The 58,488-nt window shown below is 40.5% G+C and overlaps 1 protein-coding gene across 1 annotated transcript; it reads right to left on the bottom strand.

The window, feature by feature from the left end:
- Positions 1-1,803: 1,803 nt before the first annotated feature.
- On the bottom strand, positions 1,804-56,989 carry LOC130912634 (zinc finger protein basonuclin-1-like). The gene is made up of 5 exons (XM_057830756.1): positions 56,888-56,989; positions 36,171-36,273; positions 31,249-31,484; positions 27,577-29,471; positions 1,804-2,564 (listed from the first exon to the last, which is right to left on the bottom strand). The coding sequence occupies exons 1-5, from the start codon at positions 56,900-56,902 to the stop codon at positions 1,808-1,810; spliced, it is 3,006 nt and encodes a 1,001-aa protein (XP_057686739.1). The 5' UTR covers positions 56,903-56,989; the 3' UTR covers positions 1,804-1,807.
- Positions 56,990-58,488: the final 1,499 nt, after the last annotated feature.

The raw sequence follows: 58,488 nt of genomic DNA, 5'->3' as shown, positions 1-58,488 counted from the left end.
TTCTAACGAATTCTAAAAAGGTCCAACGAGGCTCCACTCATTACCTGTATTAATGGCACCTCTTTTAACTCATTATCGGTATAAAAGACACCTGTCCACAAGCTCAGTCAGTCACACTCCAAACTCCACTCTGGCCAAGCCCAAAGAGCTGTCGAAGGACACCAGAGACAAAATTGTAGACCTGCACCAGGCTGGGAAGACTAAATCTGCAATAGGTAAAACGCTTGGTGTAAAGAAATCGACTGTAAGAACAATTATTAGAAAATGGAAAACATACAAGACCACTGATAATCTTCCTCGATCTGGGGCTCCATGCAAGATCTCACCCCGTGGCGTCAAAATGATAACAAGAACGGTGAGCAAAAATCCCAGAACCACACGGGGGGACCTAGTGAATGACCTACAGAGAGCTGGGACCACAGTAACAAAGGCTACTATCAGTAACACAATGTACCGCCAGGGACTCAAATCCGGCACTGCCATACGTGTCCCCCTCCTGAAGACAGTACACGTCCAGGCCATCTGCGGTTCACTAGAGAATTTTTGGATGATCCAGAAGAGGACTGGAAGAATTTGTTATGGTCAGATGAAACTAAAATAGAAGTTTTTGGTAGAAACACAGGTTCTCGTGTTTGGAGGAGAAAGAATACTGAATTGCATCCGAAGAACACGATACCCACTGTGAAGCATGGGGGTGGAAACATCATGCTTTGGGGCTGTTTTTCTGCAAAGGAACCAGGACGACTGATCTGTGTAAAGGAAAGAATAAATGGGGCCATGTATCGAGAGATTTTGAGTGAAAATCTCCTTCCATCAGCAAGGGCATTGAAGATGAGACGTGGCTGGGTCTTTCAGCATGACAATGATCCCAAACACAGAGCCAGGGCAACAAAGGAGTGGCTTCGTAAGAAGCATTTCAAGGTCCTGGAGTGGCGTAGCCAGTCTCCAGATCTCAACCCCATAGAATATCTGTGGAGGGAGTTGAAAGTCCGTGTTGCCCAACGACAGCCCCAAAACATCACTGCTCTAGAGGAGATCTGCATGGAGGAATGGGCCAAAATACCAGCAGCAGTGCGTGAAAAGCTTGTGAAGAGTTACAGAAAATGTTTGGCCTCCGTTATTGCCAACTAAGGGTACATGACAAAGAATTGAGATGAACTTTTGGTATTGACCAAATACTTATTTTCTACCATGATTTGCAAATAAATTCTTTAAAAATCAAACAATGTGAATTTCAGTTTTTTTTCCACATTCTGTCTCTCATGGTTGAGGTTTACCCATGTGGACAATTACAGGCCTCTCTAATATTTTGAAGTGGGAGAACTTGCACAATTAGTGGTTGACTAAATACTTATTTGCCCCATTGAATATATACACACATAGACACACACACACACACTGTATGGCTCTTGTGGAATCACATTTAAAATGTGTACGGTGTTTTGGCTCTCCCGGTCAACAAGGTTCCCGACCCCTAATTTAGACGGTTCATTCTGTGCGCTGGTGTTTGTGTTTTCATCAAAATGTTCACAATGCGCACATGTATAAAATAATCGAATACCAAACCACCAGGAACAGACTAAACTCAAGATAATCTTACTACCAACTGAAATCACATCATATGAACTGTATACAACCAAGTCTACTTACACAGTAACATGTATTTTTCGTTTGTTTGGTTTTTTTTTTCCTGTATACAGTGTTCTTCATTTTCTTTGCCTCCAAACACTTTCTAGCTAGACTCAAATTTTAGAAGTCCTAATCGGAGATTCTTACAGTTGCTTCAAAGTTAAATGTGTCTCAATGTCTATGCCTTGTCTATAGAGGAACATTTGCTTTCCATTACTTTTCTGTGGAGGTTTGAGTTCTGGCTATGCCTGTTTCTACTGCGTACTGAAGAAAATGTTGTCTCACACCCAGGAATTTTACATTTATGAAGCATTTTCAAATGAACAGTCTTATAGTGAGCTCTGAATACCCCTTTGTTACTGTAGACCTTTTGGCAAATGTGGCAGGTAATAGGAGATCCAAATCGAAGTACTTTATGTGCTTCTCCAACACTATTCAAGAGCTCGCCTTCCCTATGTAAGAATGTACCTCCCATAGTCTTCCCAATAAAGCTACCATCACTGTCCTTCATATGGAACACCTTCAAATTCTCATCAGGTCTAGCTCCTTCCTCAATGTCAACATCATTTTCCCAGCAATATCGACCATTCTTGCTGCAGTGAGTTGGAATAGAAGAACTGCTCGGATTCAGTACTTTGCTATCGTCACTCCCCCCTTTTAAAAATCGCACATCTGCTTTATTAAACGTTTCAGTCATTTCTAAGGGTGCAGGAAATTTGCTAATTGGGTATACCAAACCCATGTTATTGTGTCCTCCAAATGTCACATTTTTCTGACATGTGGGGTCTTGGTAACCAAGATCTTGGTTCTGGCAGTCATCCATGGGAACACATTCTCTCTCTTTGCAGCACGTTGAATAAGCGTAGAGGAAGTTTTTCTGGTTTTCATGGTCTTTGGTCTTCAGCTTGTGATAAAGGTAGAAATTTGCACTGTGCCTGCAGGAAAAAATATCAGCATTTCAATTCAACAGGATTATTCACGCAGTGAGCATTTTAACATTATTTTACTGGTCACTACAATCTTGGGATGTGACAACGTGACAAAGTGCTTTTCCTCTGGGTTTCTAATGATTAATCAAGCAGTTTCAATCCTTGAAGGGGGATCACCTCTTTTTGGAGGGGTGGCTGGTGATGTTATTTAAAAAAAAAAAAAAAAAAAAAAACATATCTATATATATTACATATATGTGTGTGTGTGTGTGTGGGTGTGTGTGTGTGTGCGTGTGGGTGTGTGTGTGTGTATATCATTCAACTGTGTGCCTATGAAAGAAGTTTGTAGGTTCGCGAGCATTTTCTGATGTTTAATGCCTGATTGCCAGCGTGAGACCTCTTGTTTTTCATTATTCTTGCCTTAGTTGCTATTTTATTTTAAATGGTTATTGAGTTGTTTAGTTGCAGTCATATTTTTGGAATCAAAGCACCGTATACCGGAACGGCTTTCCGGCCCCAAATCCTACACCGTAATGGCATTCCGTACCGTTCCGGCCCACTTTCCCCCCTGCTGATAATGATCCTGATTATTTGATTCAGGTGTTTTGGAGAAGGGAGATGTGGAAAATAGACTAGTTAGGTGCCCTCGAAGACTGGAGTTGGTGACCCCTGCTCCAGATCTATTTCCGCTATTAATGTATTTCATTTACATTTGTTTCTTAAATTTTCAAACTAATTTCATGAAGATATTTTGCACTGTAGTTTTAACATGCTACAACATAGCACTCCTGTGGGGTTAAAACGTCTATGGTACAGCATTTATGCCTTATTTGTATCTCAAACTGAAAGAGGTTTGATGCACTCATGTTTTTCACTGACCAGTTAAAACTGTTGTTTGCATATTACTTGTTTTGGACTAATGCCCTCGTGTTCTTCACTCATTAGTTAATACTGTACTTTAACTCATACTAGGATGAAAAGGTGTTTGCATGCAATTTATTATGGGCAGACAATTTGTTAAATGTAATGACCAAATGGGCAATAAAAAAAAAACAATTGACAATCAAGTGCTTCTCTTTTGTGTGCAATGACTTTGGGGTAAAACAAACCTGATCTACAATAGTAATAATTAAGTTAAGATATTTAATTTTTTTTTTTAATTAAAAAAAAAAAAAAAAGGTAAAATATACAATACACTACACTTCCATCATTAATAAATAATACTCAGTTTTAATAGTTATTAAGTGATATACTGTGATAAGTTTCAAAAGGTTAAGTAAACCTTAAATTATTTAAGTATATTATTGTTGATGCATTTAGGTAATATTTACTAACTTATTTTACACAAATCAAACTGAGTGTAAATTGTTACCTCAATTTTTTGGAGTAAATTATGCAGGATGTTTTTTATTAATACTGTTGGTGCTGTCTTTTAGCGGCTTTGGATACCCTCCCTCCCCCCATCAAGTTTGTTTTTGGAAACTTGCCTTCTTTTCCACCTCGTCTAATAAAATACTGTCAAACAAAATTTGGAATATTTTTCATCTCATTCAATAAATATGGATCATTTGTCCCTTTATGTTGTTGTTCCTTTTGTTTTCATTCTCTAGTTTGTTTCTGATATGTTTCCAGTCTCCCCTGTTTTGCAAGTGTGGCAAATGAGGTCCCCCCTTCCTCTCATCACTGCTTTGAGGGCATGCTATAGAATTTCTGGGTCCTCTTCATTGTCCTTTACCTGCTTATTGCTACATCTTTGTCCTTTCAATTGTCCAACTTAATCTTTAAATTTTTAAATACCTTGATTACAGGTGCTGACAGTGAATTTGATCATCATTAACTCATTCACTCACAGCCATTTTCACCCGAGCAAGGCCCTTCGCTCCCGACTTTTTTCCTGGATTTTGACTGATTTTGCAAGGCCCACAGAAAATTATGTTCTATTGCAATATAAACACCAAAAGAAAAATTAGACTCTCTTCTTTCAGCAGAAAAAAGTAAGTTCAAATCTTTTTCCATTCTTTAGAAATCAGCATTAGAAAATAGCTTAGTTTGAGCAATTTTCTGATGAAAAGACGGAGAAAATGAGCTTTTTGTAAACACATACATTTCAAACATAACTTTGACTTTAACACAGCTATTTTTTTGTTTTCTTTATATCCCAAACATCTGACTAACACTTTCCTTTTACAAAATAACATTAACAACCAGACAAATAGAGCTTTTGATAGCAAAGTAGCAATTTATTCACACATAACTGAGATGACGCTTGGTGGCCGCGACAGCAGGTTAAACTATTCCCTCATTGCCGCCTGTCTCGTAAAGATGGATTTTTTTTGTCTTTCTTTTTTAGTGACCACTGCCTCGTTGCCTGGGGAACTTGTGTTCCTGGGGGGGAACTGGTTTGGCTGTGCGCGTTTCCGTGCGGGACACTGGAGGGTGTAGGGAAAGCGAGCGGCGAGCCTGCGGCGCGGGCTCTGCTCAAGGCTCTGCTCGGCGAGCAGCACGGTCACAACGACCCTGTACTGGTTGAATGGGGTTGGAGGGTCTTACCAAATGTGCTACTGCCCTCCAGAGGCCAGTTTTATTGCTTTAAAATGGGTTTTGAGCTTTGTGCATTCTATTTACGATACATGGGAACCTATAAATGCAGATTTTGAAAAAAAAAAAACCACACAAAAGACGTATAAATATGTTTTTGGGACACTGAAGCAATTAAAAATAGAACGTATATATACGTTTTTGGGAGCAAATGAGTTAAAAATTCTGTAAAAGCATAAAAATAGTGAAACTATTCATGCATTGCACACAGAATGATATATTTAAAATTGTTGGGTCTAGCGCATTGCATCTTCCTCTTCACAATTATGGAGGACCAGGCGTGCAAAAAAACTAAATAAATTAAAAAACATTTTTTAAAAAAACTATCAAATGCGTCATTAGAATGCTTCTATTTCAATATTAATTTATTTCCATTTTCATTTAATGTCTATTCATTTCAATTTGTATTTATATAATTTTTCATGTATTTATTTTAATTTATATTCAATATTTATTCATTTAGTTATTTTTTTTATTTCATTATTTTAACATTTATTTCCGATTTTATTTATTTGTTTTATTTTATTTTTTTATTTATTCTAATATATTTATATATTTCTACATTTTCTTATTCATTCAGTCAGTTACTAACATTTATTTATTTCACTTTTTATTTATTTCATTCCTGCACTCTTGTTCCCATTGTAAGCCATCACTCTTGTTTTGTAAGCCACGTGCTCACGGTCTGAATGTCCTGTGTCAACGTGTTCTGCTAAGTCTAACATGTCCGTTATTAAATGCCGAGAGAACTCATGCAGAACCTTGGGAATCACTGCCATGCTGCCATGTTGGGAAGGAAGGAACAATAGCTTGACTAGATCAACTCAGGCTACGTCTATACAAGTATTTATAATGGCCTTAAACGTGTAATTAGTTGGATTATACTGCATGTCGGCTACACTAGTATGCCTATTATCCGGATTAGTGGTTACACGGATAATGTAGGCAGGTAATATTACCTGCCGCCTAATATGGTACAGCAATCACATACGAAGGAAGTGACGTCATGCTGCGCAACGTAAACAATGGAGGCAGACAATCACAACGTGGCATTCCCGCTCCTCTTTTCTTTTTCACACATTTTTCTTGAACCTTCAAACTACATCGCAATAATATGCTTCAATTCAGTGCCCATTTGTGGTCCTTGCATTGCGGATGACACAAAGATGAGCGATTTTATTTCCAGAGCTCGTCTCCTGCGTTGTTTCCTATCAGCCAGCTGCGGGGCTGGCCCCTCCCAACTCAATGCCGACCGAACATGAGTATATGAACATGCGTAGAGGAAAATTAAACCCCGAAAAGAGGCACGCAATGATTTTTGTAATGACATTTCTGACAGTCAAAACTGTCGCCACTTGTAGGATTGCCACTGTTATGCACAAGCACTCCTGGTTGCAGCTTCCAGGATATATACTCAGCGCCATACCATATGTTTCTATTTGTTAATTTCCAAGTGGTGAGAGTAACACCCAACTGTCATATACTAAATTCACTTAATCCAGTGGTACGTCATATCCTTCGGATATTAGTCCAGTTTACGAGATTCTTTAACTACAAAGTATTCTCTCTCTTGAGTCCGATTGCCTCACACCACCTTTTCATTCCCTCTTCCTCTGATTATAACTTTCAGATATGACATGATAAGGGTATCAAATCCTTTGCAAATGTTTGAAGATGGACATTTTGTGTCATTTACTCAACTGACTGAGAAATATAACCTGCCCAAAACTCACTTTTTTTCTTTATCTGCAAGTCAGGCATTATGTGCGCTCGAATGTGCCCAATTTGTCCTTAGTACCCAGTACCAATCCAATCGACCGCTATCTTTCCTTTGATCCACTTAATAAAGGTGCACTGTCGAAACTTTATAACTATATTTCACTGTGTCATTGGGCTCAGCGACTGATAGGTTAAGGGCAGCTTGGGAACAGGATTTGGGGCACCTCCCTGATAATCTGTGGGATTCCATATTGTCTTCAATACATAAATCATCAAACAGTGCTAGGCACTGCCTTCTTCATCTTAAAGTGGTGCACAGAGCTCACATGTAGAAAGCTAAGCTGTGCAGTTTTTACCCGAACATAACTTCCACCTGTGATAAATGCAAATTAGGGGACGCTACATTGATACATATGTACAATGGTACCTCTACATATGAAGTTAATTCATTACAAGACCTTGTTTGTGTCGAAATGGTCATATGTCGAGCACGATTGTCCCATAAGAATACATTGTAATTCCATTAATTTGTTCCACAGCCCAAAAACCTACACTAGATCGGTTAAAAATGCCAGGTTGTTTGCATGTTACGTGTTTTGGATCCCCCTGGTGGCGAGTTGCAATTTGTTGTTTTTCTGATCAGGCATATTTTGGCCACCTAAAGAAAGCCAAGACCTACGCTCTCATTGAAAGAAAATAAAAAGCCAACGCATTGATGAAGAGAAAGTTTTGGCTGATTAATTCGGAACGGGCATCATTATTGTTCGAACAGGAATATCTGCAGTGGTATCCATTCTTCTAGTCACACCAGCTCAGTGTTTTTTTTTTTTTTTTTTTTTTCAAAATCCTTAATAAATAATGCTGTTACGATTACAAAAAGCAATTACAAGAGCAAAACAAATACATTATGTATTTTGCGTATTGTACCTGAACGCACTGTGGGGCTGACGACAGTGTGAGAGAGTACAGTTGACTTTCTCTTTTCCCGTCCCGTTGTTGCTATCAGTTGGCGACGTGTGTTGTGTTGCACAAGTTCTGATATAAATTATTAAAAACCTGACGAAGCTGGTGATCTCTTTGGCGATGGAACCAGAATAATAATTGTCACCTTAACGTATAAAGAGTGGTGAACAGAGGTCTAAGGAGTATTGTCAAGCAGTTCATGGACGTGTACCCCACGCTCATATTTTTCTATCATTCCATCTTCATTTCAGTGGTATGCATCACCTTTTTTTCTTTTTTCAGCACCGGCTTGAACATTCTTGGAACCCATGTTGATTTCTCCCACATGAAAATCCGCCCTGTGTCAGTCTTGCCGGAAAACAACGAAATTGCGACGCTGTCATGAATCGTCATATTTTGAGCATTTTGTCAGATGTAGAAACACATGGTGTGTCAAATTTTACGTCTGATGTCGAAAAGGATATTAGCATTAATTATTTCCTTATTCTGTTTGATATTTTTGGTAAAGATAATGGTCACTTGTCATCTAAAGAACACTCTTTGGTCACTTGCCCTGCTCTTGGCCAGACGCACAATTTTACTAAGATCAAAGGGTACTGCCCTGCCCACGCTTGACCATTGGCTTTGGGATCTAATATCCTTTTTTTGATATTTTCACAATACTCAAACAAAGCCATGAGATATGCTTAGATGTGTGGAGACAGTCCATGAGACGCATGTATAAATATAATGATTCACCCCCTTTTTTTCCTTCTCTCTCTAAAGGTGAAGGTGTATACATATACAGTGGGGAGAACAAGTATTTGATAGACTGCCAATGGGAAAACCAACGGGTAGGACCCCCTTTTGCTTTCAGAACTGCCTCAATTCTTCGTGGCGTTGATTCAACAAGGTGCTGGAAGCATTCCTCAGAGAGTTTGGTCCATATTGACATGATGGCATCACAGAGTTGGTGCAGGTTTGTCGGCTGCACATCCATAATGCGAGTCTCCCGTTCCACCACATCCCAAAGATGCTCTATTGGATTGAGATCTGGTGACTGGAGGCCATTTGGGTACAGTGAACTCACTGTCATGTTCAAGAAACCAGTCTGAGATGATTCCAGCTTTATGACATGGCGCATTATCCTGCTGAAAGTAGCCATCAGAAGTTGGGTACATTGTGATCATAAAGGGATTTACATGGTCAGCAACAATACTCAGGTAGGCTGTGGCGTTCCAACGATGCTCAATTGGTACCAAGGGGCCCAAAGAGTGCCAAGAAAATATTCCCCACACCATTACACCACCACCACCAGCCTGAACCGTTGATACAAGGCAGGATGGATCCATGCTTTCATGTTGTTGACGCCAAATTCTGACCCTACCATCCGAGTGTCGCAGCAGAAATCGAGACTCATCAGACCAGGCAACGTTTTTCCAATCTTATATTGTCCAATTTCGATGAGCTTGTGCAAAATGTAGACTCAGTTTCCTGTTCTTAGCTGAAGCGAGTGGCACCTGGCGTGGTCTTCTGCTGCTGTAGCCTATCTGCCTCAAAGTTAGACATGCTGTGCGTTCAGAGATGCTCTTCTGCCTACCTTGGTTGTAACGGGTGGTTATTTGAGTCAGTAGCCACGTTTACATGCTGACTTTTATTCATACCGATTCAAATCATTCCGAATGGAAATTTAACATCAGCTGTTTACATGTCACCTTATCTATTCCGATCCAGCGTTTACATGTGTCTGCCTTTATTCCGAAAGGACGTTTGACAACTGCCGTCTGACATGCGCAGATTAATCAAAACAAAGCGTCACGTTGCAAAACATGGAGATCGATCGTCAGATCAGCTGCTGTTTTAACTTTTCGAGTGGAAACAAAACTTCAGAATGACACGCCGTTCATTTAAAAAGTTGTGTGGGTGCGCTGTGCGTGTGCTTGGAAGCCATGTTGCAAGTGACGTTACTTACGTCACCAAGTGACGTCACCACGTCAGTACGGAGCATGCACAGAAAGAACGCAACCAGACACCATTCCGCTTCCCTGTTTACATGATATAATTTTACTTCTAATCGGTTTGGGAAAAGGAATATTCCACCCCTGTGAATCGGAATGAAATTCCATTCGGTTTGGGCCTGTTCATTCCGAATGAGGTGTTTATATGGAACACATTTATTCGGTTTGAACAAATATTCCGATTGTAATTGGAATATTTGGCTCCATGTAAACGTGGCAATTGTTGCCTTTCTATCAGCTCGAACCAGTCTGGCCATTCTCCTCTGACCTCTGGCATCAACAAGGCATTTCCGCCCACAGAACTGCCGCTCACTGGATATTTTTTTCTTTTTCGCACCATTCTCTGTAAACCCTAGAGATGGTTGCGCGTGAAAATCCCAGTAGATCAGCAGTGTCTGAAATACTCAGACCAGCCCTTCTGGCACCAACAACCATGCCACGTTCAAAGTCACTCAAATCACCTTTCTTCCACATATTGATGCTCGGTTTGAACTGCAGGAGATTGTCTTAAACCATGTCTACATGCCTAATTGCACTGAGTTGCCGCCATGTGATTGGCTGAGTTGGATAGGTGTACCTAATAAAGTGGCCAGTGAGTTTTATTTGGACATAAATACAACAGCCTTGATTCTGTGTGATGCACTGCTAATTCCTCATCATTGCTATGTATGGTTTGCCTATATAATATAGCTATTCAGGAGAGTTTGGGTTGTGGGCGGGTGGGTTGTTGAGTGTTTCATTTATTCTTCTGTTTATTTTCATGATTATTTTGTTTGTAATTTTGCATTTGTCTATGTACGTAAAAAAAATTGGTTAAAAATATTTGAAAGTGCATTTGTAATGTTTAGTTCCAGCCAAATTGACCCCAACTAGAACACTTATGCAGGACACCTGTAGCACTCTGGCCATTCTGACCCCTGAATCCCACAGGGTCCGCTGCGCTACACTCAGCTCCGTTCCGAATGACGCAACAAATACGTTTGTATTGTTTTCAGTACGAGGTGGTCCACATGATCGCTCAGCTCCGAACCGGATCCGCCCGAGTTCGGCCCTCTCAAAACTAAAATAAAGTCTATTTTCTGGTCCGTCAACCTGCTGCCGGATCAAGCCCTGCTGTTTAGCACGCACCAAACAGGAAATAGAACGGCAGCAATATCTGGTCTTTCAAAGTAAATAATGTTTACAAAAGTATTATGCATTTAAATGTAACAATACTTTATTGAAATGTACACCAAACAAAATGTATACAGGTCATTTGCATGGGATGTACAGTGCCCTTGTGTAACTCCAAACACTATATATTAAAATGACTAAAGGGAAAGACATTATTCCTAAAACTTTTGTAGCGTCACTAGGAAATGCTGCATTGACCGTCAGCATGACTCTCCTATTGGTGCAGCAACGCGACGCTCGCATTGATGGGTTACTGACATCACGTTTGAGTGCGGGGAAAACAAACAGTAAAAAGTAAGCTACCAACTCTTGCAACTACACTGGTGGGATGTTGGATGGCAACCACGAGTGAGGAGAAACTGGGTGATCGTCCTTCACAGAGACCGGCTCGCCCCCTATCAATCTCCATAGATGGAAGCCAGGCTAGAGGAACAAGCTAAGGACCCTTGGATGCTTCCAACGCCGGCTGGAAGAGAGCGTTTTAACCCAGCGTCGCAGACTTCCTTTCCAATTGCGGTATGACATTCTGGAAGTTGCAGTTGCTGAGGACAACTAACCGGCTAGATGGGAGCTGTGTAGCGTCACTAGGAATAATGTCGGCAACGCAATTTGTCAGCGTTACTCTTCTATTGATTTCCGCTGCCAATTCTTGCAAGTGCTACACTATGTTTGTGTGTGTGCGTGCATGGATTTGTGGGGGGTGGGGTGCTTTAGTGTGTGTTGAAGTGAATTATTAGCCTTTGTGCATTTTTGGCACATATATGTGCGTGTTTTTTTTCCCTGAATATACTGTCACATTAATGTGGTGTCAGGACAGGACTACATTACCCAGCATGCATTGTGATTACACACTGAGTGTCGTCATGTCATGTTGACAGAAGGTGAGTCTGTACAGCGCGAGTGGCACGAATGAGAAAACGAAAGTGTTTATTATAATGTCAGCGTAATTACAACGCTTAGTCTTATTAAAATAATAAGATAGACAACACAAATAATAAACTTTGTGTTGATCTGATCACGTAGTCTCCTCTGTTTTGTGCATGCACGTCTAGAGTCTGCGGGTGTATGGAGCGCATGAGAGTCGTATGCAGTGGGCATTGGGCATCATAGGCGGTCTGCATCAGAGCTGAGCGCCGCGCACGCATAATGTATGTGCGGCGCACACAGGGGGTAAATAGACTGAAGAATAAGCCAACTGGAGGCCGACAGGGGCAAAAGAAAGGAATGACCTTGGTCAATAAAAAGCACAGATCAGGTGGACACAAGGAGAGAGAAAAAGCCAGTAGGAAGCCAAGGCGAGAGGAGAGGCAGTAATGGAAAGGTGACAGACAACTGTGTGGAGGCTCTGTCCGACGTGTCACAGCGAGACAACCACAGGGCAAGAAGCTCTGCCTGGGCTGTGAGTATTGGGAAAACAAGTGTGACACGCAGCGGAGCAAAATTATCGCATCGGTGGCGTCTGAGATTCTTGAACCCGCACTGGTGGTCGCTATTTTGTCGTCGCAGGCCTGCCTACAGTAGAGAGCGCCAACGGGAGCTGCAGCCACGAAGGACTTTGGAACCATATACCAACGACTTCCAGTGCCTCCTTTTAATGTTTTGTTCGTGATTTTTATGCTTTAACTTTTGTATTTGGAGCTTTTTAGCCTTTTAGCTTTTGTAATTGTAATAAACATTGTGACTTGTGAAAAGTCTCAATCATTTCCTTGGTCTCACGGTGTCGCTCTCCACCCGATTTCACCATTTTCCCCTGTGACGTATACAGTATATCTACATCTTGACACTTGTTCATGTTGAAGCTCGGTTGTTGTTGAAGCTTTTGAAAGCTTAAATTTAAAGAAATTCTGAATATCCATCTTGCCTTCTCAGCTGTAGTTTTACCTAAGCAAAGGACCGTCTCCAAGGTGCAAGTCACATGATCTGTTAAAAAAATTATTTGGACTATAAATAAGTCTGTATTCTTGACCCCTTTGTTGCAGGTTGCATCTTTGCCTTGGTTTTTCCGTTCGTCTGCCTCTCATCGCGGTTATCCCTCGTTTTTTTTTTCTTTTTTTTAATGATCCTGACCTACGGTCACAGACCCTTTTTGTGTCTCCCTTTTTGCGATTGCGTGTTTTTATTTTTTGTGTTTTCAATCAACCCTTTTACGTAGTGAAGGAAAAAGGTACCGTCATCGCACACACAATATAATTGTTTGCATTAGTCTAACACATACATATGGTACAGGTAGTAATCCCTATGTTATTGTTGTCTGCTAGCTTCCGCATTTTCGGACAGTAACAGATTGGTAGGTTTAATCTGAGGAGTTGTGACTGATTGCAGCTAACTGATTGATAAACAGTACACATACTATCAATGTGGAAAAAAATAACAAGCCCCTTATGGTGTTAGTGTTATTGCCGCTATTGCCGTTATTGTCGCACGCAGCGACAGTGCGCAGTCCACAGCTGTCACTGGAAGAACAATTGTTCTGCCATTCCTTCCAACACAGCGAGACATCTACACATACGCACATTGATTGAAAGCGGTGAGTACTTTTATTGTATTGGCTGAACGAGATTGTGTTGGTTTGTTCCACTCAAGTGGATCTATACAAACTCTGCTTTATAATGAACAGTATTATTATGATCAGTCTTATAGTGGTCTCTGAATACCCCTTTGTTACTGTATTATTTAATTAGAGCCTTAAATATGACATGGATGAAACAGTTCACTCAAGGTTTATGTTAGTGTGTGTTTTTCAGAAATGAAACACCCTTCACTGACAGCCACAATTTCTTCTGTGAGACCGCCATCTGCCATTCCCATGGGCTCACCACCTGTGGGAGGGGCCAAAGGGGTCGGGTGCGTAGAGAGTTGGGCGGCAGCCAAAGGCGGGGGCCTTGGCGGTCCAACCCCCAGCTGCAGAAGCTAACTCTTGGGACATGGAATGTCACCTCTCTGGCAGGGAAGGAGCCTGAGCTGGTGGGTGAGGCAGAGAAGTTCCGACTAGATATAGTCGGACTCTCCTCCACACACAGCTTGGGTTCTGGTACCAATCCTCTCGAGAGGGGTTGGACTCTCTTCCATTCTGGAGTTGCCCACGGTGAGAGGCGCCGAGCAGGTGTGGGCATACTTATTGCCCCCCGGCTTGGTGCCTGTACGTTGGGGTTTACCCCCGTGGACGAGAGGGTAGCCTCCCTCCGCCTTCGGGTGGGGGGACGGGTTCTGACTGTTGTTTGCGCTTATGCACCGAACAGCAGCTCAGAATACCCACCCTTTTTGGAGTCCTTGGAGGGTGTGCTGGAGAGCGCCCCCTCTGGGGACTCCCTCGTTCTACTGGGGGACTTCAACGCTCACGTGGGCAATGACAGTGAGACCTGGAGGGGCGTGATTGGGAGGAACGGCCCCCCCGATCAGAACCCGAGTGGTGTTCTGTTATTGGACTTCTGTGCTCGTCACGGTTTGTCCATAACGAACACCATGTTCAAACATAGGGGTGTCCACATGTGCACTTGGCACCAGGACACCCTAGGCCGCAGTTCAATGATCGACTTTGTAATCGTGTCATCGGACTTGCGGCCACATGTTTTGGACACTCGGGTGAAGAGAGGGGCGGAGCTGTCAACTGATCACCACCTGGTGGTGTGTTGGCTCCGATGGCGGGGGAAGTTGCTGGCCAGACCTGGCAGGCCCAAACGTATTGTGAGGGTCTGCTGGGAACGTCTGGCAGAATCCCCTGTCAGAAAGAGTTTCAACACCCACCTCCGGCAGAACTTCTCCCTTGTCCCGGGGGAGGTGAGGGACATTGAGTCCGAGTGGGCCATGTTCCGCACCTCCATTGTTGAGGCGGCCGATCGGAGATGTGGCCGTAAGGTGGTTGGTGCCTGTCGTGGCGGCAATCCCCGAACCCGCTGGTGGACACCAGCGGTAAGGGATGCCGTCAAGCTGAAGAAGGAGGCCTATCAGGCCTTGTTGGCCTGTGGGACTCCGGAGGCAGCTGACAGGTACCGGCTGGCCAAGCGGACTGCGGCTTTGGCGGTCGCCGAGGCAAAAACTCGGACATGGGAGGAGTTCGGCGAGGCCATGGAAAACGACTTCCGGACAGCTTCGAGGAAATTCTGGTCCACCATCCGGCGTCTGAGGAGAGGAAAGCAGTGCACCATTAACACTGTGTATAGTGAAGATGGTGTACTGCTGACCTCGACTCGGGACGTCGTGAGTAGGTGGGGAGAATACTTCGAAGCCCTCCTCAATTCCACCGACACGCCTTCCTTTGAGGGAGCAGAGTCTGGGGACTCTGAGGTGGGCTCTTCGATCTCTGGGGTTGAAGTCACTGAGGCGGTTGGTAAGCTCCTCGGTGACCACAGAACGAGCCGTAGAAGATCCAAGATGGCCGACCGCATGAAGTGCTGAGCTGTACTCCCTGCCAAAAATCTCCTAAGTATGCCATCATATCCAGTTTGATCACTGACCAGAACCAAAATAACCCGGATTTGCCTGTTGAGGAACTGATAGAGGATTTGAAGCCTAACGCATCTTCCACCATAAAAGCGTTATGCCTAGCAACAAATCCGAGGCTAAAGTCACCCGAGCTAAAATGAGCTCAGGCGAAATGGAATCTCTAGACATCGGCGAATCTATCGCAGCTATAAAGCTACAACTAAAGAAACTCGATTTACTCGAGCAACTCACAACAGATGTCAAAGAACTAAAGGAGTCTGTGGAGTTTAACAACTCGCTCATCGAGATGCTAAAGGCTGACAATGCGTCTCTTCGGGCCGAAGTGAACAATCTCAAACATTTGACAGCTGAACTCCAAAAAGATAAAATCAACATGGCAAATTCCATAATTGATTTGCAGTGCCGAAGCATGAGAGACAACATCATTATACACGGACTTGCAGAAACAAAAAATGAAACTCACCAAAAATCAGAAGAACTTCTTAAGACGTTCCTTGTCAACGAGCTGAAAATGAAGCCCGAGGACGCCGGGGCTATTCGCTTTTCCAGGGTGCACCGCCTTGGGAGGGCTAAAAGTGGCCAACAGCGGCCCCGTCCCATTGTGGCTAAAGCCGTTGACTCCAAAATGAAGTATGCCGTCATGTCGAGGGGTAGAGAGCTAAAGGGCACCAACTACTCCATCGGCGACCAGTTCCCGCCGGAGATCATGAACAGACGAAGGTTGCTACACCCGATCATGGCCGAGGCGAGGAAAGCCAAACAGAACGCTCGTCTGTCCATTGACAAGCTTTACATCGACGGCAAACTTTACACGAACCCCCGAATAACTAACTGGCTTAGTAAAGGAGACAAAAACATCATGCCTAACTTCCAAGAGGAACAGTCCGTCAAGATGTCACATGTGGCCGCCCCGCAAGTGTAAACACAGACGCATGGTGATGACGTCTTCAAATCGCGTCTCTGTCACCATGACAACTGAGGACCTTGGAAGACGGTTAATTTCCCACACTCTCTCTTCTCCTTCTCTCATCAGTCCTCATCTTCTCTCTCACTCTCTCTTCTATTTTATTTACTACTATTACTATTATTGGTTTTTTTTCTTTTTTTTCTCAATTTGGCTTAGGAATAGGCACAAATACTACTTAACTGAACAGAACAAGGCTCTCCTTGTTTGCTTGTCTGCTCTGTGGCAATATAGTTTGGTAATGTTCACAGAGGATTACTGTGAATCTGAGTGTATGACTGTATGTGTGTATGACGGCTGGGTCGTTTTCAGAATGGATGAGTATATGTATATTTACATTTTCATAAGGATGTGTGTTGATTACAGGATTTCAGTAAATTGCACCAGCTACTTTATTAATGGTATTTAATGAATTAGACAGCGAAGGAGAGGAGGTGACACAGTGTATTGACTATTATAGAAACATAAGTTGCAAACAGTATAAACCTGAGCAACTAAAAGCATTAACGAATAGGAATAATTGTTCATTCCTACATTTAAATATCAGAAGCCTGAACAAGCACTATGACAATCTAGTTACTCTTCTTACAAGTACAGGCTGCAACTTTGATGCAATAGGTTGTAGTGAAACTTGGTTGAATGATAGATCATACATTGACATCTTAAGTCTTAATGGTTATAAGTTGTTCACCAAGAACAGATGTGGCAGATCTGGTGGTGGTGTGTGCCTATATATCTCCTCTGCATACAATGTGAATGTCTGTGATGATATTGTCATAGCAGACAATCATAGTGACTCCCTTTTTGTTGAGATAAGTGGTAAAAACCGGAAGAACCTTATTATCGGCGTGATCTATCGTCCCCCAGACGCGGACCTAGAAATCTTTAGGACCAGAATGGAGGAAGCATTATTCTATATAAACAGCAAAAGCAAGAGCTGTATCATCCTTGGCAACTTCAATATTGACCTCTCTAGGGATGTTACTGCTCAGAATGAATTTATAAATGTACTGTATTATATTCTTCATCCTTCTTCCCTACAATTAATACCTATACCAGAGTCACTCAATCCACAAAGTCAATTATTGATAACATCATCACAAATATTCAAAACTCTACACTTATGTCTGGAGCCTTACTCTCTGACATTTCGGATCATTACCCCATTGTATTATTTGCTGACCTTCATATTAAATCATCACCCATACAACATGAAATAAAAATAAAAATATTAAATGAAGAAACTATGTATAATTTGAGTGAGGATTTGAAGGACAAGGCATGGAATAAAATATACAGTTGTAGTGATGCTAATACCGCATTTGAGACGCTTACTAAAGAAATAAGTGACTCGATTGAAAGGACAATTCCTGAAAAAACCATCAAATGCAGCACATTCAATCAAAATCCATGGATTACCAAGGGTATACTAAAATCGATTAAGCACAAAAATAAATTATACAAAAGATATATAAACACACCTAATTATAATAATAAAAATGAATATATTAATTATAGAAATAAACTTACACACATTATCAGGAAAAGAAAGAGTAACCATTATGTAGAATTGATAAACGCATCACAGGGTGACTGTAAGAAATGTTGGAGAGTACTACACAAGGTCCTAAGCAAAAAACAAAAAAACTCCTGTGTTCCCTGCCCATGATAATAATATAATTACAGCCACCACAAATAACAGTCTTACTGACAAATTCAATGATTACTTTGCCTCTATTGGTAGTAATATATCTAGTAAAATCAGTCAGCCTCAAGATGCCTCCTTTAGAGATTATTTATCAGGTAATTACCTGGGCTCCTTCTTCCTTAATCCAACTACCTATGATGAAGTCTATAAAATAATCATGACCATGAAGAATTCAAATTCAGCTACAGCAGATGGAATTTCTAACATAATTCTGAAACACATTTCCAACATTGTCACTGCACCTCTTACCCACTGTATCAACTTATCACTACTCTCTGGAGTAGTGCCTCAAATAGCAAAAATTGCACGAATCACACCAATTTTTAAATCTGGAGATAAAAATGATCTGAGCAATTACCGACCAATATCTATTCTGCCTACCCTTTCCAAGGTATTGGAAAGAGTAGTCTACAACAAACTCAGTAACTATCTAGACAAGCTAGACATCATTGTACCATTGCAGTATGGATTCAGAAAGAAAAATAGCACATATATGGCAGTACTTGATCCAACAGAAAAAATCCACGATACAATTGACAAAGGTGACTACAGAGTCGGCGTTTTTCTGGACCTATCCAAAGCATTTGACACTATTAAGACCGATATATTAATTAAAAAACTACAACATTATGTGATTAGAGGCCTAGCACTAGAGTGGTTCAGTAGCTATCTATCTGGAAGACATCAGTATGTCAAGATTAACAATTCCGAATCATCATACAAACTCCTCAATCATGGAGTCCGCCAGGGCTCCATCTTAGGGCCACTCCTCTTCATCCTTTACATTAATGACTTTGTTAATTCCTCATCTGTTTTTTACAAAGTACTATTTGCTGATGATACAAATTTATTCTTTTCCCATAAACATCCCTCTGCACTTGAGCAAATCATAAATAGTGAACTAAAGAAAATAGACACATGGTTCAAATGTAATAAACTCTCTCTAAATATCAATAAAACAAATTACATTGTGTTTCGCTCCAATAAAAAACAGCCCATCACACAAATCTGCTTAAACATAAATGGAGAAACCATTGAAAGAGTCTGCTCTACAAAATTCCTGGGAGTCCATATTGATGAGTACCTTAATTTTAAAAAACATATTGATGAGCTCACAAATAAACTGTCGAAATATGCTGCGCTGTTTTTTAAACTGCGACATTATATCCCACTATCTGCACTTCTCACCCTGTATAAATCTTTATTTGAGCCACATTTACAATATTGTAATATCATATGGTGCAACACATTTCCAACCTATCTAAAAAAGCTTGAAATCCTACAGAAAAAAGTCATACGTGCCATAACATGGTCTGGGTTCAATGCTCCTACTAAATTAATATTTCACCACCACCACCTTCTGAGGCTAAAAGAACACAACTACTTTCAAAATGCTTGCATAATGTATCAGGTCATCCATAAACTAAACCGTAAATTAAGTGATCTCATCCCAATCAGTACTCCTCAGCACACATATACTACTAGAAGAAAACATCATATCACAGGAAAAACCAGAAGTCTAAAGTCTACAAGCTTTGGGATTGTATGCAGAGGACCACAGATCTGGAATGAACTGGACGAAACACTTAAAATGTCACACTCCATCTCTATTTTTAAGAAAAAACTGAAAACTCATCTCCTTGCTATGTATGTTTAATATGCTGTCTTTGAATAACATTCCTAAGGTATCACATGTCAAATCCGATGTAATCAGAATTTTGAAATTTCCCATAGTTAATTGCATGTATGTGTATGAATGAGTGTGTGTTGTTTGACTGGGCCCCTACTAAAAGCTTTAAATAGCTTATTCGGAGTGTCCCTTTCATACATCTTGTCAGATGAATTGCTTGTATATATGACCATGTTCATGTGTGTACCATGATACGATGTGTGAATAAACTAAACTAAACTAAACTAAACTAAGGCCCCAGGGGTAGATGAGATCCGCCCGGAGTTCCTAAAGGCTCTGGATGTTGTGGGGCTGTCATGGCTGACACGCCTCTACAACATTGCGTGGACATCGGGGACAGTGCCTCTGGATTGGCAGACCGGGGTGGTGGTCCCCCTTTTTAAAAAGGGGGACCGGAGGGTGTGTTCCAATTATAGAGGGATCACACTCCTCAGCCTCCCCGGTAAAGTCTATTCAGGGGTGCTGGAGAGGAGGGTCCGTCGGGAAGTCGAATCTCGGATTCAGGAGGAGCAGTGTGGTTTTCGTCCCGGCCGTGGAACAGTGGACCAGCTCTACACCCTCGGCAGGGTCCTCGAGGGTGCATGGGAGTTCGCCCAACCAGTCCACATGTGTTTTGTGGATTTGGAGAAGGCGTTCGACCGTGTGCCTAGGGGAGTCCTGTGGAGGGTGCTCCGGGAGTACGGGGTACCGAGCCCCCTGGTAAGGGCTGTTCGGTCCCTGTACGACCGGTGTCAGAGTCTGGTCCGCATTGCCGGCAGTAAGTCGAATTCGTTCCCAGTGAGGATTGGACTCCGCCAAGGCTGCCCTTTGTCACCGATTCTGTTCATAATTTTTATGGACAGAATTTCTAGGCGCAGCCGAAGCGTTGAGGGTGTCCGGTTTGGTGGCCTCAGCATTGCATCTCTGCTTTTTGCAGATGATGTGGTGCTGTTGGCTTCATCAAGCCGTGACCTCCAACTCTCACTGGGGCGGTTCGCGGCCGAGTGTGAAGCGGTTGGGATGAAGATCAGCACCTCCAAATCCGAGACCATGGTCCTCAGCCGGAACAGGGTGGAGTGCCCTCTCCGGGTCGGGGATGAGATCCTGCCCCAAGTGAAGGAGTTCAAGTATCTTGGGGTCTTGTTCACGAGTGAGGGTAGGAGGGAGCGGGAGATTGACAGGCGGATCGGTGCAGCGTCTGCAGTGATGCGGACTCTGCACTGGTCCGTTGTGGTGAAGAAGGAGCTGAGCCAAAAGGCGAAGCTCTCGATTTACCGGTCGATCTACGTTCCTACCCTCACCTATGGTAGCGAGCTGTGGGTCGTGACCGAAAGAACAAGATCCCGGATACAAGCGGCCGAAATGAGTTTCCTCCGCAGGGTGTCCGGGCTCTCCCTTAGAGATAGGGTGAGAAGCTCGGTCATCCGGGAGGGGCTTGGTGTCGAGCCGCTACTCCTCCGCGTTGAGAGGAGCCAGTTGAGGTGGCTCGGGCATTTGGTTCGGATGCCTCCTGGACACCTCCCTGGAGAGGTGTTCCGGGCATGTCCCACCGGTAGGAGGACACGCTGGACCCAGGACACGCTGGAGAGACTATGTCGCTCGGCTGGCCTGGGAACGCCTTGGAATCCCGCCGGAGGAGCTGGCTGAAGTGGCTGGGGAGAGGGAAGTCTGGGCTTCCCTGCTAAAGCTGCTGCCCCCGCGACCCGACCCCGGACTAAGCGGAAGATAATGGATGGATGGATGGACCGCCATCCGTCAAAGGATTATAGTTGACCAGGAAGTGCTGCGAATGGACAAGCTACAAAAGATATTTGTGGACATAGTGAAGGACCAAGAGGATCTTGATGGTTCAGAATACAGGTAACTAAAATATAATGTGTCTCCCCATGATTCTTGTAAACAAAAAAAGTAAAATACTACAAGGTTAATTGTTATCAATTTAAATTGTGTGCGCATATTTTAATTAAAAACACATGTGCATGCACATGCACATACTCAATTTTCCTTGTATTTTTTTTTGTGTTTCAGGCAGGATCAATGCTGTAAGTCTGCAGAAAGATTCTACAGCACCTACAGAAATAGGCAATAGAAGGTGGATTGTTGATGTCTTTAAGGTCTCAGCAGCTCTTGGCACTAGTGTGTGTTCAGTACTTATTGGCATCCATACATTTACAGGTTGTGACTCGACCAGTGCCTTATATTGCAAAGGCAAAAAAAAAAAATTCTGTTGCATTTCATAAAGACGAATATCTGACTGGGTTACAAAGCTGTGCAGAGATTTTAAACTTGAACTACAGACATTTAACACGCTACCCCCGTCTCATCTGACCAGAGGGACCTCTTCTTGCTCCTTTACTCCACTGTATTTTTACGGACTACAATTTCGCTTGCTAATTCCCATTAGCCGTTCTGGGGTTCCTGTCTATCCGTCCTGGGAGTGGATCTCTCCTGACTGTGGTACTCCCCAAGGTTTCTCATTTTTCTCCCAATTGACTCTGGAGTTTTTGGAGTTTTTCCTTGCCGGCATGGAGGGTCTTAAGGATAGGGGATACCCAGGACTTGAACTGTATCTATTCATCTTTGTTGCTTCATTTCTAATTGTGTATCATACTGCCTCTGTAAAGCCCTTTGAGACCTCTGTTGTGATTGAGGGCTATACAAATTGAATTGAATTTAAATAAGTAAATATGTGTGACACCTGTATGGCCAGTCTGCCAAGAATGTAAATGATGCATGATACAAATCTTTCTGTATGGCCTTGCCAGAACTCCAACACTGCAGGAGAGCAAACTACCAAGCAGCAATTATGAAACATTTTATGACAAAATGTGTGCCCCTTCCTTCACCCATTTTGAATGGGTGGCACATTAGGGAGGGGCAGTTGGCAGTGACATGGATGACTACGAATCCTACCCCTGAAAGTTTTTTGCAAGTAGTCCACTGGAGTTGCAAGGCGACCAAACGTGAAACGGAAGGATGTTCGTGTATGTCAGCAGAACTGTCTTGTACAGATTTATGTCAGTGCCAAGCATGTGAGAATGTTTCAAAAGAAACAGAGGACAGATTGAAAGTGATATTGAGGAGTAATATTCACACAATGTCATAATGTACAGTGCTTTATCTTTTTTTTAAATATTTGAATGTGTAATAATCTATATTCAGACACGCTGCCATATTTGAATAAATGTGCTATACTATACTTGTGAATGATTCAAACCTTTTGTGTATTTATTTTTTTGTCTTATTAAATTTTTGCCATGATTCAGAATTAGGAGTGTGTGGTGGCAATTCGGTTGATTTTCAGCCATTTACGATCTTGATGTTCATTTTTTATGTCTTTCATTTAGTGCTGCAACGATTAATCAATTAACTCGAGTATTCGATTAGAAAAAAATATTCGAATTAATTTTTTCTGCTTTGAGTACTCGTTTAATTAAAGTGGGGTTGTAATGGTTTGTTTTGAAAGTGTTTGCATTTAGTTTAATTGATTTGGGTGGATACACTGCCCTCTAGTCTGCCTCATTTTATGTGACTAAATCCAGCTGCTCCTTGTTAAGACCAACATAAGCTAAGTTTTTGTTTGGCCTAATGTTTTTTAATGCATTCTTAAAGTAATTTATAGGTATATTTAGTTGTTTTTTGTGGGAATATGTGTCATGAACCATTTGTTAAGAGCATTGTGTAAAAAAAAAACAAAAAAAAAACAAAACATTAGCGTTTTATAGCATTTAAGCTAGCAGCCTTTTGCTATGTAAGTTAGCCAAATGTTCTTTTGTTGGACATAAATCCCAATTTTTTTGTTTTTTTATACCGTTTGAGGCTCAGCTCAGGTATTTTAAATTTTTATGTTCCTTATCCGATTACTCAAATAATCTAACTAACTAGCTCATCGATTAATCGACTACTAAAATATTCAATAGCTGCAGCCCTACTTTTATTACATAGTAGTTTATGATGTTTCTAATATATAAGCTTTTCGCTAAATTTAATATATATTACATTGTGCTGGGTGCAAATCACTTATATTGAACCATTTGCATTAAGAAATTAGCTACATTTCTCACTCTGAATTTGCCTATGTGTACACTAAGGCACCAATACTTCAAATATTTGTTAGATGTGTTGATGACATTTGATAGAAATTTTGTGTTTCCAGAATTAATATAGCACTTAAAACAAGCAAAAACAGCAGCACAAGATTTTTGTTTTTGTGTATTCACATTAAGATACATCTGTGGCTGGTGACGAGGTTTGGAGAAATATTCTGAGTAGACCTTTTAACCCAGAGTCAAGAAGAGATTTGGCTATGAAAAAATACATTGACTGTGTAGATCCAGTTTAATGGAACGAAATTCATTTCCTAAGCACTTTTTCCATGGTCCCAAGACAGCCTATATTACTTTTTCATTGCCTCAAAATACCTTTTGCATGTGTTTCCCTCTCATTCTTTTGTAAATTGTTTTCTTGTGGTAGCTATAAAGCAGATTGTTGAGCTGTTGACCACATTAGTCTTATTTATTATTAGTCGTATTTAAATCCCCCTTATTTCATGTTATTAAGTTTAAGTATCTTCCTAAGACATTTTTAGTACATTCTGCCTCTATGCATCTATACAAAATAAGATGAAAGCGCACGGTAGTACTCAAGGTGTCAAATTCGCCTCTTGTAGATATTTCACCGGTGTAGGACATTTTGGCAGAACACCAGTGTAATATATGGAAATTCCTATGTTACTTGAAATGCACACTCAAGATCTCTTGAGGATCTTTGGGTGTGAGAAAAAGACTTTGATGAGAGAAAATGTGGTTGATGAGACTGTGGCATGTTCGAGAGAAATGAAGCTCGTGTTCTTGTGAACCCAGAGTGTCTATTGAATGTTCAAAACATTCCACCCTGGTTTTGTCTATTCATGTCTCATCCCATCTTTCCTGTTCATTTTGCTTTTGATGCTCATTTTGTGAAATATCAACAGTCTTGACCTGTTCATTAATGTTCATCTCAGATTCAAATTTAAAGGGATGAACAGATGACGTGTTCATGTCACTAGCGCAGGGATCGGGAACCTTTTTGGCTGAGCCATGAACACCACATATTTTAAATGTAATTCTGTGAGAGCCATACAATATGTTTCAAACTAAAAATACAAGTAATATGTGCATTTTATGTAATTTCAACACTTTTAAAGTACAATAAGTCTCTGAATTCATTTTAATAGCTCATATAAATAATAATTAAATTAAATAATAAATAATAATTAAATAATATTAAAATAGTTATTTTAATATTTTGTTGTGTCCACAGAGAAACTGTTTCATCTGATTTCGTTGTGTTTGTGGAAAATATACACACAAGTTTCAGCCTGAAAAGACAATATTGTACTTACGGTTTTAAACCAGCAGGGGGCAGCGTTCACTTCTTGGCGTGCATGAGTGATAAGTGTGCATTTTAGAGCGAATAAGAAATGAGCCATCTGTGCAGCAATGCGAGACGGACGTTGTTGTTAAAAGTATTTTTTTCTGGTTTCAGGTGAGAAAAAGAGTATAATTGGACTGTGTATATTAGTGGATTACTTTATTTTAGGATGATTGTTATGTGTACTGTGTGTTAATATAGTTCAAAATATGTTAATCGTTAAAGAGCATACGACAGGAGAAAAAAAGTCTTAAAGAGCATTATTATGTGAATTAGAATCATATTTTGAGATGATTCGATTATATACAACAATTTAGCATAGCCCAGATGACAATAAATTAGTCTTTTAATCTGCCGGTCAGCCACGCCTACCATTATAAGGCTCTAGCGTCCCCAACAGGTGGATGACGTCAGCGGGAGACTGGGCTCATCGGTTTTACTATTCAGCCCATTGAGGGGGAATTATTCAGAACAAAGAAAACGCGACGAAGAGAGCCGCAAAATGTCATTGTTTCTGTCTCTTTACTCCAGTATTTTTACAGGATATTCTTTTTATCCACGTATTTTTCCCCAATTGCTTAATAAATGACATGGTCATGACAAATAACAGTCTTGTGCTAAATGGAATATGAAATAATAAAAATGCACTTATTCAGGACGACATGGCAAAATTACTCCATAATGGTCAAAACTGTCAACTTCACCTTTATTGTCGCACCTTCCGAACGATATTTTATGACACCTAAATCGGACATATGTCATTTCCCTTCCCCGGCTTCGGAGAATGTAAACAAACCAAGAGGCGTGACAGCTGGCCGACATGCTAACCCGAACCGAGTGGTGTTTCAAAGTCTTCGAAGCGGAAAATCACAAATAACTAGCCCGGATTATTTGACATGACGACTGAGTTGTCGATTGTCTTCGCGGATCGGCTAACCACCCGGCGGAGAGCAATTTACAGCTCGTTCACCGCCGGAGGGCGGATCCAGTTGTTGTGCAGCTAACGTGCAGCTAATTTGCATGAGGAGAGCTTTTTACATGCCTATCAATGATCAAACCTAAGTAGTACTTTATTTAAAGAAAGTTTGTAGTATTTACTTTGTAATCGCTGTATTCGTATTTGATATAATACAAAACAAGACTTTTACTCACTTCCTCGTAAGTCCAATGGTACCACAGTAGTAGGGCTTGTTTTGGCCAATATCCACTGTGAATGGGAACCTTTTGAAATTCCAAAAAGGCGCACACGCCTCTCCCTCATACTGCAAGATTTTTCTGCAGCCGTTTGACTGGCGTAATGCGAAAAATAAACGTATTAATCCGCAAAATCAGCTGAATCCTTAGTCCTCTTGCACAACAGTACAGCTGTATAGTGAAGAGGACACCTTCATCCGTACACGTCACAGCGCCCTCCTCCTCAATGCAAGACCGAAGCCGGAAGTCACTCATTTTCATGGCGTGGGATTAAAAAAACTGAATAAATATAGCGATCGCTTCCACACACATCCAAGCGGTCCTATTCATTCAGGAGCAAAAAATATCGCGTGTATTATGAAATAAACATGCTTTTTCGTGTCACATGCACTTTAAGTATGTTTATGTATGACTGCAGATGGATTCGTAATGGCGAGCAGACGATGAGTGAATGTTAGTAGTGTCTAAAATGCAGAAATTTAATGTTTTGTCACAAAAACTTGTATATACAGTATTTTCCTAAGTATTTTCAATTCATATTTTTATACTGGAGTGCCAAGTCAAATTTCGTTGTTGACAATGTTTTGCTGACAGTTCTATTGTAGTCCAGTCTAGTCTAGTCTAGTCTAGTCTAGTCTAGTCTAGTCTAGTCTAGTCTAGTCTAGTCTAGTCTAGTCTAGTCTAGTCTAGTCTATTCAGATGCAGCCGTCAAAGAGCCATATCTGGCTCACGAGCGAGCCATAGGTTCCCGACCCCTGCACGACAGTCATATTTTGAAAGCCCGGCAGCGCCGCCCACAGCGCTTTGCGGTGCCAACAGCAATGGCGACCTACTAGTTAAACTAATTTTACAAATTTTATAAAAACAAAAACATCAAGAGGGGTTTTAATATCTAATTATTTTAACTCATACTAACATTTATACTTTGAGAACTACTATTTTCTCTATCGGTGGTTTAAAAAACACATTACTGAATGTTTAACCTAAAAAAAAAAAAATCATTAATGTATGAGCTACATGCCTTGTGGCTGGGTCAAATGCTTTAATGTGTGCATTTAACAATTGTGGACCCATAAAGCCACGGAATTGCACCACCTCATTCTATAACAATTCATAGACCCAATCTATCTCCATTTACTTTAATACATTGAAACAACATACATGCCTCAGCATCTCACCTATCTCGGCTCCCGCGTGAGGAAAATGTGGCAGGACAGCCGTTCACTTTGTCGTGGTTCTTAAAAGTGGTTTCATAGTCGTGAAACTGGTCAGCTTTCAGGTCAAGATCTGAGGGACTTGAGTTTTCATTGGCCTGAGAGCCTTCCTTTTTTTGGTCGTCTGAGAGTTGAAAACCATTCCTGTCGGTCATCCTCTGCTCTCTCCACTGTAACTTTGAAAAGTGATCAGCTCCTTGTAGTGCATTTTGACACTCTTTGCTATCACTCTCCTCATTAAAACAGCATTCCTGACTAGCAGATTGGTTGTCCCGAAGGCTTTTGATCAACTTGTTTTTTAAATGAGAGGTAATGGTGGTGACTGTTTCTACCTTCTGTGTGATGTCATCTTTGTGCTCTCCCGTTAACATTCCAATAGAATGGTCCAACAAAGACTTGCTACCTTTCCTTTCTCGCACTTCATCAAAATACCTAGTTTTCTCTTGGGTCTTCATCTTATTTGTTACAAAACACATTTGTCCTTCTGCTCTGTGACCTTCACATTCTTCATAGTCTCCCTCCCATGAAAGAATGTCCTCTTCTAAATGACTCTCTTGATCAACTTGATCATCTCTCGCTACCATTTCCTTTTCTATCTTTATTGGCGTGTTTGACTTTCGGGATTTTTTTTTTGATTGGGGTAGGGGCTCAGGAACAGCGGCCAGTTTTACAGACGTTGAGGATGCTATTAGAGAAGGCGAGGGTTGCGTCCCTGGGGTACTTACAAGCTCTGCTGGTGTAACAGGACTGCGGTAAAAAGGCAGGACCGGCTGTACTGTCTTTAGGTTAGGAAAGAGAAGTCCGCTCTGGCTCATACCTTGGAAAGCACTTGGAACCGACTTATGGCTTTCTGCAGAGCAGATTGAAATGGATGTGTCAAAGCCAGAGGGTGTCTCTGCAGGACGCTCATAGGTATGCATGCTATACCGTATGTCTCTGTCTCGATTGTTGCGATTCATGGGCATGTGGAGTCGTGGATTGGGATTGGCACTGTGGCGGTTGCGACTTCGCAATGAGCTAAACACCATGTTGCATCCTTCGATTGTACACTTATGCTTAATCTTCAGGTGAACTGCGTTATAGTGGATTTTTAGTGTACCTTTGTCATAGAATGTCTTCTCACAAGCATTGCAAAATACACGACTCTTTTTCAGAGATCCTCCACTTCCACTGCTTACTAAAATCCCCACTCCACTCCTTCGATTGTGCAGCTTAGAAGAAGGTGAAAATTGAGTAGAGTCAGAGGTCATGGGGACATCAGAGCAGTTGTCACTTGTTAAAAAATCTTCTGTCTCAACCATTTTTGTCCAGGAAATACATTCTATTGATTTGTCTTGATCCTCACTGCATATTACAGAGTGGGCATCGATATGGCTGATGTCTGTTGAACACGGTGGGTTTTGACTTGCATGACTATTCTGGTCTTGATCCACTTGCCTCTGACTCTGATGATCTACTGACCTGTGGCAGTACTCCTTGTATATTTGCTGACGCTGATGGCTTAAACTGGCAGGGGAGCCAAGAAATGGGGCTGGAACAGAGCTCAACAGCTGGAAAGGTACTATGAATGCCATGCTATTAATTAAGTTCTCAAAGTGGTGCATGTTCTCGCCATTCTGCTTCTCTTCTTTGATTGTAGACACAGCCGTAGGGCATGGACTGTTACGCTCAATGAAATTGCGAATATCTGAGATGGTCCGAGTGCTGGGAACTAGTACTGCTTGTCCCTGTCTGTCTTGTAGAGCCATGACCTCAACTATAGACTTGGTCTCACCAAAGCGCAGGAACTGTTGTAGTGTTGCAATCTCCTCCTCATACGTCATAATGGCCCAACGGTCCAGTACCTTCCCTGCTACATCCTATCAACAAACAGAGGAAAGTTTTTGTCATTTGTTGTCCTTTTCCCAATCGGAAAGTACCATGGAGTACTACAGTACATATTACTTGATTTTTTTTTTTTTAATAATGTATTTGTAATTTACTGGGGTTCATAAATATTTGTTCCCCTGACAATCAGCAATAATTATGACACTTAAGGAGTTGTCAGTCTACCTTTAAAAAAGTCCACCTTTACCCCATGAATAACCACCCACCCACCATCCGTTTAAGCTCAATATTGTCAGTTGTGTACCCCACAGTCAGTCATAATCCAACTGCTACCATGGCCAAGACCAAAGAGCTTTCGAAACACACCAGAAAAATAATTGTAGAGCTACACAAGCTGGATAAGGATATGGGACAATTGGAAAGCAGCTTGGTGAGAATAAATCAACAGTTGCAGGAATTGCTAGGAAATAGAAAAAGATAAACATGACTGATAATCTACCTCGGACTGGGGCTCAGTGTAGGACATCACTTATGATGAGAAAAGTGAGGGCTCAGCCTAGAACTACATGGCAGGAGCTGTTGAATGACCTGAAGAGAACTGGATGCACAGGTTCAAAGACCAGTCAGTAGAACACTATGGTGCAATAGGTTAAAATCACGCACTGCTCAGAAGGTTCATATGTTGAAGCCAGTACATGTGAAGGCCCCTTCTGAAGTTTACCAGGGACCATCTGAATGATGCAGAGGGGTCATGGGAGAAAGTCATGTGGTCAGATGAGACCACAGTATAACTTTTTGGTGCAAACTTTACTCATCGTGTGCAGAGGAAAAAGAAGTATGAGTCCCAAGAACACCATCCCCACTGTGAAGTAGGGGAGTAGAAACCTCATGCATTGGGGCTGCTTTTTGGCAAAGGGGACAGGACGACTGTATTGCGTAAAGCAAAGGATGATTGGTGAAATGTATTGTCAGATTTTGAGCAACAACCTCCTTCCCTCAGTCAGGGACTTAAAGATGAGTCGTGGCTGTATCTTCCAACATTAAAATGATCCGAAGCACACAGCCAAGTTGACTAAGGAGTGGCTGCGTAAAAAGCATGTCAAGGTTCGGATTGGCCCAGCGAGTCTCCAGACCTCAATCAAATAGAAAATCTTTGGATGGAGCTGAAACTTTGTGTTGATCAACGACAGCCCAAAAACCAGACAGATCTAGAGAAGATTTGTGTAGAGGAATGTGAAAACCTGGTGAAAAACTACAGAAAGCTTCTGACCTCTGTAATTGCAAATAAGAACTAATTATTAGCACTGATTTTCACAGGGGTACAAATACTTATGAACCCCATTAATTTACAAATAAATGAATAAAAATCATACAATGTGAGTTATGTATTTTTTTTTAGATTATGTCTCTAAAAGTGGAAATGTTTCTATGATTGAAATTTCAAACCTCTACCTATTTTCTAAGTGGGTGTACTTGCGAAATCACAAGTGGTGCAAATACTTCTGCTCTCCACTATATATATGAATATTCCTGTGTGTGTGTGTGTGTGTGTGCGTGGGTGCTTGTGTGTGTGTGAAGAAAAGAAATGCTGATAATTATGTAAAAATAATGACACAACGCACCTCTATGAACTATGATAAATGTGTACTGATTATTTTAGTAACAGACAAAATCATTTAAAAAAAAAAAATTGGGAAGCTTTTCACCATGATTCAAGTCCAAGTTGGTGTTGTGTGCATGTGTACTTATTTAAGGTAACCACAAATACATCTATGTGGGGAAGTTGACCCATCACCCGCCCTCATTTACCTGAAGTATGTATCCTCGGATGTAGTCCTGTAGTGTCCATTCAAGTGCATTGAGAATTTTGATAACCTCTTCCTGCTTGAGAACGGAAAACAGCCGGTCCAAGAGGATCTTCAGGCGCACTGGAATAGCATGGGTTCCATATAGCATCAGGCTGCAGATGTCAAACACCACATCGGAATGCACAATCTCCACCTGGCTGTTGTGATACATGTGGTGTACCTTCAATTTACTCAGAGCTAGAACATATGCACAAAATTTGGGATGACTTTACAATGCAGTGTAAAATAATATCACATTAACAACAAAAAGGAGCGATGATCGAAAATAAATGTTTTTATCATTTTAATTATAATAGCAGTAGTATATGGTGACCTCAAGACTAAACAAGCCCCAAATTTGGATAGGCATCATTTCTTTTCTTGATTCCGTGCCGTTCACCCACACAAGGGTCTCAGGGGGTGTTAGACCCTATCCCAGCCAACTATGTGCAGGAGGCGGTGTAAACACTGAATTGGTTGCCAGCCAACTGCAGGGCACAAGGAGACAACGATTCATGCACACACTCATACCTATGGACAATTTGGATTCTTCAATAAGCCTACCATGCATGTTTTTGGGATGTGGGAGGGTACTGAAGCACCCATGGAAAACCCATGCAGGAGAGCATGCAAACTCCACACAGGATGGACGGAACCCGAGATTCAACCCTTGATCTCAGAACCGTGAGGCAGACGTGCTTTTATTAAGTCATAATATTGTGATAATGTAAGTTGACACACTATGAATAGCCCCCCCCCCCAGTCAAATTAAGCAATATTCACATGAAATCCATTAAAAAGAGCACTTTTTTGGCAACATCTCACAAAGAGAGAGATAAAGAGATTATATCACTTCTAAAAATTATGTTACTTCCCCCGTACCTATGTGAGGTATGATTTTCCAAGGTACAGGGGTTGGACCAAATACACCTAACATTTTGGCCTCATAATCATTGAACATATTGTTAAAGAATGGCATGAGGAACATTCCAATGAAGTTGAGCATCTCGTATGGTTGGCACAATCCCCAGACATAGACATCATTACTATTGACGTGACACATCATCATTCTTTGAGCGGTGCCTTACCATAGGGGGCCGAGCTTGAATCTTCATATAGTCAGTCGAAAGCGGCACACGGTCATGTCAAACCGAGATTAAGCTTGAATTTTGGAAGAACTACGAAAACTGTACCGCATACAAACAGGAAGGATTGTCTCTGAAATGATTTGTTCAAGGAAGAAGCTCCTTTTACGCCAAGCGGCCGCTAGCCTCATTCGCCAACACGGTAGCATTGTACTTTATCAGTATACGTAAAATAAACGCTAACTGCACGGTTTCTTTGCTTTTAACCAAGAATCGAGATTGTTTTATGTCCATATCTATGAAGAATTCGGGGATTCAAGCATTTATTCACAAGAATTTTTGCCAGAAAAGCTGTTTACGCCAGGCGCCAGGCGGCACTGACATTATATAGTGTATAATGTCTATAAAGGGCTATTCTATTCTATAATAGGTTGTGATTGTCTATACTGTAGAATTTATTCATAATCTATTTACATATTAATTATAACAGATTCTGCATGTGTTCCTTAAGTATTAAATTTCTCATGTTAAATTGAGTGATTTATTAGCTGTTGAAAACTCGCAGTAAATTAAAAAAAAAAAAAATTAAGTTGCTATTTTGGACAAAAACTTAAACGTAAAAAAATATTATATGTTAAATATTGCTATTGATCCTCAAAATATTGGTGATTGATAATTATCTCTGCATTTGTTGATTTTTTTGTGCATCTAGTATAAAATCAGACTTTTATAGCCGTATTAAGTTGTGTTATACTTATTTAAAACATAATTAATCAAGATTTCATAAGGGAACGACTTTGAATTTTTTTAAGGCCGTTGCTCATGGAGACTCATATATGGCTAAGGTAGGTGCCTTTTTTGGTTTTAGGTCGGTAGCAGCTTTGGTTTTGAAAATATTTGAATTTAAAGTTTATGAAAATAGGCCCCCTACAAATTGGCCCTGTTTTCCGTGTCATGTCAATAGGTTATGGAGTCTATGCCCCAGACCTCAACATTGAGCATTTATGGTCAGTTTTAGAGATTTAAGACATCAATTTCACCCGCCACCATCTCTAAAAGAGTTAGAGGGTATTCTGGCCGTAAATTCCTTTGGAAACAATTCACAAGTTGTATAAATTATTACCTTGGAGAACTGAGGCTGTAATTGGCGCAAAAGGCGGACCTACACCATATTAAATTACTTTTTGTGGATTTTTTAAAAGTGTTTCCATTATTTTGTCCAACCCCTGTAATTCATTTGATGTGGAACTAATTCATTTGATGAGGAACATAGGGACAGCAATAAAAGGACGTATATATGCAGATGTATTGCCACATTTAAAAAAATATCTTTTTTTTTTTTTTTTTTTTTTTTTAAGTAAACAATAAAAGAAATGCATCATATGTAACATATATAGGTAATAACACTAAGGTTTTCATTAATACATTTTTATCGTAATATCATTTGGTTTTATGCTCTTTGAAAGCCTGTTGTAATGTTAAAAAAGAATGTCACTTAATATAACAGATATACACTATATATATGTTTTAAACTCTATATACATACATACAGTATATACTGACTATAAGCTGCACCACCCAAATTTCACAAAATCGTAGAACAGGGTTCATCAAATCCAGATCTAATGTATTTTTCATGTCTATTTCCCCTAACACACCTGAATCATATGATATGATGAATCAGCAAGATCTCCAGAAACCTGATAATGATCCTGATTGTTTGATTCAGGTGCGTTGGAGGAGGGACACATGGAAAATGCGACTGGAAAAGTGGCCATGAGGTCCGGATTTGGTGAACCCTGTTGTAGAGTAACACAAACACGAAATCAAGAAACTTCAACGCAAGATCCACCGTTAGCCCTAAACAGGCGTGCCACTGAAGAAGAAAAGAAGGAACTCTGCAAACATGCAATTAGCTTAGCCTTGGCTGTCATGGCATTTGGTTATCCAAACTTTTAAAATATGTCTAATAATCCATGGTTAGACTTAGATGGGTTTTCCGTAATGATAAGGGTTATTGTTTTTTATTGTGGTTTATTGTTGTTATAATTGCCCCAGGTTACAAACGGAGAGATCAGAGTAGCAACTTACTGTCTGAAAAATATGTCATGTATTTACTGTCGTTAGAATCGCACATTAATTCCATTGTATGACTTTGCAAAAGCTTATAGTCAGGTGTGGCATATCGATGGATTTTTTCTTAAATTTTGTAAAATTTGAGCAATGACGCTAACAGTCAGGTGCACTTTGTAGTCCTGAAATTACTGTACATAGAGTACATTATCTGAATTTCGCCTTCAGCTCTTTGACAAGATTTCCCAAATTCTCATATATTAATCTTTTAACAGTTTCTCAACCAAAATAACAATCAGGAACAGTTCAGTATTCTTATCATGTTACAATGACAATAAAGATTCAATTCCATTCTATACCAATTCAAAGCTGTTAAAGGGTATGACAACACCTGGGGAAATGCTAATATTCCATCATTTATCCATAAACGCATGCCTTTTGGATTCATATCATGCCACTTCGTGTAATTACACACATCGCAACACCAAGAAAATGATAGAAATTAGGATCGATTGTCAAGCTAAAAGGACCCGCCCCCGAGATCCCGGAAATCTAGCATATTGTGTGCGTGACGTCACAACAAGGAAACAACCGGCTAAGTGCTTAGTACTGAATGGCGGTGATGATGGCGGACAATTTTGTTTCTAGTTGCAGCGACGAATCCGACGTAACGAACATTCTTCTAATGGTGACGAGGAGAGTTATGAACCTTTCTTTGGTGTTTTGGATTATCAATTTGAGCCCAAACGAAAGCCAATGCATCTTAATGAAAGGATCATTGAGGTGAGCAATCACACTAATGAAACACTGGCAACAACAGATTGTGTGGGAAACACCGAATGGTTTGTTTTGCATTTCTTTTTGTGAAGCTCATACACCGTGACCACAAAAAAAAGTAATGTATAGAATAATTATCATTTATTGTGCTATCATCGGTTTTTGCTCTGCCAACCGACACAAATATGAATGGGATTAGAGGATTTGTTCTATATATTTTACGAGCGATAATTTATATATGTGTCCAGTCCTATATCCAATGCGTGATATGTTTCTTATTATCAAAGAGTACTCACTCTGGCCATTTTCCTCCTTTGCTTTGCCTGGGGTGGTGGGGTGGTCTCATCAGAGCCAGTCATCGTCCTGTTTCTTGATATCTTGGGACAGCGTGTGTAGGTGGGCACCGCATCTGCTTTCACCAGCAATTTCTTATCAAAACCTGATTTAATTTGTCCATGTTTCGTATAGCTTTCAGGAGTAAAATGCGCACCACACAAAACCGTGCCGGAGGCTGGGTCCGCAAAATTAGCCCTCTTAGCACTGACGAACTTTACTCAGTGTCTACTTAGTCCAGCTCTTTTTCTTGCGTTCTAGAACTCATGGGTACTACATTGCGACATATGGCTATTTGTACACCACATAGCATGACAGGTTTGAACCATTTTAGCGATTTTTTGATGAAACACGAACGCAACTCTCTCGTCGATAAACTTCGACCTATTTTTTCCATGTTATGACGTCTCCGCCCAATTCAGCTGTTTCCGGAATACTTTCGGAAAAGTTCGTAATTTTCAATCTATTTTCGATAATTGCTCATGAATGTGATTTATTTTTTTGTTAACTTTATTAATATGTTATCTTGCCACATAACGGTTCTATTGATATCTCACAGCCCCTTAGTGTTTTAATACCCTTTAAAGACCCATTCAGTTGTATGATTTCAGCTTACCGTGTGCAACCCAACCGTGCATGCAGTTTTCACACTGCCGTTGTTTCATCTTGCAAGGTTTAAAGTTTTCACAGTTGCAATTCAACAAAGTGCAACAGATACCCTACCAAAAAATAACAGAATGTCAAGATTCACATTTTTATTTGTCATGTGAACAGTAAACATAATGGTAATGCACACCAATTAAATTCTTGCTTTGTTAGTGAAAAAAAGGTCAATATATATATTATATGTACGCAGTGGTACCTCTACTTACGAACATCTCTACATCAGGACTTTTCAGAATAAGACACGCCTCAATGGTAAAAAATTGCCTCTTGTTACGAAAGAAATTTCAGGATACGAAAGGCAAAAATACAGTATGGGCTTCTACACTCAGCTCCCAGAGTTTACTTAACATAACATACGTATAGTTGCTCTGCCATTGGCTATTGCCTAGCATCTTCCTGACATTGATTAAGAGGGACCTCTACGATATGTGTATGTGTGTATCCCAGCATCCTCTCCATTTGCCCCTCGTGTTCCAACAGCTTTACGTGGGTGTATTAACTTCATTTTTTTCTTATTCTTTTGTTTTGTTTTTTACATTATGCACAACTCTTATTTTATTGCTTTCGTGCAATAATCTAATTGTAACGTATTTGTTTCATGATTTAATTCATTTTTATCCTGTATAAAAGATTTATGTCTAAATTTAGGGGGGCTTGGAACGGATTAGGGCATATACATGGAAAACGTGTCTCTACTTGCGGAATTTTCACTTTACAAAACTACATCCAGAACCAATTAATTTCATAAGTAGAGGTACCACTGTAAATATCATGGGGGGGGGAAGGTGTCCTAGTCCAATTTTACAACATAAAAACTGGTCATCTTAAAAAAGGATGGTGCAATCAAGATTAGTAGTAGTACAGTAGCAGTGGTCGTAGTTTAGTTGATTCAAAAATAAAATAAATATAATCTTATGCTAAATTTGTGCATCTCTTATATAGTGGATAAAACACCAATTTTTCTCTAGTTAAACAAGGTCTCACACAAGGTTCTCAATTTAAGCCTAGTACAAATGGAGCAAGGCTTTAAAAATCAGTGTTTTGCCCCCTCCATCCAAAAAAAGAAATTCTGCGTACACACCACCTAGTTTTAGAAAAAAACATCATCCCCTCTCATAAGTGTGGTTTTATGCACAATACAGAAGAGTGCCAAACCTTTTACATTGTTTCTCTTGTAATACATCTTAAATTCAGAGTGATGTGTGCTACCCTATAGAGTGGTTAACATCTCGTGCTGAAGCAACGGTCATTAATTTTTTTTTTTTTTTTTTTTTCTTTTTAATGTGCTATGGCTTCCCTCTGGCTGGTTGTAATGTGTAATGTGACTGCCAGTCTCTGTGCGGTATCAACAGTCGCACAGACCACCTCCACAACCGTGGAGCGTTGCCTGCACCTCAATATTTTTATGATCAACATTTGTTGTTCAATGAAGATAAGCTGAATATCCACATTTAAGCGTTCCATCTTCGTTGCCATTGTTGTCTAACCGGAAAAAAAAAACTGAATTTGACACGAGTCCCCCAAAACCGAACAAACACAAGGCAACACCCCTCTAGTGGTTTGGCGGTGAATTACAGAGCAACGCGTTTGCTTGACACAGAACTTCGAATGGTCGTTGACGACGTGGGGTCTATGCCATCGCTACTTTGTCACTGCAACGCTGAAGCATAATTTAGGCTTTAGAAGGGGGCTTAGATGCTCCCAACTTCCCACACTATTATATAGCAAATCAAATTAAATACTTCATTAAGTGGTTCTTAACACTGAACAACAATCACGGCTAGAATTAGAGCAAACAGACTGCAATTAAATACAACTGGCAACCCTCCCTTTTATTAGTTCCAAACTCAAGCGACATAGCTGCTTCAAGAATCCTATGGCATCATGTACCTTCAAAGCTTGGTGGAAAGATATGGACATTACGCATTCACAATAAGCGCCATGTAAATGTTCACCAATCGGGCACAATCCAGACTTTGGAGTTAATAAAACTCCTATTTCTTTTAGCACATCGTAGGAAAAAAGAATAAACCAGTTACAGCACTTGTTTAAAGATAACATATTTATGTCATATGAAAAAATACTACAAGAGTTCCAAATCAGAGGGGTCAATTTCCTTCAATACAATTGGGCAAAATCAGGGCAGGCATTAAAAGCAAATTCCCATCACTAGCGGGTACTTTAGGCTACGTCTACACTAGGACAGATAATGGCCTTAAACATGTAATTAGTTAGACTATACGGCATGTTGGCTAATTTGCCCTCTTATCCGTGCAAGATAAGCTAGCCGGTTAATATTACCCACCACGTAATATAGACGAGTGTCTCCGTACAACAGTTGAATACGAAGGAAGTGAATGCTATTGCCATTTTTAGTGCGGCATGACAGAATTGTAAACAATGGAAGTGGACGATCAAGACGTGACATTCCTGCTCCTCTTATCTTTTCCACAGTCATTGTTTACAGTTTATCATCCAGTCAATATGATGGCCAGTGTATTAAAGTGATCTGCCATGTCTGCAAGTTGAGCAATTAAAAATTTGTTGCATAACAACGTATGGAGGGAGAGAGCATTTACTCTGTGTTGCTGTAAATGGTTTGTAAATGTTCGAATACTGTTATTGAAACTGAGCCCCTCCTCCTTGTGTTTGTGTATTTGTGTCACTGCCTTGATTGCACAAATGGGCAGCAGGGCCGAAAACCAAAAGTGGTTTTTATCATGTGGCAAAAATGTTTTTGCCATGTGGCATATTTTGCCACGTGGCATTTTTTTTTTGCCATGTGACAATTTTTTTGCCATGTGACAATTTTTTTTGCCATGTGGCAATTTTTTTTTTGCCATGTGGCAATTTTTTTTTTGCCATGTGGCATTTTTATTTGCCATGTGGCAAAATGGATTTTGCCATGTGGCTTTTTTTTTTTTTCGCCATGTGGTATTTTTTTTTTGTATGTGGCAAAATGTATTTTGGTTTGTGGGGGGTTATGACATTTTTTGGGGTATATGGCTGTTTTGCAGGCAATACAAGTTAATGCCATTGACGTCTATTTGTGTCCAAATTTTATTTTCATTTTAAATGGCAGAAAAATGTGTGGCTGTGATTTTTTACCATACACTTTACATTAGAGCATATCAACGTTCAACTGGCACCCAAGTAACGTTCTGCCATTGACGGCTACGCACGTCCAAATTTTATTTTCATTTTAAATGGCAGAAAAACATGTTTGGCTGTGTTTTTTGACCATTCACTTTACATTACAGCATATCGACGTTCAACTGTCACCCAAGTAACATTCTGTCATTGTCGTCTATGCACGTCCAAATTTTATTTTCATTTATTTGGCAGAAAAACGTGTGGCTGTGATTTTTGACAGAAAAACGTGTGGCTGTGATTTTTCACCATACACTTTACATTAGAGCTTATCGACGTTCAACTGGCACCCAAGTAAGGCTCTGCCATTGACGGCTATGCACGTCCAAATTTTACATTCATTTTAAATGGCAGAAAAACATGTGTGGCTGTGATTTTTGACCATACACTTTACATTAGAGTGTATTGACATTCAACTGACACCCAAGTAAGGCTCTGCCATTGACGGCTATGCACGTCCAACTTTCCATGTCAGCTGTCTTTCTACACTAATGAATCTTGGGTATATGGTCACTACGCTTGCGTTTGGACCACCAGGTTATTTCAGGAGCCTCGCCAACAATGAAAGTCTTAATTTTATTGCTGCTTTTGTTTGTATATGATTGTTTTGTATGTTGAACAACTAAAGACTTTATACATCTCAATTTTCTTTTATTCGCTTTATACCGTGTGCTGTGTACATACATCTACTGATATATCTGGACACATCTTCAGTGATCTTCCTGGAATCATTGTCTGTTTCGGGTCTTTCAACATTATACACCCTCCTCCAGTTGACCTAGCCGGGCTTGATCAGACCCCGGCTTTTGTCCAGATGGCGAGCTACCATGACACCATGGCTCTCCTCTCCTGAGCCACAGCCATCACAAGGGTCTCTCTGATGTATCGGTCATATTGCAGATGGCTCTCTTCCTCCTTTCTCCCTCCATGCCTAATATATTGAAAGTCTTGGGTAGTGAATGGGCTGCGAAACCCCTACATCCGACTTCTACTGGGAGACACCTTGCTCTCCACCCAGCTTGCTGGCAGTCTCTAACAAGTCCCATGTACTTGGAAAGTTTCCTCTCAAAGGCTTCCTAAAGTCGATCTTCCAATGGGACCGTTAACTCCAGCAATACCACTTGTTTGGTGGACTCAGACACGAGGCCAATGTCTGGCCCAGGGTGGTGACAGTGATGTGACTGGGGAACTTCAGTAGTCGACCGAGGTCCACCAGTAGCTGCCAGTCTCTTGCCAAAGCCAGAATGCCCGCAGATGTTATTCTGGCAGGGGCTGCTTTCTCCCCAGCTTTGACAAAGGTGATGGCTGTCTTTGAGGGTTGGGCCTGTTTTGCCCACACCAATCCACTGCTGATAGCTTCAGCAATGGCCTTAAGGACTTGGTCGTGCCTCCAACAGTACCTTCCATCTCCAAGCGCCTTGGTACAGCTGCTAAGGATATGCTCCAGGCTTTCTCGCTTAGAACACAAGGGGCAAGCTGGTGTTTCGGCTAAGCCCCAAGTGTGCAGATTCGATGGCCTGTGTAGCACATTGTAAACTGCCTGAATGATGAACCTATTGTGCTGAGGCTCAGCTCTCCATAGCTCTGCCCATGTCACTTTCCTCTCCATTGCATTCTCCCATCTTGTCCAGGCTCTCTGTTGTTTCATTGCCACGGCCAAGCAGGGTCTTGACTCCTCTTCGACTGCCCTAACCTCCTCCTGAACTAGGCGCTTCCTCTCCTTTCCCTTGATGTGCACTCAGGGAGATGGGAAGGACCCTAGCCCGGCTCAGCCTCGTGGGACCACACCAACTAGGTTCCTATTGCTAAACCTTGCCTCGGCTTCTTGGACAGCATCCTCTGCTTTCCACTTTCTGCCAGTTTTTACTTGGATCCCAGCGTTGGCCACTTTTGGGTCACATGAGTACTGCAACACTTCTCTGGCTCTTGACACCTTGAATTCCACCTCCAGGGATCTCAAGGGCTGCTGGAGCTTGTTGTTATGCCCATACAGAGCTATACTGTTTAGGCTCCTTGGTAACCCAAGCCATCTTCGGAGGTGACTGCTGACTTTCCTGTCCAGTGTCTCCATTGCCGAAATTGGGATGGTGTAGCTGAGGAGGGGCCGCAGGATCCTGCAGAGAATGCAATGCAGGTAGACCCAAACTTTGAACTTTCCTGGGAAGGCCTGACTTGTCCACAGATTTCAGCCAGCCATCCAACTCAATGCAAGTTGACTGAATTGATGATGCATCTCTCAGAGAGCAGTCAAAAATCTTGCCCAAGCTCTTGACTGGCTTCTCTGAGATGGTGGGGATGACTTTTCCTGAGATGTTAAACCGGAACTTGTCCTTCACCTTCACTTTCTTCAATACCATAGATCTTGACTTGGCTGGTTTAAAACTCATCTAGGCCCACCTCACCAGCTTCTCTAGACCCTTCAGGATCCACCGGCAGCAAGGGACTGATTCTGTTGTGACTGTGAGGTCATCCATGAATGCCCTGATGGGTGGCTGCCGTTGCCCGGATCTCGATTGAGGCCCTCTGCAGTCTGGCTCAGCAGACTTGGTGAGCATGTTCGTGGCCAGGGAGAAAAGCGCCACAGAGATTGTCCACCCTGTAATGATGCCGACCTCACCTTGTGCCATGAAGATGCTGTTGTTCCTGAAGAGACCCTCACCCTGAAGTTGTTGTAGTAGTCAGCGATGAAGTCTCTACACCTGCTGGGAACATGATGTTTTGCCAGAGAAAACTGGACAAACTTATGAGGAATGGAGCCAAATGCATTCGCCATTCTGAGCCACAACACCGACAGGTTGCCTTTGTTCTCCCTGGCCTCTCGGATTAACTGTGTCACCACACCGGTATGCTCCATACAGCCTGGCATCCATTGAATACCACCCTTCTGGACTGATGTATCAATGTAGATATTCTTTACCAGGTAGGTGCTCAGCTGTCTTGAGATTACACTGAAGAAGACCTTTGCCTCGACGCTCAGCAGGGAAATGATGCAGAAGTGATCTAACTGGGTGGAGATCCCCTCCGTCGGGATCGACACCCCCTCCGCCACTCGCCATTGCTTTGCAATCTTTGCCCTTCTCCAGATAACTCGCAGGAGTTTCCACAGATGTTGTAGGAGTTTGGGGCAGTTCTTATACACTTTGTATGAAGTGCCACTTGGTCCTCATTTTTCTGTTATTCTCTTTTTACACATACAATATACTGAAACACTCTGACGCCATGTATTCATTCTAATTTTGTCCGTCCAAACAACTGTAAGGCTGCCACTCCAATTTCACCGCTAGAAATAAAAAATAATGTATGTGCCAAAAAGAGCTAAGGAGGATGACATCAATGCTACATTATTTTTACGTGAAATTGCGGCTGCATGCGGGCGGAGGGCGTCCTCCCTCGGGTGAGGTGAACCCGAAGCAGTAGTTTAGCATCTCGTGCTGTTCGGTCACTGCGCCGCTGTATAAACGGGCACCAAGTGAAATTGGTTGTATAACCCAATTTAAAAATCTGAGAACATGAGTGGTCAGTTGTTTGAAAATCTTCAGTCGAAATCCCGTTGTGTTAAGTTCTCAACCTTAATTTAACGACACATAGGGTAACGCCCGTATAGTGTACTAATTTTAGGTAAGGTATGAAAAGATAAGGCAATGATATTTATATGTTGGGCGATCGTTACATTACCTTTTAAAAGTTAGGATAAGCCAGGGGTCGCGTTAACCGAATATTTTCCGTCGTTGACCGATTTTTTAAAACGGTGACGGAAAAAACTGAAGTCCATCCGTCATTTTGACCGGTTGCAATTCACACCCCAGACCACAGGGTGGCGAGTAAGCATATTAATTAGCTATTGTCTCTCTTTATGCATGACGTCGTTGGCCTTACTCTGAAAAATGTCAAGGCAACTGAGTGTCCGAAGTTTCTTCAAAAAGCCCCAAAACGACGATGGTGTTGATAAAAGAGGTGAAAAAACAGGGACTGCACAAGCGGGCACGCAATTCAAGTCCATGCGCACCAGGAGGAAAGAGTGAGACGACGTTCAGGCCACAGCAGGTGAACTGTTCATTTCATTGCTCCATATGCTACATATGGTAGGCTACCTACATACTGGGGCCACAGTCAGCTGTTTTTGTCACTGCGGAGAAAAAGTTAGATAGTCATCTGCTTGATGTGTTATGGCACGGTGTGGATTCTCTGTTAAGCTTGTTCGGACAGAATATTAATTTAAAATGAATGAAAACTAAACACTATTGAATATGTTGAAGCGGTATGCAATGTTAAGAGTCTTGTTAGCTGTAGGCACACTATCCTATTCCCCTCACTATCCACTCGCGGGGGCCTGCGCTTGTCAGTGACGTTCCTTATTCTCGCTATATGATTATACAACTTTAATATTTGTTAATAATACGCTCTGTGTGTAGTACCATCCATCGCTTTTCCTTTTTAAATGAGCACTTATAAGCGAACGCAAGAAGTAACAACGGGAACATTTTTAAACAGGCATTTCACGGGAGAGCATTTTGACTCTTCGGCCAATCATATAGCGAGAGCGAGTGGATAGTGAGGGGACCGCGCGCGGTCCTTAAGTGTCTCTGTCACGTGACTGTCGTAGCCGGTAACGTGCTCGGCCAAATTTAAGTGACGGGTAAAAATAGATTATGACCGGATTTTTATGACCCTGTCAGTCAAAATGACAGACAACGAAAAAGTCTAGCGCAACCTCTGGATAAGCGTAAGAGAATGGGTTAGGTATTTATAGGATACAAAAGTAATGCAGACTTGATAATGTCAGGTTTGTTAAGGTAGTAAAATGTTACAATGGCGAAAATAAAATGTTCCTTCGTCTAAATAAACTGACCAACCATGGGACAGGATGTATAGTAACTAACAACATATTGTTTTTATGTTCTGCATATCGACTTTAAAAACATGTTTATAATGTTTTATTTATTATGCCAAATAGGCTGCAGAGACTGACCCTCCTGCCATTTGAAATGAGTATAAAATTTGGACGTGCATAGCAGTCAATGGCAGAGCCTTACTTGGGTGCCAGTTGAATGTCGATAAGCTCTAATGTAAAGTGTATGGTCAAAAATCAAAGCCACACATGTTTTTCTGCCAATTAAAATGAAAATAAAATTTGGACGTGCATAGACGTCAATGGCAGAACGTTACTTGGGTGCCAGTTGAACGTCAATATGCTCTAATGTAAAGTGTATAGTCAAAAATCACAGCCACACGTTTTTCTGTCATTTAAGATGAAAATAAAATTTGGACGTGCATAGCCGTCAATGAAGAATTGTTTATGATGTTTTATTTATTATGCCAAATAGGCTGCAGAGAATGAGGTAAAGAACAGACCTTCCTGCCATTTGAAATGAGTATAAAATTTGGACGTGCATAGCAGTCAATGGCAGAGCCTTACTTGGGTGCCAGTTGAAGGTCAATAAGATCTAATGTAAAGTGTATGGTCAAAAATCACAACCACACATTTTTCTGCCATTTAAAATGAAAGTAAAATTTGGACGTGTAGAGCCGTCAATGGCATGGACTTGTATGGCCTGAAAAACAGCCATATACCCCCCCACAAACCAAAATACATTTTGCCACCTACCAAAAAAAAAAAAAACACATGGCGAAAATAAAAATGCCACATGGCAAAATCCATTTTACCACATGGTAAAAAAATGCCATATGGCAAAAAAAAAATGCCACATGGCAAAAAACACTTTTGGTTCTCGCTGTCTCTCCAAATGGGTGAGCCTGCGACCAGTGGCCTGTACAACGAAGCCGGTTTTCTGGTTTAGCAGGGTAACTTCGAGAGTAACTTCATCACGTGCAGCATAATTTATCAGCTAAACGGGACTACGAAAGGTGGATATGTTGAAACCGGGGAATGTTGCCATGGCAACACACGCCACACGGCAAACCTGGTTAGATCTGGTAAGTTAGATCTTGCTTAACCCCAGGATTCCATTAACCACGCTCTATTTAAACAGCACTCCTCCGCGGACGTGTCCTCTTGACAATGACAGCGTACCTGGACGAGCCGTACGACATTGGCGCACTGATTGTGAGGGGCTCTCTTTGGAGGGCACGAGTTTTTGGAGATCGCCAGAATCCGCTGGCATACCTGGACGATGTTCTCCATGAAAGATATAGATTTTCAGCTGAGGGAATTCGTTACCTGTGCCAGCTGATTGAGGCGGACATCACTAATGTAACCCGCCGAAGTCAGGCACTCACAAGATTGTGTGCCTGTCCTTGCGCTCTTTCGCCAGCGGACAATATATGTATTCCATCGGTGATGCTGAATATCTGAGTAAGAACAGTGTATGCCGTGCGATTCGGAGTGGGGTATGGAAACGCTTGAAATTGATTGTTGAAAATGCTATTCAGAAACCTGTGTCAGCTTCGCTGCATGTAAACGAATGTGGAGCTTTGCTCTCATAAAAGAAATATATTTAATAAACTTTTCCATCGTTATTTCGTTGTGAAAATGCATAATAATCATGAAATATGTAGACTATTTAAATATTGAGAAACTCGAAGAGATTAAAATAAATGTCAAATCCACTATCCGCCAGATAGAACAGACAAATATAAAAGATATAAATGTTTATTGAATATGCATCTTACAGTCTTGTTTAACTGTGGGAATTCGTTACAAAAGACGGGCTTTGATTTTTTTTTATCATTATGCAACAGGAATCGTCACAAATGTGATCACACAAAACGCAACCACGCATCGCATTACCGCATTTCCTTCTTTCCTCACAAATATAACATAAAATTGCAGGGGGGTTCGGGCTCGGGTGTGCAAATCAAGTTAATTGATCGGCTCGGGCCGGGTCGGGCTGGATTTTTTTAGGCCCGATCTAACATCTACTCTGAAGATGTTCAAAGGACATACTCTACATATTCATACAGTCAATGGGACTAAACATACAATCATCCTTCTTCATGTGGTGATGCACGATAAATTATTTCTTACAGTTAACGTACCAAATCTTATTTTGTTGTCCTGACAGCAGGCTTTGTTTCTTTACATGGACATGAGTAAACTGGTATATTGACGCATTCACATATCACACGATCTGTAATTCGCTGCCAACAGACCAGTCGCGTTCTACTCGCTGAAGCGGTGTTGGATTTTGCGGTGAGGGTGGATTTTAATTCCTCATAACTCCGCATGATTATCGCGCATTCCTCTTCCGTGAAGTAAGGTGCCCGAGCCATCGTCACAAGTAGTATTTGACTCTGGTCTCTGCCCCCTTTTATGTGGCTGGCTAAGTGTATAATCACAGTCAGTTGTCTCCCAACCACATGAGTAATTTGTTGATTTGTGTGTGTGTGTGTGTTGGGAAGGAATTGTTTTGCTCAATATTGTCTGACTATGTCATCTATGTACACAGATTATCACAATTGTGTGTACCGGTATATTTTTTGTTCAACATTTTTTTTACGGTTTTTCATTCCCAGAAGTTAAATTTGGCATACATCTTCAACAATGAGATCAAAGTCATAACCTGTGTGACCATAGTGTATGAAGGGACAGTACCCCCTGAAACAAAAAGAAAAAACAAAAATATACGAAACAAAAACCACAGTCATACACGCAAACAATACCACAACAGTCATAAAAATACATGGTACCCAGGGGCGGAGTGGGACTAAAAAGCAGCCCTGGACTTTGACTCAGCCCAGCCCACAAGAATCGCTGTACAAAGGGAAACACAGAGCCTCTTGGGGGTCATGCCCCCCCCCCCCCCCCCCCAGGATAATTTTTTTTTACATTTCATTGTAAAATGCATCGATTTCGTGCACTTTGAGAGAAAAATGAAGAAAATGTGTCTAGACTGTGACTGTCTGACTTGGGGTGCTCAAAGTACTGCAAGGCTGAACTGGAGTTGGATTCATGATCTTCTGCCCTAGCTCTATGATCAACCTGAATAAATAAATGAAAGAATTTATTTTTTAAAGCAAGTTTTATGTATCCAATTGATTATAATAGCACCTATCCCGTGTCTATAAAATGACTTCATTGTTTATGCCAGAATTAATCTTGCCACACAAATAATAAATTTAAATGAAAATACAATAAACATTTCAAGACAAATCCTGTATACATAACCTTCATTGGAAAGTATTAACCAGAAAACAAAGCAATATATAAATAATTAAAATATATATATCATATCAATTTAACTACCTAAACTTTAAAGTAGTAAAACCTTTCATTTTATTAATATTTTGTTATATTTCTTCTGAATTAATATTTCTGCCGCGTGTGCATATGTTGTTTTACAGCTAAAATATTTTTTCTAAGGAGAGTGATAGTAGGACTAGCATACTGTAACTTGACACGATTGCAAACGGGTACATGGACTAGCTGGCACTAACCCTTTAATTGTCATTTATTTCATTTAAAATGTAGCTACCTGGTGGATAACAATTGCCAGTATACCGAGCAAGTAACCCTCTTCATCCCTACGTACTTGTTGCCTGGCACGGCCAGACTTTTCTCCCTGTATTTTTCAAACACTGAGAGAATAACCGGAACAGCGGTGAGTCTGGAGTACCAGGCTAACTTACTTGCCCGACGCTTGTCTGGGGAACTTCCACCAGCTTATCATTACCCCCTCCCTCTTCTTTCTCTCTCCCTGCACCGGCTGCACATCAGAGTGGCTGCCGCTCCCACTCTCTTGTGAAAATATTTGTCAACTTGTGACATTTTAATGCTTCGCTCTACAGTTTCTTTGTTTTTTTTCTCCCTAACCTTCTCCGCGCCACCCTTCTCTTGTCTTTTCTTGCCACCACCATCCATATTGTACATTAACGCTCGTCGCTATTTTGCTTCCACAAGGAACCATTGAAGGCTACTCTGTGCTTTCTTCGTTCTTCTATCAGATTGGCGGTGAACAGCCAGGCACATTGCTGCCACCTGTCGGATTGGATGCGAAATGTAGATAATCAGAGGATGGGGGGATAAAAATGGTGATGTATAATGAATGGCGGCCGCCGGCCGTCCAGGGCACCGGCCGTTCTGTGATCCTCCAGAACCCACAGATTACCAGTCCGCCCCTGTCAACTACTGTACCCTTCTCTCTCTAAACGCTTACCTGATCGCAACTCTCTTTCAAACACCCACATTTTGAATGTAGCCAAAGGTGTTGATAGAGTGTAGCGAGCTGTCAAACCGCGCTGCAAATCTAAAGCAATCACGTGGTACAGCTGGGCAGCAAGGCATCGGATGTCATCATTTTTGGAACCTCTCCTAAATTAAGCAAGCCTCGGTACGCGCTTCGCAGAAAAGTCTCTTCATTACTCGACAAACACTTCGAAGACTCAGCGCACCTCGTTACATCACTATCTACCACTCCCTCTCATCTTCAATGAACTCTTGTTTCAACTGCCAGTTTGCTTTTGTGTCTCTGTGTTTAGGTGCCGCGAACCTTAAATACAATATGTTGTTTACAGTTTAAAAATGAGTCATCTTTAATGTGGAGTTGCTTGTTCCGATTAAAATATTTCGTGAAAAAACAATGTTGTATTGTTGTACGTTGCATTAATATGTTAGCATTAATATTTGCCATGAAAAAAGTGTGTTATAATTGCTTTTAATAGAGAAATTTAACTTGAATATAAACACATTACAGTATGATCCCCAATAGTAGGCGACTGCGTGCCGGATCCGGCCTCAGCTCGCCAGATCCATTTTTCGATTTTTGTCTCGTGCTAAATTCTATTTTGGTTAAAGAACTTAAAATGAAAAAATCAAACTGTTTCGGGACTTTTCCTTGCTCGTTCCAGATAAGAAACAAGAAAATCAAGCTGTATTTCAATTTTGATTTTTCCGTTTTAAAACGAAAACCAAATAACCAGCCGTTTCTCTGTTTTTCAAACCAGTTTATAATATCCAATTACCAAAAGAGACACTGACCAAAACCACACACACACACACACACACACACACACACACACACACACACACACCCATCGACGTCGACTCACTAACACTATCACCAACACTATCTCCATAAAGCGGACATTGTCGCCATCTGTTGTACGTCTGGGAATGTGATATATTGGATAAAAGAATTTGAGTTACTGCAATGTGCCTCCTCATTATTCTGCCGTCTTCCATCCATCCTTGGACATACTAGCCATGAAGTAGCGCTCTGACCAGCGCTCCTATGGAGGACCAGGAGTCCAAAAATTAAATGAATAAATAAACAATTAAATAAATAATTAAAAGTGTCATTTCAATATTTGTCGATTTCAATATTTATTAATTCCAATTTTATTTCAATTCGTATTTCCATTTTTATTTATTTCAACATTTATTTATTCCAATTTGTATTTATTTAATTCAACATTTATTTATTTCACTTTTTATTTATTTCATTCTTGCACTCATGTTCTCCGTGTGGCTGCATAAAATAATTTTATCTGTAATTAGCTCATCAAACTCGGTGGGCAGGCGTGAACTAGGCGAGGTTTGAGTTGAGCGAGTCAAGCTACATGGCTCTGGGGTCAAGATAATGCTCCTTCCCAAAACTTCAACGATTGCTGAGGTTCTGCATCAGCTTTCTCGGGATTTAATAACGGACATGTTAGACTAAGCAGGACACTTTGACACAGGAAATTTAGACCCTGAGCAGGTGGCTTACAAACATACGGCCACACGGGGAACAAGAGTGCAAGAATGAAATGAATAAAAAGTGAAATAAACAAATACATGTTGAAATAAATAAAAAATTAAATAAATAAACACATATTGGAATAAATAAATAAATGTTAAAATAAATAAAATTGAAAAAATAAATAGCAATTGAAATAAATATTAATTGAAATAAAGAAAAAGTGAAATAAATATGAATTTGAATAAATAAATAAATGTTGAATAAATATTTAAATAAATAAATAAATATTGAAATAGAAGCATTTTAATGACACTTTTGATTATTTTTTTAATTGTGTATTTATTTATTTATTTATTTTTTGGACTCCTGGCAAACTAAGACCAATTGTCCAATGTGTAATACTAACAATGATCATCAGAGAGATAATGTTAAATGACAGCAGTTTGCTAATTTTCTAAATTGAGATTCATTGACCTGTTTTGCCCATGCACCAATTGTTATAAATAAAACAAACAAGAAATCATGTTGTCCAAATGTTTTATTGTGATCAATATCTGCAATTATGGCGGAACAAATGTGATTAGGGCCTGGGTGCAATGAGCATAAACGGGACCCCTGAGTGGACAACCGATCAAGGGGGGTGCAACTAGAGATATTTTACCACTTAAACACTATAGACAGCTCAGCGCATCATCTTACCTTTCTGTTTGACCCTCCCCTCGCCCAACCATGCCCACTTTACGGCCACACACCAGGCTGCTAAGAGGCCCGAGCCCGGGTGTGGTCGCACCACAGCACACGTAAGTTACGCCCCTGTCTGCAATAAATAGAGGCATGACATACAACTTGTGTCTGTATGGGATGTACATGAGTGATGAGCTCACAATACCACAAATATAATATAATAAGGTGAAAAATACCTTTAATGTTTTCTAGTAACAACAAAATTTGTTGCAGCACATCAACATTAGGCAACTGTAATATTATTTGTAATTTCGCCTCATTTTGGCCACTAACACGAGTGGCAACACCTCACAGGCTGCACAGATTGTCAGAATTTTGTCCACAATTGTGTACCTCACTTTCAACTCTAAAGGCTCCACCTAAACCGTGACCCAAATTAGGACAAGTGGTACATGTATGGGGTTATGATACCAATATATAAGAGGCTAAGCGATTACACCTTTGTTTGAGATTTAATTCCATTTTATTAATAAGTGTGTTAACACACAATTCTGACATTTGGAAATCCTCAACGAGCTTAACTGCATTGAGTAATTCAATGTTAACTGAAAATTACAATGAGAAATTAACTAAGTGCAAGTAGTGACAGTCGAGGTCAGGCGGAAGTGAATACAAGACAAAAGCAAAATGTAAAAAGTCTTAGGGCTGCTGGTGGTGGCGGGGCATTGCTACATCGAATGTGTTTGAGTGAGTGAATGAGTTTGGCACATGGCTGTCCTCTGATCAGATTTTTAGCCTCTTGACAATCTTGTCACATATGGCTGACAAATCCTCGCAAACCTTTGGATAGCAGTGATAGCGTTGAACCAGTGTTTCTGTGCTGTTCCTTTGGAGCGATGGTGAAATATAGCACTGGGTCTTAGGAGACACTAAGCAGTACAAGGCTGGTGCCGTTGCACACATATCATTGGTAAGTCATTGAACTATTTGTATAGAACCTTTCTCAGACAAAAGTGCTTCACATAGACAAAAAAAAAATAAGTAACTGCCTCAACATTTTTATGGATGAATCAAATTCACTAGCTGAGCAGTCCAAATGACAGCCAAAATACTGTATTCGGGTAGTGGGTAGTAATGCATTACATTTACTCCGTTACATTTACTTGAGTAACTTTTTGAAGAAAATTTACTTCTAAGAGTAGTTTAACTAAGCCATACTTTTTACTTTTACTTGAGTAGATTTGTGAAGAGGAAACGCTACTCTTATACCCCTTTCCCACTGGCCAAAAAACCCGTGTCAACCCGCTAACAATCGGCTTTTGGTGGCAGTGGGAAAGGTGCAGCGACCCGCCTCGACCCGTGTCAATCAACCCGCCAAGCAACCCGTGTTAAAATCACCTCGGCTCTGATCGCCATGCAGTGGGAAAGCAAAACCCCGGGTCAACAGTCAACACCCTAATATACGTGGTGACGTAGGCTAGTACGTGATGCATCATAACAATAAACAAAAACCATGTGCTCTAGCCCGGATCCACATACGGCACAGTCGGTGTAGCAGCGTTAGCAATAGCCATAACAGATTAAACAAAGGCTCTTCTCCTCCTTCTGTGACGTACACGACTCCTTTCAATTTCAAACCAAAATTTACGTTGCCTACGTTGCGTCAGCACAAGCACAGTGTTGATCCTTTGCTGCATTTTGACCATTTTGCGGGCAGTAAAAAGCATGAAAACAGAACACAAACGGAAAGGAGGCTTCCATGTTGCTTTGCATTGTTAACTTCCTCGAACTGAATGAATTTGGTCGCACTTGTCGAAGCGCATCTTAGCGTGGTGACGTCACGCACCTTACGCACGGCTGAGGAGGGGACGGGGTTAGACGGGTGGAAAAAAAAAAAAAAAAAGACACGGCTTTTTTTCGTCAATGGGAAGGGTGCCAAATGCCAATTGTTAGTGGGATGCATCGGCTTGGAAAAACGCGCGTTGACCCACTAGTTTCAGTGGGAAAGGGGTATTACTACGCTGCATTGGGCTACACAATGCTACATTTTTCCTCTTGATTCTACATATTAGATTTTACTTTTTTCCCAGGGATGCCAACAGTATATCCACCAGTTTCATCAATGAGACGTCGCAACAATAATCACATGACTCAATTCTACCAATCAGGCTCAAGCTTGCCATTCTTTGATAACGCCGGCCTGTTCAGTCACGTGGCGTCTTTAGAGCACTGGTTAAGTGTTTGACGTAGAGCCCTGCCCTCAACATGACTCAAAAGCACGGATTTTAACCTCTCTCCCAGTTTTTATTTGGCACAGATTGACCATGGAAAACTATAGATATGATCCTTTTTAATGTCATAATAGGAACTATGAAGGAACTGTTGAACTATTCAAACAAGTAACTATTTTCTCCACTAAAGGGCATTTATGCTCTTTGGATTAAAGACACTTCAGTTCTGCAGATTTTTTTTTCTATTGCCGGAATTTAATGATTTTTTTTTTCTTTAGCTTAATGTGGTTAAGTAATAGGTTATAGTACAGTATAATAATAACAACAGTTCATATAAATCAGACATGTCCAAAGTCCAGCCCGGGGGCCAAATGCGGCCCGTGGTCAAATTTCATCCGGCCCCCAGCCTCTGTCATAAAATCAATTACATCTGGCCCGCACACAGACTTAATAAATTGGTCAGCAGTACTGCAACCAGCATATGAAGTAGCTTACACACAAAATGCTGCTCCTCATTTACCCACTAAAAGGCAGCAGTTTTTTAACCCTTTTTTGCCAAATGTATCACATTTGATACACCTAAAATTTCATGATTTTCAGACTAATTTAGAATTTTGACATTTCTTTTTGAAAAAAAAATAATAATAAATTATAGATGCAAGTCAACACATGCATCTGCAGGTTCCATGAGAAAAAAACATGATTTAGCATGGATTATAGACATTAGAGTGCTTACTACACATATTCATTTTGACTTTTCTTTTCATAAATTTGAAAAAATTATTTCATTAGGACCTTATTTTTCAAATTTTGGGATTCTCTGATAATTGCTTCATGTTGCAGGTATTTAAGGGCTAAGCAACATTACTCCGTGTGACCCTCTACTTCCAATTTTCTAAAATGGTGACAATCAACAACAAAAAAGTTGACTGTGATGGCCGACGCTTCAAGGATAGATGGAAATTGGAATATTTCTTCACTAAAATACGCAACAACTGTGTCTTGCCACATTTGCAAAGAGACAGTCGCTGTTTTTAAAGATTTCAATGAGGCGATATTACCAAACAAGACACGCTCACATGTATGACAAGATTACAGGGAAGATACACAGCGAGAAATTGAAGCAACTTGAAGCTAGTTTAATTTTACAGCAGTAGTATTTCGCAACAGCCCGAGAGTCGAAAGAGAACGCCGAAAAGGCTAGTTGCGAGATTGTTGAAATTATTCATTAAAAAAAATAATAAAGCAAATGTGACACACTGAATGGCTTGCTAATTTTTGTTTAAATATGTTGTTCTACGTAAAGGACGTCAGCCAAGGTCAGCCCCCCACATTTTTACCACGCCAAATCTGGCCCCCTTTGCAAAAAGTTTGGAGACCCCTGATATAGATGGAGAAAAAAGATAGAATTAAAAATACAAAAGGCAGAGGCAGTTACTCACAATGTTACACATTACTATACTTCTATACTACTTATTATTACTTGCACTTGAGTACATTTTTTTGGATGACGACTTTACTCTTACTTCAGTAATATTATCTTGGAGTAATGTTACTCTCATTTGAGTAAAATTTTTGCCTACTCTATCCACCTCTGTATTTACATCACTGGAATTGACCGGCTCAAAACTGAAGAGCCATGCAACCCCTTTAAAGCAAGACAAAACTAATTAGGCCAATTTTTAAAAAATCTTCATTCATATAATTTATAGACCACATAGAGGATTAAAAAAAAATACTGAATCCTGCCAATTTGTTTGAGAAAAAAAATAATGGAATCAAGAAAAACAAAAAATGTAAAGTGGTACCTTAACATACGACGCATCGACATACGATCCTTTTGACATCCGTCATAAAATTCAACTTGTATTTGTCTCGATATATGGCGACATGCTCAAAATATAATTTCATTGTTTTCCCGCAAGACGGACGCACGGTGAATTGTCTTGTGAGAGAAATCAGCATTGGTCCCTAGAAGGTTAATGCAGGTGGTGGAAAAAAGAAAAAAGGTGACGCTTACCATTGAAATTAAGAAGGAAATGATAGTAAAATATGAACATGGTGTGCCTGTGAGTGAACTGGCTCGACAATATGGCTGGAATATGTCTACGATTTTGACGGTCCTCAAGCAGATGTATCCTCCTATACTCTACCCGCCGTGCCTTCCAACCTCCGTAGGCCAGTTTCTATAAATTAAGGTGAAACTAAAAACACTTTTTTAAAATCCAATTTATTAGTAATTCTTCTTCTTATTATTATTATTGTAACTTTGGCGAGGAAATCGCCAGCTTCATCAGGTTTTAAATCATTTATTTCAGAACTTGTGCAACATAACACGGCTACTGTCCGCCGTACCCGACACCTACAACAACAAACCTACAACAACAAACATAAAAAGAGAAATTAAAATTTTCCCACTCTTCAGCACCTCTCTCACACTCGTCCATCACACGGGAACAGCATGCAAGACACAAATACCACATTAAAACCCTATTTGTTGCATTATTATTATTATTCTGATTTATATTTATAATTTATTTGTTTTGCTGTGTGTAATTGTACCTGCAATATTTATGAAGGATTTAGCGTAGGTTTTTGGGCTGTGGAAGGAATTAATCGAATTATAATCTATATTTATGGGAAAATCCTACTCGACATATGACCATTTCGACTTGGAACCAATTAAATTTGTATGTAGAGGTACCACTCTACTTGGTTTCGTTACCTCAAATGAGGTAGGCCTTTGGATGTTCAGAAACTGGAGCCCACCAATTTCAAAGTAGAAATTGGTCACAAATAAGTAGAATGTGTGAACAAACAGAAATATACTATTTTTGAGGAAAAGAGGGGTAAATGACCAAAGTTTAGCACATTTTAATTAATGTCTTTTTTTCTTTTTGAACGCCAACTTCAGTACATACATTTCACTACTGATACACGTGTATGGTGGTACACTGGACACTTCTAGCTTTGGGCAGCAATTTTCATTGTACCATGTGAAGATTAATTCACAATATTTCTGCTTTCCAATTCAATAGATTCCACCAATGAAAGTGTGCTTAAGGTTCAAGACTAAGCGCCACAACAGGTGGGCCAGCTTTTAACAGGGATGAGAATATTTATGTGTTCTTATTTAGTACAATTGGCAAATTCACAACGACATGGGTGGATCCTGCTCTTTCCAAAACACACAGTGGCGCATGCCAAAATACCCACAATACCAAAACATAGCCTAAAAGGCCCATTTGTGTGGTCTATAAACACACTATTTGGACATCGTACACAAATATGACACAATGTAAATGCATGCAAAGACTCAATTTTTTAATCCAATCAAAACTTTGTGGAGGAAATCAAAATTTAAGAAATATTGGTATTATAAGTATGATAGTATGATGACTTAAAAATTTTCACCTAAATAGCATCATTTTTCATTAAAAAGGTAGTTCTTTTAAAAGGAAGTTCATGGACTTAATGGTTAAGATTAATAAATCTCATTTTTGGAATGTTTACATGCTTCCGTAATTAAAAAACAAACCAAAAAAAAAATCTATTCAGCTATTTGATTTGTCATTGTTGTCAGTTTATCGGTCACTTCTTTGATTGGTAAAATTTGAATTTTAAATAAGAATTAGAATAAAAAATGAAATATTAAGATGTTAAAATAAGTGTTATTGCATGATATCTTAATAATCCACACTTAAATAGCATCATTTGTCATTAAAAATATAATTCTTTTAAATGGAAGTAAATTGACTAAATGAATGAGATTAATATATTGCATTTTTTGGGATTTTTGGAGTGTGTTTAGATAAGTCCATGATTTTTAAAAAGAAAATCTTTTCAGCTATTTGAATTGTCATTTTTTTTTGTTGTGAGTTGATCTGCCACTTCTTTAATTGGTAGTTCGTTCACTACTTCTTGAATTCTAACGAGTGAAAAATAGTTAAATGATCTCATCTTACCTCAGCCATTTTCATTCAGTCAGGGTGTTTCAAAGGGTACCAACAAATTGGCTAATCCCTTTGAGTCCCACAAAACATCTGTTCCCAACTCTCCTGTTTGCCCAAGCACCACAGCAAAAGTGCCATCACACTGACCAGTTTCTCCCGCACAAACTACTCTTGTCTCTCTCTCTCTCTCTCTCTCTCTCTCTCTCTCTCTCTCTCTCTCTCTCTCTCTCTCTCTCTCTCTCTCTCTCTCTCTCTCTCTCTCTCTCAAAAAGTGACACAGGCACTTTTTCAGCTAGGGCGTGGGTGTGTGCTTGAAACTGGGCACATGGGATTGGAACGACATAACATCCTCCTACTCCACATTCTCACCTACCTTTGCTTGAACATACTACACTAACACACATACCGTACAAAGTGCATAGTACATAGTATGTACACTTTACACAACACACACACAGACACGCACCCCTACACACACACACACACACACACACATCTTCCCTCTTTAGAGTCACAGTGCAGTCACCCCACAGCTGGCTAGAAAAGGGGATGACAATCATCTTTCACAAAGATGTGAGGAACCGCATAGGCTTTAGGCTCTTCTAATGCAATCAGGGAACAATCATACCTCTCTACTCTCTCTTTCTGAGTATTCAATGGTGCACGTCTGAATGCACATACCCAAACTACTGTAATATCTAAGTGCCCTGTGAACAGTCAACACAACTTATGCCTGTCAGGAGGTTTGTGCAACAATGGAGCAAGTACATTAAAAAGCAGGGTGACTGTGTTGAAAAATCATGTAACTATTGTTGTATCAAATCATAAAATCTAGTGGAGATACTTATTAACTTACGCTCTACAGTCTTGGGACTGTTCATTTTTCGACATTGACTAGTTGAAGTTCAGTTTTTAATTCTACAATTCCCAAAAAACAAATGCAAAACTTGAAGGTTGCTCTGCAAAGGACAGACTGGAGTCATTACAAAGCAAGGTTATAGAGATATCTAGCAACTTGTTCATGACAAAGATGAACGACATAATGTCGAATTTCACCAGAAGGACTCAACATAAAGTAAAGGGGAATTGCCTTGATTGTAGGAATGTAGGAAAATAATGAAGGACATAGATGAATAACTTAAAAAAAAATCAATTAAAACTGGCCTCACTACAGAAAGACAAAAATGTACATTTTTAAAAAATCTTAAAAACAATGTTTTAAAAACGGATGGATGTCATTGTTGAAGCAAAGTGAAATGCAAAAATGATCTGCAATAATATGCTTCAATTCATTGCCCATTGGTGGTGTATATGGCAGAAAACACACACAAGCCTGAAAAAGCAGATTCTGCTCTTGCACCCCTCTCTAAAAAAACAGCTGTATTGCAGGTGACACACTGTTCCGCGGCGGACCGTGCAGGCCAGACTCCCTCAAAATCTGAAATTTAACAGTCGACGTGTAACGTCAATGTCAGCTCACACCTGAAAGGCAACTGAACAGAAGAGCACGGAGGAGTCACGACAAATCAGCAGATGGCAAATTTGTATGGAAAGTGCTTTATTCAAAGTTAGAACAAAGTTGTGTGTTTGTATATGTTTACATTGCAAATTAA

This window comes from Corythoichthys intestinalis, chromosome 1 (assembly GCF_030265065.1).
Source record: "Corythoichthys intestinalis isolate RoL2023-P3 chromosome 1, ASM3026506v1, whole genome shotgun sequence".
NCBI lineage: Eukaryota > Metazoa > Chordata > Actinopteri > Syngnathiformes > Syngnathidae > Corythoichthys > Corythoichthys intestinalis.
Note: the sequence above shows the minus strand (reverse complement) of the source record. Positions and strands in the feature narration are given on the sequence as shown.

Coding starts and splice junctions, on each gene's coding strand:
- LOC130912634 (XM_057830756.1), bottom strand. Junction 31,485..36,170: donor GCACGGTTGGGTTGCACACG/GTAAGCTGAAAT, acceptor CATATGTTCTAG/CTCTGAGTAAATTGAAGGTA. Junction 29,472..31,248: donor TCCGAGGATACATACTTCAG/GTAAATGAGGGC, acceptor GTTTGTTGATAG/GATGTAGCAGGGAAGGTACT.